The 72,089-nt window shown below is 36.4% G+C and overlaps 3 protein-coding genes and 3 long non-coding RNA genes across 6 annotated transcripts; 4 read left to right on the top strand and 2 right to left on the bottom strand.

The window, feature by feature from the left end:
• The first annotated feature begins 4,293 nt into the window (after positions 1-4,293).
• LOC110728442 lies at positions 4,294-5,020 on the top strand. The gene is made up of 2 exons (XR_002512683.1): positions 4,294-4,557; positions 4,880-5,020. It is a non-coding gene; the product is annotated as an uncharacterized LOC110728442 (long non-coding RNA).
• A 590-nt stretch (positions 5,021-5,610) lies between these two features.
• Positions 5,611-8,454, top strand: LOC110728566. Its single transcript, XR_002512723.1, has 3 exons — positions 5,611-6,827; positions 6,939-7,035; positions 7,749-8,454. It is a non-coding gene; the product is annotated as an uncharacterized LOC110728566 (long non-coding RNA).
• Positions 8,455-14,845: 6,391 nt separating this feature from the next.
• LOC110728644 lies at positions 14,846-15,778 on the bottom strand. The gene is made up of 2 exons (XM_021908288.1): positions 15,212-15,778; positions 14,846-15,163 (listed from the first exon to the last, which is right to left on the bottom strand). The coding sequence occupies exons 1-2, from the start codon at positions 15,776-15,778 to the stop codon at positions 14,846-14,848; spliced, it is 885 nt and encodes a 294-aa protein (XP_021763980.1).
• A 4,458-nt stretch (positions 15,779-20,236) lies between these two features.
• Positions 20,237-23,393, top strand: LOC110728565. The gene is made up of 3 exons (XR_002512722.1): positions 20,237-20,885; positions 22,250-22,407; positions 22,545-23,393. It is a non-coding gene; the product is annotated as an uncharacterized LOC110728565 (long non-coding RNA).
• A 4,789-nt stretch (positions 23,394-28,182) lies between these two features.
• On the top strand, positions 28,183-29,067 carry LOC110728564. The gene has a single exon (XM_021908203.1). It carries the CDS (start codon positions 28,540-28,542, stop codon positions 28,762-28,764), a length of 225 nt encoding a protein of 74 aa, XP_021763895.1. The 5' UTR covers positions 28,183-28,539; the 3' UTR covers positions 28,765-29,067.
• Positions 29,068-30,119: 1,052 nt separating this feature from the next.
• On the bottom strand, positions 30,120-54,028 carry LOC110728563 (cullin-4-like). The gene is made up of 17 exons (XM_021908202.1): positions 53,529-54,028; positions 48,479-48,594; positions 48,031-48,377; positions 46,429-46,609; positions 46,117-46,239; positions 45,740-46,027; positions 45,441-45,566; positions 45,197-45,298; positions 45,070-45,123; positions 37,432-37,538; positions 37,261-37,321; positions 37,051-37,182; positions 36,811-36,948; positions 36,638-36,718; positions 31,323-31,403; positions 31,131-31,211; positions 30,120-30,672 (listed from the first exon to the last, which is right to left on the bottom strand). Exons 1-17 carry the CDS (start codon positions 53,893-53,895, stop codon positions 30,559-30,561), a joined length of 2,499 nt encoding a protein of 832 aa, XP_021763894.1. The 5' UTR covers positions 53,896-54,028; the 3' UTR covers positions 30,120-30,558.
• Between the last annotated feature and the right edge of the window lie 18,061 nt (positions 54,029-72,089).

Below are 72,089 nucleotides of genomic sequence, written 5' to 3'. Positions count from 1 at the left end.
AGGGGGCAGATCTTCAATATTAGCAGCTGCCGCCTGGTCAGCACTCTTCTTGCTGGACTCGGCTTCAGCTGCATCCTTCTTTGATGCATTACCCCCAAGCGGCACAAGCGCCACTACCGGCTCCTCCTCCTCCTCCAACGCCTCTTCCTCAGCAGCCGCCAGGATCTCTTGATTATATCTATCAGAACACTGGCGGTACGTTTTTTCCCATGAGGAAAAGTCGGCATTGGGGAAGAGGCGGCCCCAAGTCATGCGCTGGATTTGAGCAGAGTCTTCCATCATCTCCCGGACCAGCTCTTTCTTTTCTTGCTCGGCCTTTTCCGAGAGCTCCTGAGTAAGACTCTTCTCCTGGGTCACCAGGCGTACCTTTACGCTCGCCAAGGATTTCTCCAAGGTTTCGTATGAGGACATCTTTTGGCGAAGAGGTCTCAGCTCGGCCTTGAGGTTGTTGATGGTCGCCTCTAGCTCGCTATTCCTCTTCTGGGCCGCCTCTAACTGAGCCCGGATAGCGGCGGTAGCCTGCGCCTGATAATAAAGAATATCAATGGTCAGAACTTCATTTTGGGCAATTTGAAACATTGCCTTATCACAGTCAGAGGCGGCCATAGCTTTTGCAGCCTTTACCTCTTTGTTCTTCCGGTCAAGCGGCTTGCGAAGGCCGTTCACTCGGAGCAGGGCCTAAGTAAAAAGGGGAACAGGCGTCAGTTTCCAAACAAAAAAGAAAACAGGCGTCCTGGAATTCAAATACTCAAAAATATGCTAAGTATACCTCAGCAAGGACCCCTGCAATCCCGTCTAGGTCAAGGGTGCCGACACCCCTGACCGCCTCCCTTTCAGCTGGAGGAACGACCTTGATCATAGACTTGGCCACCTCGACCAAGTCAGGCTCCTGAGGACCGGCTGCATCAAGCATAAACAAACGGATTAGACCTAGTAAAGAAGGGAGCAAGTCTAAAATTTACAAGGACAATTTCATACTTCTAGGTGGCCCAGCTGGAGTTTTAGAAGAAGTGGCCGGCTGTTTCTCAGCCGCCACATGTTTCCTGGCAGAACCAGGAGAGCTCGCAACAGTCGTCCTCCGGGCCTTGGGGTCCGGCTGTTGGGAAGAAGAAGCTCTTGGAGCGCTCGTCTAAAAAAGAAGAAAAGAGTCAGTATATGCATAAACACAACTCCAAAAAGAGGGTGAAAGGTTCGAAGCCCACCAAGGGTGCCCCCTTGTTGGGGGAGTCGGTTGAACACTGTTGCATGATGGAGGCCCGCAACATGGCCGCCGCAGTCTTGGAGGCGGTAATTTTGCTCATGGCGTCCGCTGCAAAAACAAATAGCAAAGTTAATAAAAGACATAACAATAAATGCACGGAAAAGCAGAGTATTCGACAGGCCGGCTACCTCTTGAGCACCGACTGCTGAGGCCACAGGCGGCCAAAAAGTACTCGTCGTAGAGCCATTTGAAGCTCGGGACGCAGTGCAGGGGTTTTTGCTCTCGTACCCCTGAAGTAGAGTTCACCTTCGACTCTACTTTGAAGAGTCCTTTATCTAGGATCTCTTTCTTAGCCTTGGGGGGAACAGGCGGCATGCTGCGGCCGCCTGCAAGAAGGGGCGGATTCCTGTTCCACCTGTTGAAGCGCTTGTTCAGCTCTGTGTCTGAACTCTCAATGATGAGGAAGGTGCTCCGCCAGTCCTTCCATTTTTTTGCTTTACCTCTCGTCATGAGGTAGCCCCTGTGGCTCGTCAATTGATACCAGCCGGTACCGCCTGCCTTAGGGGTCCGGCTGAGGTAGTTCATGTGGGCGAAAGCCTCGAAGCTCGGCTCCACCCCGTGCAGTTCGCACCCGGCCACATAGCCGAGTACGTTGACCCAGGAGTTCGGGGCTAACTGCCATAACCCCAACTCATACCCATCCAAGATCCGCTGAACAGCTGGATGTAGTGGGAAGCGCAGCCCAGCCTTGATGGCCGCCTCGTAGCAGCCAAAGCAGGCGCTATCATAACTGGTACCAGCCGGCCAGACGACTGTGTCTTCTGGATCCGGCACGAACACTAAAAAGCCGGGGCCCATTGTGTGGTTTGCAATAAAGCTCTCCACTTTCTCTTGCATGGCTGTGATCCGGCCCCGAGGTACCGTGCAGTAGTAGGGGGTATTTTGCTCTCTGTGCGAGGCGGATGGCTCCGCCCAATCGTCCCCCTTCTCAACTGCGTGAGAAAGCCTCGCCTCTTGTAGGCGACTGTTTTTCTCTTCTGTGTCCAGAGAAGCATGGCCAGAAGAGCTAGACTCGGAATCGTCCTCTGACGAGTCCGAAGAGGACGACTCCTCCCCTCTCCCGGAGGGGCCCGCCTCCTCTCCTTTAAAAGGAGCAGGAGAGAATGTAGAATTGTCAACTGTAAAATGGGAAGGGGTCACTTTGACTCCTCCCTCAAAACTGCCGGCTTTCAAGCCGCTTTGTTTCACTTCCACATCTGGCGCCTGGTCAGATGTTTCACTAATCGGCACCCTGTGGGAGGAGCCGTCTGAGTTTGAGATCCTGGCAGTCTTTTTTGTTCTGGCCATCATGCTCTGCATAGACACAGATACAGTCGGACTTTGTATAAAGGGCAAAGATGGGTCCAGAAAAGGGCAGGCGGCACTCCTAGTCCTAGATTCAGCCGTCCCCGGTGACCGGCTGATCACTAACCTAGGTCGTGTCGTGTGCTTCCGTGGTGCCATTTCAAAAAAGAATAAAGTAAAGAGAAAATTAAGAGTAAGAGAACCGACGGTTACCTGAACGAGTGACGATTGATGAAGTTCTGAAAATCCTTTGCAGTCGGCTTGTCAGAGCAGGCGGTAGGCATAAAGGGTCCAAAATGTCAGAGCAAGTTCAGGGGTCCGAATGTTCTCTCACAAAGTTTTCAAGTGTAAAAATGACCGAAGTCAACACTCCTTTATATAGGCGAAGTGAGAAGGCGAAGGGTCACTTCCAGAATTCAAAATTTTGGCGGGAGAATCTCTCGGCCTCTCGCCGAGTGACACCTGTAGCAGGTCGTCGCCTGTTATAGGGCGATACCTGTCACAGGTAACACGTGACCAGTCACGTGCCACCTGTGAGGGGCAAATGATTAGGGGATTTTTCCCCACCAATCACCATCTGACAAGTGGACCAATCAGGTTCCGCCATGTGTCCGTCACATGGGCCAATAGGAGCCTGCCACGTGTCAAGCAATGATCCGTCCACTATGGACCAATTACGACACGACACGTGTCCTTCTCATGACACCTGGGATAACCGGTCACCTAGGCCCAACTCCCGAGGGAAGCCCAATCAGCCCAAGGTTAACCTAAACCTAGATTGACACGTTTCCCGAGGTTATAAATACCTCCCTTAATCCTCATTAAGGGAGAAAAACACGCTAAAAACGCAGATTACACACATTAAACACTCTCACCTAGAGAGACCCAATCACTTTAATTTCCGCATTAATTACTCCTTAATCAAGTACTAACTTGACCGTCGGAGGCGGATCTCCAATCATCCGGAGCATCCGTTTGTTTTGCAGGTACAGGCGTCCGGTTCCAGTCTCGGAATTGTAACTCTCCCGCAGGACATCAGAAAACCCCGAAACACCTAGCATGTCACTAATAATAATGATCAAAGTTTTAACCTAAACATGATACTAGGAACATGATATTAGAAAGCATAACCAACATCCTAACATGATATTAGAAATCATAAAAGCATCCTAACATGTTATTAGGAATTAAAATAATATTCTAAGCATGATTTCTATATCAAAAGAATAATTAAACAATCGGATTACTCACTTTGATGCCTCATACCTCTTTCTATCAAAACAATACACACGTTAGTAAACTTCAAAAAAGATTAAATTAAACAAATAAATCAAATATGAATTGAAATATGGATTTAGGACCAAACCCTCAGAACTATCAACCTTTCACGTCGAGGCCGTAGGCAACTACGAGATTGGCTAGGAGTATTCAAGGCTCGTGAAGGAGGTATGGTGTTTGATTGGAAAAGTATCAAGGATGTGTGTTTGGGATGTGTTTAGGCTAGACTAGAAATCAAAAAGAGAGAGGGAGAGAGAGGAATAAGCTTTAGAGATAGGAGATTAGATGATGATTGTTGGTGACTGACACTAGTAGAAAAACAGAAATGAGCATCGCAAAATGCGCACCGGTTTTTAAAAACCGGAGGCGGGATTGAGGGAAAGGGGAATTCGCACCGGTTCTAACCAAACCGGTGCGAAATGATGTTATTAGCACCAGTTCAAACCGGTGCGAATTACAAAAAAAAAAAAAAAAAAAAAGGGGGGAAAGAGTAATCGCACCGGTTCAAACCAAACCGGTGCGAATTGTAATAAAAAAAAATGCCATTGAGCCTTCTTTCTCATTCATTCCCCTCTTCTTTCTTTCTGTTTCCTCAGCGCCCTTTTATCTCTCTCCTCAAACAAACCCTAATCAACGACCTCCTGCTCCTTCCTTATCTTCTTTCTCTTCTTCCTCTTTCATGTTGTCAGCGCGTCGGTCGGTCCTAACAACGGCGGCAGTGGCGCAAGGAGCTGGTACAAACCCACCTCTCGTCGTTTCCCCCTCCCGAAATGATTTTTCCTGAAGGATCATGCTTTTTTCTTCTTTTCTCTTTAAATAATTTCATTATTTTGTGGTTTTTGAGCATTTGTTTTGCTCAAATTTACAATTTCATGTTTTCGGAACCCAAGGGTTTTCTGATTTTCTATTTTAATTCAATATTACTCCATAGAAAATGTTCCTTTCTCAATTACATGCAGCACCGCAAATCACTGAATTTTGACAACATTTAATTGTCAGTATTTCTTGAAATTATGTAGATCTGTGTTTCTGAGCTTTCAAATTACTGATGTGCAGTGGAGCGAACCTGGGTATGGGATTTAACCTGGGTATTGTGGCGATGCGAAGGTTGGGTATGGTGATGAGTTTGATGATGATGAGGTAAAGGATGTCTCTTGATAATTTTTCTGCATTTTCATGATAATCTGACCCTAATTATATATACCGTACAAAGTATTATCTAAGCTCAAATTTATCAAGTGCTTTTTGTGGTACTGATTGATTTCCTTGCCATCTTTCTGCATTCATGAATTTGGTGAGCAGATTTTATGTTTGATAAGATATTTTGCTGAATAATTTGGAGCTTGGTTCTGTAAACTTCAACTTGCATGGTTTAGGGATTTTTGTAATATGTAGTACCAACATATCATGGAAAATGGTGTTACAGTATGTTTATTGATGCTGTAATTGTGCATTATTGTGCTGAAATTTAGTAAGAAGAGTTGTAGTCTATATATTTAAAAGGGCTGGATAGTGGATACCACAATTGCAATATAAGTTATTGATTTTGAGATTAAGAGGTTGGAAGTTTTTTAGGTGACATGCATGCTTGATTTCTATTAGTAGTTTTGCTAATACTGTGAGCATGTTTCCGGCCTGCCCTTGCTATTGGTTTGTTGTGAGATGACTGTGGTTCTTGAACTTAGAAGAACTTTTGAGAATCTACTTTTGAGATGCATTATTTACCTAGAAGGGTAGAACAAGAATTGATTTTTAAAGGCTTTGGTTTAAGAGGCTATGTCTTTGCAACTTGATTTCTCTTGATTGTATGATTAAATTTGGAATACCGTTTTACTGAACCCATATATATTTTTGGTACTCTGTCAAGACTAGAGGTGAGGGAAGGGAGGGAGTTCAAATTTTCACAATTATTGAACGGAATTGGCTTTTTAAAAGGGAAAGGGAATTTTCCCACTATTAAGTTTATAAAATCCCGAAAATGAGTTTTCTAACTTTGCTTCAAATATGACTATTTCATAATTTTAATACCCATAAAATGCTTATACCTAAGTTTTAAGTTTATAATGAAGATACCTAAGGTGGAAGGAGTACTTCCTTTTTCCTCATCTTCTTAGAAAACCTTGCATTCCCTCTTGAAGTGATCTGGTATAGTGCCTTGAAACTGATTGGCTTATACTACTTGATTGAAGTTGCTCTAACCCCTTGAATTTTCCACATTGGTCCATCTTCTGGTTTTTCCTTGATCATACAGTTCGCAGATCTTGAGTTTAGCAATTTAGATTAATCCAGGTTGGGGAGAAATAATGCCCTTATGCCCTTTTAAGCTGCAAACATGGAAGATCGGTTCTAAGCCGATGAAGGGGCTAAACCTCAAAACCTAATGTTTGGACTGCCATGGTGGATAGTACACCTATTTTCAAGTCATAATGTTACCATGTAAAGTAGCTAGCCTGAAATCTGAGTTAAATTACCACTTTGAAATTTATGTATGATTCAAATCTCCATTGTTTTTTTTTTCTGCCATGCTATGGGCACCTAGGGTCTGGCAGGTTGAAGACTTTTGAGGGCTCCTTTACTTCTATATGCTTCCGGTCATTGGGAGGGGATGTGGTGAATTTGGAGACGTATGAAATAAAATAAGCTATGTTCATTCTGCTGCAGGATTCTTCTGTGTAAAGAACAAAATGACTGGTTGATTTGTTTGTCAATAATCTTTTTTTGTGCCTTTTACATTATTTGGCTGCTGGTATTATCTACCTCAAGTTTTCTGTTGCTACCAGATTATTGAAATCCCAATGTATTTCTGTACAATAAAGAAACAGATGGAAGCTAAGGATGATAGTGGATATAAACATGTATGGGAGATCTGTGCAGATGTGAGGTTGATTTTCAAGAATGCGATGAAATATACTAATGAAAAGAATGATCTACATGTCATGGCAAGAACCTTGTTGGCAAAGTTCGAAGAAAAGTGGCTACAGTTTTTGCCTGAGTTGTGGAAAAGGTGAGATACCAGTGATCAATAAGACCATTCTTTTTGTGAGCACAGTTTGCTGTTTGTTATGTAAGTTTTGTCGTATTTTATCATTCTTTCTCGTTTTAAAAAAAAAGGCAGGTTGTTGTTGCAGGATAATAGACGATAAGAAGAGGAAGTTGATGTACAGTTAAGCATGCAGTTGCTCAAGAGTCTACTTATGCCAAAATGACTTGGGGTAAGCAATGAGGTTTGTTCCATTTTTTCGGAGTGATTGGACTGTTTCATTGAAAGCCTAGAATTTTTAGAATATCTTTAGCAATTATCCAATCAGCTTGCATGTCAAACATGCTGCATAAGATCACTAAGGTTAAGTTTTTTTTTTTATTTTTTATTTTTTTTTTTTTTTATTTTTTTTTTTTTTTTAACTATGACAGTGTAACAGAAATACTTCTGAAACCACCTGCAAACTACTTCTAATTTGATACCAAAAATACTTTCAAACTGAACAGACTAGAGATATTTCATGTAAGAAGCCTGAATTCTTTTTTGCTCCTAACCCATGTAAGCAACGCTTAAAGCAAATGACCTTATAATTATCCCTCAAAGAGGTGTCTGTGTTCCAGAGGATGTCCATGCTGTTTCTAATGTCAAAATGCAAAATGACTCATGATATTCAAGTTATGAATATGACATGTCTCCCAGATCTTTTATGGTTAGAAAATTTCTCATTCAGGATACAACCTGAACTCTCTCTTTGAACATCAATATAATTATCTCTTTTTGTGTCTAATGTTTTTCGTTGCTTTCTTATTGCTTACTAGCTGAAACTGACTGTAAATTAAGCTTTCACCAGAGCAAAGTGGTTTGCGTTACTGAAGTTTTTTGGTTGAACATTGTTCTATTTGCTCTCTGCATTTTTTAATCTGAATTTGAATCATCAAATTTCAGGAAAATGTCAGCAGAAGAGGAAAGGCAGGTTGGCATAGCGCTCACAAGTCACAAGGCTATCCACTGATGATCTCAGTGGGGCACTAGAGATTGTTGTCCTGAGCAATCCTGGTTTTGTATTAAATGCGCTGAGGAGGTGGACCTCGCTATAGATGCTCAAGTAGTCTTTTTCTGGATATATTGTCTGCCCCACAGGCTAGCTTCTTGTCATATCATTTTAGGAATGTTTTTCCATTGACATATAGAGTGAATCCACATTATGGAGGCTAGAATTCTATATAAAAGTCGCACCTCAAGCCCAAGGCAAGCCTGCAACAAGCATGGGTGGCAACTACAGCGATAACAATGAAACAATAAATAAAAGAGAGACTGAGAGAGGTCTGCGATGCCAACCAGGCTTGCCAAGAAGTGTAAGAAGGTACCATCTTGAATTTTTTTTAACTATGTAGAATAGATGAAACAAGCTCCATATGATCTGTAACTATATATGTATGTAACACTCCCTTGAATATCAAAACATTTTCAAAAGGTATTATTCTCATTCTGTTGCTATGAGCCTGTGACTGTTTTAAGGATGTAGTCTGAACTTTGATGTCAGTTTTAGAAGAGTTGGAAATGATTGGATTTCTTGGTAGCTGTGGGTGATTTTAGTAATGAGACAAACTATGATTTTATTTTATTAGACGAAAATTGTAATATTACAGCCTATTTTAATGAAAATATGTAACTTTATATATATGTTAGTGTTTATATATCAATTTAAGTGAAAAAAATGCAAAAAAATAAAATAAAATAAATTATTTTTTATTTTTTTGGGGCATTTTTAGCACCGGTTTTGAAACAGAACCAGTGCTAAAAGTTTTTTTTAAAATTTTTTTGGGCCACTTTAGGCACCGGTTCACAGCAAGGTGCTACAAGTTTTTTTTAAAATTTTTTTGGGCCACTTTAGGCACCGGTTCACAGGAAGAACCGGTGCTAAAAGTGTTTTTTTAATATTTTTGGGGACTTTTTCGCACCAGTTCACATCAAGAACCGGTGCGAAAAGTCTCGGGATTCAGCATCCCTCAAATCAGAACCGGTTCAAAACCGGTGCGAAATGGGGGTTTTGAACCGGTGCTGATTAGCAATTTTCGCCTAGTGTGAAAACGGAGGAAAACGACCTCTATTTATAGGAAAAAAGAGGAAAAGAGTCACAATCGGACTCGGAATAAAACAGTTCTCATCGCTGCGCGATATTTCTATCGCTTAGCGATACTTTTTGGAAGATAGAATCCATACAGAATCCGACTTCCAATTAACTTGGGTTAGTCGAATTTCCGTACGTATTCTAATTTTATTAGAATTAAAATCTTCGAAAAACAAGTGTTTTATCCGATATAAAATTCTAAGTCGTTATCTTTTCAAAAACAGGATAAATTAGAACTTTCTAAAAGATTCTAGAAGCTAATAATAAATCCTAATAGATTTAGGATTGAAAACAACCTTCTAGAGGATTCTAGAGGCTTGTAATAAATCCTAATTGGTTTAGGAATGAGGTTAAGGTTAATGGACCCTCCACGTGGTCATTGGGTCGTAAGTAAGGTTCGGTTTGGTATTTTGGCCATAACTTCTTCGTTATAACTCGGATTTGGGATTATAATATATCGTTGGAAAGCTCTTTTCAAACCCCATCCAAGTACACAATTATTGGACCCACATTTTGGACCAAAATATACTGATTTGGACGCTTTTATAAAGACAACACGGAATGAATAATTTTCAAAGACAAGAAATGCATGATTTTGGCTTAAAACATTCAAGTAAAGGTTAAAAATGGTCAAGGCTTAAGGGAATTCACGAGGCTCTTCAACTTTTCACCTAACTCGTTAATCAAAGACGTAAAAGGTACTTATCACTGAGTATGATTTTTGGGGAGACACAATCAGGTGTCTAAACTAACCTAGCTAGTTGATGTAATGTGCAAGTCACTCACTTCACTAAATACACAATTAAAGGGGCGACCTCCTTCTTTAGCATATTAACATGCGGGAGGTCTACATTCAAAATTGAGCCGACGAAAGTTGTTTGTGGCCCTATGCGGCTAAATCTTATTTAAGATTGAGGTATATACAAATGTTTTTCCTCATTCGTTTTGAGTGGTTCGTTTACCATATGCCTAAATATTGCGTCTGATGGAATGTTTGTCATTAGTCATGGTGGACCACAATATCTTTAAGTGGAGGGGAACGGATAAACTCGTAAAAGATTTAATATAATCAGCTCATATAACATAATCAATCAATTCAAATTTTTAATTATGATAACATTTCTAGGTTGCAGGAATTGTATCTACAAGTTTCTAGACTTTCGACTACATTTGGGACAAATTTGGCCTCTTATTCTTGTTATATGTACCCCATTTGATATCAATATTACGGAGCATATAATACACAATCACTTTTAATGTTATAATCTATGTATAAGAAAAGGTCATGGTTTCAAAAAAAAAAAAAAAATAAAATAAAATAAAATAAAATTAAACGTCATAAATTCAAACTTTCTTAATTTGTATTGTCTTTATATCTCATTACATCAAATATAAAAGATTACATATGTTTGGGTGTCCAATTGTCTTTCAATCGAGCCTAAGAATATAGCCAATGAAGCATAATTTGTATGGGTCAAACTGAGTTATGCCGTATTTCATTAAGCTAGAAGCACAATTAAGCCTTTTGTGCCACTCATGACACAATAAGTCTTAGCAAGGGTGCAGCTAGGATAACTACACCACACCCTATAAAATGAATATGTAGTAAGAAAAATATGAACAAGTAAAAATAAAAAATAAACATTCAGTGATAAAAAAATAAACATTTAGTACTACAAAATGAACATGTTAAAAAAAAAATACATTTAGTACGTGCCAGTTTATGCTATTGTCAATAAAATTGTTCTCTTGATCATATATTTACGAATGTATCACGTGCATAAAAAGGCTAGTGCTAAGCATATCCCAAGTTTTTAAATAAGAGATTATGCTTTTTTAACTTTTTTTTGAAATGAAGAGATTACATATATCACATACATAATTCTTATAGCAATGGTAAATCAACATTAAGAAATTATAAAGTATGGTATTAAAAAAAAAGGAAAAAAATTCTTTTAAATGTACCCTAATTAATGATAAATAATTCTATCATTTCATCATTAATGACTAATAGAAAATTTATGTTTTTTTTAAAACAAAAGTTTTAGTAATACGTGGACTTCAGCACATCACATACGCCTTTTTGGTTTATTAATGCAAAAATAAAGTCATTAATAAAAATAAAGAATTTGATCAGTGATAAAAAAAAATAAAAAAAATACTCCCTCCGTTCCTAAATTAGTAGCCTATTTCTAATTTTTATTTCTCACATAATAAAGAGAAATAGGCCACTAATTTAGAGACATAGAGATTATGAAATTGTTAGGATAAAGAGAATATATGTAGAATATATGGATTGAGTGACAATTTAAATGTAGAATATATGGATTGATTGACAATGCAATTTAAATGTCAAAGATTTTACTTTTCTCCCCTTGTATATTGTTCTTTTGTAATAATAATTTAATAAATAATTTTTTTTTAATTTTTTTTTATTTTGTAACAATAATTTAATAAATAATTAATTGTAAAAATGTCTCAAATCAATAATATTTATTGAAATTTGTGTAAAGATATTTAGGTAGTTGTTTATATCAAAGACGATTTTTGATATCAGGAGGATCTTTGATATTATCTTCCATAAGAGAACAAAGTTTTAGTATCAGTAGCTAATAAACTAATGTCTTTCTTTTACATCTTAAACTCTTAATTCTCTATTTATTTATTCTTAAACAAAAAGGCTTACAATTTTTAATATGGAAAAGACTACAATTTTTTCTTTGCTTCTAGTCCTATTGTTGTTTTGTATGTCTCCAGGTGAGTGCAACCAATCTTTTTTTATTTTTTTTTATTTTTATTTATTTTTTTATTTTTTTTATTTCGACTCGTATGTGAATTGTTTGGGTGTATAAGAATGTGGTTTATGTGCATTAATTTTGCTTTGTTAAATATAGTACAATTAATCATTTAGCTTTATGGCTTTATGAATTAAAAATTCATGAATAATCATTTAGCTTTATGGCTTTATGAATTAAAAATTCATGAAAAATAAAAGTACGAAACGTTTTTGCACATTAGACAAGATTATTCCCATATTTCTTTTTTTATTATATATTTTGTCAAAATGAAAGGGTAATATTGAGAATTTGTTTTTTTTATTAGGTACTCTATATAGGAGTAATGTGACAAATCTTACTAGAGTTCGAAAAAGTTTGACAAATTAATGGTTATTTATTATAATTAATTAACATTCTTTAAATCCTTGTAATTTGTTGTTTTATAGAAAGTGCTAGTAGCATTAGAATGGAGCTACTATGGTCGGAAAAAAAGGGGTCGGTAGTTCTAGAGTTTCTCCCCTGGGGCATTGTGAACCAGCAACCCCGTGTACTGATGATGCTTGCAATTATTGGCGGACCTGCCCTTGTGCATGGTGAGTCAAATGACTCACCAGGGCACAAAAAAAAATTTCTAAGTTTATTTTAAAAAAAAAAAAAAAAAATTATTTTCTTTGGTTGATTTTGTTGTTGTTTGTTTGGTAAACTTTGAACCTTTTGTTAATGTTGTTGGGTTTTTGATGAAATTTGAACCTTTTTGACCATGTGAATTGTAATCAGTGTTTATTTAGGGTGTTTATTGATGTTAATTATGTCTGTCAAATTGTCAATACACCATTGACTTTGGTAGATTTATATGGGGTTTTGCATATGTGCTGATTTGATTGGCGATTCGGACGATTGCTTATGATATAGTCGACCCACCCTAATGATATAGTCAATTATGTCTGTCAAATTGTGAATACACCCTAATGCTTGTACAAATTTTAATCTTGTCAATTATTAGAGAGCTAAGCTTGTCATGTTGTCAAATTTTTTTTTTACATATTTGGTTATCGATTGTGACTCATCAGTCGAAAATTCCTGGGTCCGCCACTGCTTGCAATGGGGGTTGCCAATGTTCCAATGATTATCGTGCCTGTTGTTGTTCTGTGAATAATAAATAACTTATCTTAACCCTACATAATAAGACAACATTTTTCTAATGGTGATGTTTTGAGGCCAGGCTGCTATTGTAGTACCATAACCTTCAACAATAAACTCGTACGTTTTTCTTATGTTCATTATATTCATATGATTCACTTTCTTTTTATATTTTATAATCGATTTATTTATTTAATTATTTTACGCATTCATATAATATACATAATGGTATGGTATACTTGGTACAATTAAACCTCTTGGATACATATTAAGAGTAATATCCAAATTTTATTTGTTAATTAACTAATTTTATTTTAAGAAAAATAAGATACAAAATCTGCATATTATTTGGCTATGGCGGGTAAAAAGTTCTTACAACATTCCACCGTCCTTTAGAAATAACTAGTTGGACTTGCCCCGAGTAGTGCTTATTGGTGCTGCTATTTTTCATAGAAAGCTAGATCATACCTAATAAAATTAAGATTTTATATATGTATCTTATGTACGAACAAATTAACTAAAATGAACATTTAGTATACAAAAATAAATACGTAAAAAAAATGAACACGTAAAAAAAACAAACGAAAATTTAGTATACTCCCTCCGTTAATTTTTATTTGCAACTTTTGCCATTTTAGTCCGCTAAAAATTATTTGCAACTTTCTAATTTATTTCCATTTTTGGTAAACAAAAACCCTAAAAATTACTATTTTACCCTTACTTAATTTTTTTGATTTTTTTAATTCTACCCCTTATTAACCCTGATCCCACATTATATACAAAACATCTAAATTAACCTAATCTAATTACTCCCTCCATTTATTTCCCCCAATCCAATCCCATCAGCCACATTCCCAACCACCAACATTTAATTGAAAAAATCATGGGATTATTTCTGGCTTCTCGATTCTTCTTAAGAACCCTAGATCTGGTTCTTCGACTTTCACTCTCCTTCGCCTCTGTAATTTTCTCCATTGTTCCTCCTGAAATCTGAGTTTTCGTCCTCTCAACTTCCAAAAAAAAGAGTCCCCCACCACCATGGTTAACCTATCTCCACTTCGCGATGCTTATATTGCCACCGATGACCGGGGCGAGGAAAACTTGATAAAATCCCTGATGACAGGTATCGCCGAAGGATCTCCTTTTCCTCGTGACTTTTACGCGTGTGAGGAAGTCCTGAATTACTGTTTTTGATCGCCTCTGGATGCATGTTGGCTTAGTTGGTTTTGTTTGCGTAGATCTGGATTGATGTTGGATGGTTGCCTGTTTTTGATTGCCTGCTCTTTTGTCATGTTTGCTGTTCCGGAATTTGTTGGCTAGATAGCCTGTTTGTTATTGGCTGGTCAGTTGGATGCTTGGCTATGTCTGCTGTTTTGGACTATGTTGCATGTATGCATGTGTTGGAGTATATTTTAGCAACTGTTGGATTGTTGGAATATGGCATATGGGTGTTTGATTGATGAATGATGAGGCTAATGTGTCTGTACATTTTTTAAAGGTGCCTTGGTCATACCTTGAAGTGTTCTCAATGATCAATTAAGTAGAGAACACACGACAGTCCTTTATGTGGTAGAATGACTTGTATTCAGTCCCCTAAGTGTCTGTGTTGTGTACTCTGTCCAAATCCAAATGAGGAAGGGACTCTATTGACCTTCCCAACCCACAAGTGTTTTGCTCCAATGATGTGCTTTATGCTGTTATTGTTGAGGTAACCTTGTGGTTGGTGTTTTATTGAAACATGGAAAAAAAAAACTTTTGATGGATTGAGTGCCCACTTAACATCAGACTCTTAACCATTTCTATTCCATTGAACATGTGGTTACAAAAGTACTTTACATTAGACTGCCTAACATGATTCATCACTGTAATCAACAAAATACACCTAACCACCTAATACCAGAATAAAAAACAGAATATAAAACAAAATTACCATACCAACTGTAAGTGGTTATGTGTGGCAGTCCATGTGTCTCTACTTTGATGTGATGAGTCCCTCAGTCTGCATCTACCTTAAATTCTTCTGTTCCTTGTTCAGTCCCCTCATCTACTGGCCTAAACATAGTGTCTAGGTACTCCACTGCTTCCAAAACAAGTTCCTTCTGCACTGGTACATGATTTGGCAACTCTCCAAGGTTTTCGAGTTTTTTCTTGTTCATGTGGGGTATTTTGTACTTATTCCCACCTTGTACCTTAAGGATCTCAATCATGCACTTTTGCAAAGACAACCAAATGTACTTGTTGACTTGAGGATTGAATGCCTCATAAGATTCTTGCACTTTTGTAACTAACTCATCTAGGTTGTTAGGAAAAGACTGATATTGCAATGATTAAATTGACCTAAACAACCCTAAGTCAAGCACATTCAAATCTGGTGATTGTGGTGGTTGGAAAACAAATTGAATGTTAAATCCATGAGCTGTTGTTGCTGCCATAAACTCTGCATCAGTAGGAACTTGGTGAGGCCTTGCATTGTCCCATTGGATTACAATATGTTTTGGCTGACTGTCAGGCCACTTTGAAATAATTGCTGGAATGACATTAGCCACCAACATGTCTTTGATGACCTCTCTGTTTACATTCTGTATTGCTTTTGTTTCCCATGTTCCTGCTACTCTGTTTTTACTTGACTTCTTGGCTAGTTGTTTGACTGTGAATGGGAACATTCCATATTTCCCATCATGAAGTAGTCCCCCATCTGTGTCATACAATGGCTTCCCAATTAAGCCCATAAACATTGCTTTAAGCTTGAAACTTGTGGAATGTATAGGCCTATAAGGATCTTCCTCACTAGGTAGGAGGTAAAACCTCCTCTTGTCAGGGTTCAGATAGAACCATTTCTCATCCATGTGTATCACATTGTTCATTTCAACAAATGTTGGGTCCCCATTACTTGTAACTGGATTTATGTGTGACAAAATCCATTTCATTCTTGCTACCGTGTGGTCTGATGTCAGTGATGGCTTGTTGGTACTTGTGTGTGTTCTTAACCTTCCCTTTTTCTTCAAATTGTGAAGTGTCACATGGAAGATCTTTAATGCTGCTGCATAGCTCCTTTCTGTCTACCTTAAATGTAAAGGCATTGATTGTAGGAATTCATCAGAAAATTCCTTTGGCTTTCTGCCTACTCTGCCAATTTTTTTGCTCCTGACATCAATCAAACTGCCCTGTGCCATTTGTTTCTTTATGTCTACAAAAATTCTTGTGATGCTTGATTTGTGCACATTGTAATTAACTGCCAAATGCTTTAAGTGACCTCTTGGTAAGTTCCCTTGCTGCATGTTGACCAACATTGAATCCACAATTTGTCTTCTTTGTTTCATGGTGAGCTGCTTTCTTTGTCTCTGTTGAGTCCCCTGGTGAATGGCTTGTTCCATTTCCTGGAAACCAGCCTCAGCTTGTGTGTGTTCAGTGTTTTGCTGGCCTTGGTCTTCTCCTTCTGTGTCTTGCATCATATCATCTTCAGAGTCGTAGTAATCCATGCCTAGATCTTGCATAGTTTCTGCGTATTCGTAGTACAATTCTGCCTCTTCTTCTTCTGTCAAAATTTGATCCACATCAAAGTACGTCGCTTCAAATGAGTCTACCATGGTTGTCTAACCTTGTTTGTTTCCTTAGCTTCAACTGATTGATGTAACGGTGGCTGCTGTGTTTTTGGGAACAAGATGAAGGAAGAAGGAGTTGCAGCTGCCTATGAAGGTGTTTGGGTATTAGTTGGGTAGTATTAACTTAATTGTAGGAAATTTTTTGGTATATAATGGGCTAACGTCGTGTAATTTGTAAGGTAGATTATCTTTTGGATGAACAATGTTTATGTTTTGGGTGAACAAGAAACCGTTAAATGCTGTTTGAATGGAGAGGCTGTATTTAATTGCCTCTGTAATATGAAATGCAGTGCTTATATAAGTCTGCACAATTTAAACAGTACACTGTTTTGTAGTTTAAAATTTTGGAAAATTTTGGTGGGAAATGAAATTTCTCCAAATTTCAGCCTAAACCAAAATTTCGCTGAAATTTTGGGGGGAAATACAATCCCTCCAAAAGTTGTACATGTTTTCCCACTACTTTTCTTAGTGGTGGGCCAAACCTTTCTCTCTCCAAACACTTTAATCACATTCAATTAACCCCACTAATAATTGCCCCTTAACTTTTGCCTCGTGAACCGCAATTTGCCCCAAAGTTGCAAATAAAAATTAACGGAGGGAGTATTAAAAATGAACATGATTTTCTTATGTTCATATAGGTTCAAATTCATTGTATATAATTATTAACGAAAAATAAAGAAAAAATAGATTGTTAAAGACGTTCATTTTTTATGTACTAAATGTTCATTTTTAGTGTACTAAGTATTTTAGCGTACTAAATGTTCATTTTGTACAAATGTTCAATTTTAAAGTACTACGTGCTCTTTTTTTTTTTTTTTTTTTTTGTTTTACAGAAATTATACACAAGTTCATGTAATTATTTTAACTCTAAAAAATACTCACCATAAATCTAATCTTGGTTCATCATAGAGACAATAATATTCGATCTATAACATGATAGCTTAGAAATCACAAATGAAAAATTAATAGAAATCAACAATTTTATAACATTCACATATTTAAAAAAATAAAAATAAAAATAAAAAATCACTAATTACCTCAAGATTAACGATCGCGACGAAGATGATGAAGAATTAGATAGTATCAAAAGTAAAAGGACAAAAAAAAGTTAATTAAGAGATTGAAGGAAAGTAAGGTAAAAAAGAAAATTAATTTATAAGGAAAAGAAAGAAAAAAAAAAAAGAAAGAGGAGAGGGCTAAAACTTGCGTAGACCCGGTTCACAATAATATTATTATAGACTTGAGATTCATAGGCGCGCAATTGATGTTAAATTGAACATAGTAAACCTAATGATTAACATAGTAACCTTATTTCTAACATAGTGCCCCTTATTAGACTTGTTGTGAACTTGAAGTACGATGTCATGTTGAACATATTACCCTTAATTTTAATATAGTGGCCTTTATTATTTATATTGATCGTAAAAAAATTTATTTAAAAAAAATACAACCTCTTATAGCCTTTATAATAACACAATGACTTTTATTTTAGCATAATAACCTTTATTTTAATATAATGATATTTTTTTAATTAATAAAACAAGTATAATGTCTTTAATATTAGTGGTCTATAAACAATTAATGTGGACCATGTCTATTTAAGTGTTTGTAGTTAAATATAAGGAAGGGATAAAAAAACGTATGTTCGTTTTTGAAAAACTATATGTTCATATATATATATATATATATATGTTGCAGCTAGTTTAGTTGCACAAGTGTGTAGATAAGAATTTGCACTCATCACACACGAGGCCCATTAGGTAAGCCCTACCACCAAAAGACATTTTATGGGAGAGATTGTTATATACATCCATATGCATCGTACACCTAGCCAAGAGTATTTTGTTTTCATTTTGATGATTGTTTTTCATTTAATCATCAAATAAAGAGCAAAAAACAACCTTGTGTTAGTTGGGTGTACGGTGCACCCGGGTGTATATAACAAATTTCACATTTATGGCCAACACTAGTAACTATTAGGCCTTGTTCACTTCACCTTAAAAAATAATATTCATTAAAAATATTTTTAGTTCAGTAAAAATACTTTTAAAGGCCTCAGTTGATTAAAAATAATTTTATTTCATTAAATATAATTTCATTTAATATTATTATTACACTTAAATTATTTTTACTAATTAAACTTTATGTTAAATGATTCTCTATTATTTTTTTTAATTAAATTTGAAATGTTAGATTTATAGGGAGTGTAAGATTTAGACTATGTTCACTTTACCTTACAAAAATAATATTCAATAAAATTAATTTTAGTTTCAGTAAAAATAAGTTTAGTACTGTAAAAATAATTTCAGTTCAGTAAAAGTCAATAATTTTAAGTAAGAAATATAATTGAGAAATAGTAAAAATTATTTCAGTTAAATAATTATAATTTCAATTCAGCAAAAATCAGATGATGTGAATATGGCCTTATAGGAAGTTTAAGAGGAAAAAAAACTCTAATTATAGAGTACTCCCTCTGTTTTTATTTAAGTGCTCCACTTTGACCGACACATTTGCCAATGCATAACTTTGATTAATGATATGTTTAATTGTCCATAATAAGTATAAATTATAAAAAATTGACATTTGAAAACTACTTCCTCCGTTCCTTTTTAGATGACACAGTTTGACTTTTGCACTATTCACAAACAACACTTTGACTAGCTTTTGTGATTTGTAGCTACGATAAAATATAATAATGTGGGATCTTGTTTGAATCGCTTAATGTATATTTTATTAATATTCACTTTTTACAATTTTACAATGTTGATAATGGGAGATATAAATCATTAAAATTGTGCATTGACAAATGTGATAAAAGAAACATGTCATCTAATTAGGAACGGAGGAAGTATGTTTTAAGACGATTCTAACAAATACACAATTTTTATATTTTATTCTGCACACACATTAATCAAAGTGGTACATGTGAAACGTATCAAAATCAAAATGAGACAAATAAAAACAGAGGGTAATAGATACACCAAGTCACCAAGTGTAGGCACGGCCCTCAAAAAGGCCATGTGCACAATCTCTAATATGGGCTTCATAACAGATGACATGGATATCTTGGGCCAACAAACACCAATATTTCAAACAAAACACAAATACAAAATAACTTAATATATGGTCCAAAATCCCAAAAGGATATTCAACTAAATGAAGCAGTCAAATAGGGGAGAAGCAGTGGAGTAATTTAAAGTAGAAATAGTGTAAGGAGGAAGAAAAGAGATAGAGGCGGAAACAGAGACGAGTCCCTGAACTCTTGCACCCCGTTCAGCTCCTGGTACTATAGAGTTGTCTTCCCAATGCCTTTCTTAATCTATAACAATAATAATAATAATAATAATAATAATAATAATAATAATAATAATAATCTGTAAAGGTGATCTTGTTTTTTTGCTGCACTCTTATTTGGCATAGTTTGTAGGAAAGATACACATTAATAATCTCAATTATTATCGATTTACTTCTAATAATCCCAATTAAGATTTATTATCAAATAATCTCAACTTTGCTATGAGTTTGCCTCTAACAGTCCCAACCGATCAACGACGGGTCAATGACTTAATCATAATTGGTCCAAAATTTTACAAAAATAATAACCATAAAAAAAAATTAAAAAAAAAACTAAAAAAAATAAAAAAAAACCAAAATTCCAACCACCCTTTGGCCACCCCCTATCCTCACTGGAAACCCTAACCCCACCTATTTTTTTCCTTACACAAGTGATATGTTGCTTTAGAAGCGTAGGGGACAAATCTACTATTACAAATTATGTATATAAGAAAATTTATCGCAAACTAATACTCTAAATATGATAACCTATGATAAGTGGTAAGAAACTATGATAAATTATTTAATTTAAAACTCACTAGTCAAAATAATTAAATAACTTATTAAACCATAAAGAGCTTCAAGTAATTAAAAATTTGCTAAAACTCGACAAATTGGGTGAGGTCAAGACAACCTGCTGTTATTCAAGCCCCTAACTTGCTGCCCCACCACCACCTCTCTAATCTCTATTAAAGAACACCACATCAAACAACCCCATCAACCCTTGCTTGCTATCATTCTATTCTCACACACCCTACTTGCCAGGCACCTACCACAAACCGACAATACTAGCAGTAGCACACTAACTCCCACTCATCCACCAAAGCGCAACCACGCACCAAACCAATATTCCCTTACAACAACAACATCCATGTAGCAGCGGCGCAAATAACAGCCACACATCTAGCAGCCTTGCATTCACAACCCATTGTTGCACCTGCTCCTTCCTCGCTCCCATTCCAGCGACCACCCATAACCATTGACCCATTGTCACGGCAACTAAACAACAGCACTATCTGATCTTCCCTTTTCATTCAGATTATATTCTGATCTTCATTTTAAGATATGTATTAATGTATTATGATGAAAATAATTAGTGGTGGGTCTTATGTATTTGATCATAATAGTATTAACGTAATTTTTATTTAATTATTATGCAATGATCTCATTTGTAGTTTCATAGGTATGGAATTTGACGTTTGGTACCTCGAAAATGGCCTCTGGTAACTTTTAGTACCCATCTAAAATTTTATTTAATTTTGGTACCTATCAAATTCTAATAGTATAGCTTTTAGTACCTCCGTCTAACTTCTGTTACGGTTTTTGTTAGTGGGGCCCAGCCATCATCCTGCCACCTTCCGGTCACCCCTTCCTCCTCCTCAGCCACTACGCTGCCAGCCCCCCTCCCCGTACCGGCTGTCGGCAACCCCGAAAACCACCCTAGTTTTACTTTTTTTTTTAAAACAAGAGGTTGGCCAGCCGTTGCGGCAACCAGGCCACTGCAGCTCAGCCACTGCGGCAACCAGGCCACTGCAGCCCAGCAGCTGCGGCCAGCCGTTGCAACAACCAGGACGAAGCCCAACACCACCTTAATTGCAGCAACACACAGCCGCATCAACAACCACCTCTCGCTGGCCCCTTAATTGCAGCAACACTGCAGCTCCACCTACTCCACCTCGCCACAAACTGCAGCCCACTCCAACACACAAAGCCACCGCAAAACTGGCCACCTTAGCCTCACGCCCAACCACCGAAACCACCCTCCATCTCCATCTGACCGCCGCCCAGCAACAACATCAATTCGCAGCAGCCCCATAATTCTCTTCGCCGCATCCGCAACCAGCATTGCCGCCCAACAATAGGCCAAGGGTTTCGGGGTGGGGGAAGGAGCGATTCGAAAATATGGGACTACGGGAGGAAAGAACGGAACGACGATGCGGGGAAAGGAAGGGGTTGAGTTCGTTGGCGCCATTTTTTTTAATAAATTAAATTATTAATTAATTAGATGATGGGCCCCACTTAACGGAATTCTAATGGATTTTGTTAAGTGGTACCAAAATCTATATTTTGTAACTTTGATAGGTACCAAAATAAAATAAAATTTTAGATGAGTACTAAAAGTCAGTAGAGACCATTTTGGAGGTACCAAAAGTCAAATTTTCCCAAAAATAATCCAAACTTTCACTCATTCGCTTTTTTAATCCCTACTATCAATTATTATTTAATAATCCCAACTTTTATATGTCTTCACTTTTTTGGTCCTAATAGGTAACAAACCTATTGTAGTTGGTTCTTAGTCTGACGCGTCACTGACCGTTGGAATAATATATTTTTGTTTTAATTTTTTTTTTTAAAATTTCTTCAATTAAACCCTTATATCCCTTGTCTTCGCTATTTCCCCTGTTCCTCTTCATCCCACTTATTCACTTTTCTCTCTCTTTAAACCTTAATCAACTATGGCAGGAGGAGATCGGTCTTTTGCCTCTGCTAGTTCATCTTCAACATCAAGGGGTTGTGGTGGACTGAGAACAAAGTGCACTTGCAGTTCTGATGCGGTGGTACGAAGTGTGAAAAATGGGCTGAATGTTGGTAGGAAGTTTTTCGGTTGTCCAAAATGGCCGGTAAGATTGTTTGATTGTTTTGTATTGTGTTTAAAGAATTATAGCAGATTAGGTTTTTGATTTTGTTATAATTGATTTGGTTTTACCACTGAACACAAATTGTAATTTTTTAAAATGGGTTGATTGCAACAATGAAGTTGATGAGCTTCGATTTCAAATCTTTGAAAGGGATACTACAATGGCTGAGATGGAGTTTGAGCGTAATGCGTTGGAGGAAAAGGTGAAGAAACTGGTAAGGAAGAAGGACAAGTTGGAAGATGATGTGAAGCAAATGAAGGCTGATCTTTATCAATTAAGGGTTGAGATTATGATGAGTTTTATAAATGAAAGGCACATGTCAATGGCACAACTATTTTCATGGGTTTTATTTGGCGTTGTGATCTTTTACTTAAAATAGGATTTTATAGTACTATGATCAGACAATTGTATAGTGTAATCTATTTCATAAAAGTCAGTTTGTGGCATTGATGAGTTAAATGAAGCAGCTATTTGTGTTAATTTAAGTACTTTTATGCAATGAAATCTTTAATGTGTGTTAATTTGTTACATGCAAGTGAGAAATTCAAAGTAAATCCATCAAAAGATTGCTGCTTGTCACAATTAGTTAAAATGTTATCTAAGTTACACACAACTTCAAAATATCAAACAAAATGAAAGTCAAAGTTCTGTTCCAATTCCTAAGTTGACAACACCAATCACTTGTACATAGTCACTGAGTTTGCTAAAGCACAGTAGGTGCTTGGCTTGACTGGATGAGAACAACAGGCTGCTGCAACTGGGTTGAGGCTTGGCCTGCCTCTACCCCTTTGTAGCTGTCACAACTGAACCATCTGCTTCAAACAAAACCCCACCTCCCTTTGGCAACTGAAATTCATAACCATATAAGCATTAGATAGTAGCAGAAAAAAACAAAAAGGAAAAAAACATTTACAAAACCAATGAAAACAACCAAGTGCTGAAAAATGCAAGATGAGACAGCAATACCTTCCCTCTGCCTTGTCTTGTAGTCCCTCCTCCACCAGTAGATGTTCTACCCCCCACCCCACCCCCCCGTTAATCCCCTACCTCCTCTAATACTTCTTCCACCTCTCCCTAATTGGGTTGGCTGAGCAGTTACTACATGATGTGCAGGAGGAGCAGTTGATGTGATTGCAGTAACATGTAAAGGCTCAGAAGAAGTTGGGGCTGCATTTCAGTGAGGTGGTTGGCCATTCTTTCCAGGCCTTCCCCTTGGCGTTTTAGCTGGAGGCTCTCTTGCAAGTATTGATCCTACATCATAAGAAAATACAGTAAATATACAAGTTCAAATGAATCATAAACAAGCTACACAATGAACAATCCCACAAAATAAGCATTTAAACCTGCATATGCTTTTAGATATGTATCTCTTCTATAGCAAGGGTCCACAAAATCTTCAGCTTCCCTAATTTGGAAGAACATACATGTAATAGAGTGAAAGCAAGGGATTCCCACCATTTCCCACTTCCTGTAAGTGCAGGACCTTGCTTGCAAGTCCACTACCAAATGATCTAAAAAGTAAGTCACATTGAAAAGATTGTCAGTTGATGGTATAACTTTACAATTTGATGCCTTTTCTTTCTCTTTGTCCGGCTTTGCTTGAATCTTGGGACAAAGCACAGGGGACTCCCTTTAGTTTAGTGAATAAGAAGTGCCACCTCTTTCGAGGAATGGCAATCTATCACTCGCCGCTCTGTCATTGTCTGATTTCCATCTCTTGTCTTTTCTTTACTAATCTCTACATAAGGGCAGTTCTGATCTCCTCTAACATGTATAGGAGATGTTTTGTCTTGGCATTTATTATGTTCCCGTTGAAGGTTTCTGCCATATTGGAGGTGATAGCATCAGTTTTGATTGATGTCTTCAAGATGCCCTGTAAAATAACTTAAGCTTATATGCTTGGAAGGCCTCAGCTGCTTTAATGTTCAGATCAGTTAGTTGTTTGAGATTATCTGTGTAGTCTACCATGTTGTAAGCCTTGGCAACCTTCTAGAAAATCAATTTCATCTCCTCTCCTCTGTAAGTTTTTTGCTAGTTAGTGAAGATATGTCTCACGCAGTGTCTATGCTCTGCATTTGCCAAGACACTGGAGACAACATGTAAGATTACCTGCAACATCAACCAAATACAGAGAAATATTCAACCAATCTAATATGGCTATGGCTATGTAATTGTAGCAATAATAAACATTAAAAATTCAATTAAGGGAGATATAATGATGCTCACCAAATGAACATAAAAAATGATGGTATGTCACAAGCTACAAACATGACTGAACTTCAGTGAAAAACCACTCCTAGGAGCTATTATTCTCACCCTCCATTATGGCCCAAGCCACTGGATACATCTAATCATTGAAATCTCTTCCAACAACAGATAAAAGTAGTCCACCAAGGAAGGTCTTCAGAAAGCAAGCATCAACACACAACACCTTCCTCCACCCCTCCTTCCACCCTCTTTGCAAACCCTCAAAGCATGTAAAGAGTCTCTAAAATACTGGTGGATTCTTTGAGGTGTCACTGACAAGTATGCACTCTGTTCCAAGACTACATGCTTTCACAACTGCTTAATACCCCCCCCCCCCAACTTTATTATAATGGTCATGCATTGACCCATGTAATAGCTTATGAGCAGCATACTTGACTTTGTAAGTAAAGTCCCTTTTCACCAAAATCTTGTAAGCCTTCCTGATGCAGTCCACTATTGCCAGTGAGGCCCTGTTTTAAACACATCTAGAAATTACTTTGCAACCTAACTTGCTTTAAGTTGCATGTTTCTTTTCATATTCCTATGGCAGCTATGATCACCACACACCCTTTTCACCATTAGTGTTGCTCTCCTAGTATCCCAGGATGCATACACATAAAAAAGGCATCCATGTATGCACCTAACTATAGCCTTTGTTGTCTCTTTTTGTTGCTGCTAACAAATCCCATATTCCTGCCCTAAAACACAGCATATTTTGCAACTGCTTTTTTAAAGTTTTCCCTGTTTGCAAACTTCTGTCCAATTTTCCACTTGAATTGTGAAAAATATGTTTGTGGACTTACTAACAAAGATTTCCTTTCCCTCCTACCAACTAACACACCCTCATCCCCACTACCAAGTGGGGTGTCATTCTCCTCTAACTATCTTCATAATCACTCTGATAAGGGGTTGGTTCAGATGTCCTAGCTACTGCTTGATCTGCTACAATTTGCTCTTGAGAGCCTAGCTGGCCCTAGGTTGCACTTAGTTGCAATTGTTGAGCCTGCTGTGAACCTGAACTCTTTCCCTAGCTATGTTATACTCATCATCCCTATTATCAGAGTCAAACACTAACTCCTGATTTAAATAGCTGCTCATATTCCTCTCCGTCTAATTGCAGATTTGTGACCTCAAACCCAGCATCCAACACTTCATCACCTAACACCTCAACACCCACATCTTCATCCCCTAATGCCTCATCAAATTCACTATCACTATATGCAGCTCTATCAACATCTTTATCTATTACTAACTTCCCTTTCCTATCTTCAGGTTCATAAAGTGGGTCTGAATCATCACTATCATCACTATAATCGGGAATTAGATCATTTATAGGGATGGGACTGTCAGGTCTATCATCTTCCCAAACAAATGTATCTGTGTCACCAGGGTCATTTTGTGATGAAGCTAGAATACCAGAGGGTTACGTAGAAGAAGATCTGGGTTTGGATAAGGGTTGTGTGTGGGTTTGAGAAGGGTTAGCAAAAGAAATAGGGTTCACATGCTCTTTGTCAGCTGCTGAGGTGGGGTTATCTTTTTTGTGGGATGAGCTGGAAGATGCTTCTTTTCCAACTAACAGAGGTCTCTTTTTGGGACTAAATCTCACTGGGGAAACATGTTTTTTTAGCTGGGGCCCTTTTAGTTGGTAACTTGTTCAGTTTTGTTTTGAGGGGTAATTTATTGGTAGATGTTTGTTGGGTAAGTAAGTCACTGCCAGGGGACTCATTTTCAATTACTAAAGTTTAAAAGTGTGTTTCCACACTTGGTTCAAGGTTTGGTGACTCAGCCCCATGAAAAACATACAACTCAACACACCTATATTTATCAGCTAATGCAATTAATTCTAGTGTATCTTTATCATTAAGCACCTTCCTAAGCCCATTCTCCATACTAAGTCCTAGAATCAGGTAATACACTCCCTCAACTGTTTTACCATTTGAAACTTCTCTTGCCAATAGAATAAGATCCCAATAACAGATTTCATCTGGGCTAATTTCTCTAGTACTACCTTTCCCACCCTCGTAAACTAAATGGCCATTTGCAACAATCCTGAATTGTCCACCATGCCAAAACTCCAAGGTCACAGCAACAAAAGGATTTTTCATCTTAACCAACCTAGGGTTTCAAACACAACAGAAACAACCATTCATATACCATAATCCAATTAAACCACAAATACAAATCTAGCGTTTCACACAAATTCAATAAAAAACAACCACAACAATCAACATACACTACACGCACAATTAACACTAATCAACCAAAAAAGACAACGTTTTTATGTCATTGTTAACCAATTAAAGTCACTAATTAAGTTCAATTATGTGTAATTCATTAGTTAAGCAAGGTTTAATACACAATTAAGCACCCCACGAATTATGATTGAAGAGTTTTAGGGTTACTTGTACTCTGGGTCTGATGGAAACTCCTCTACCCTTGAGAGATTCTTCCTAATTACCCTAAAAAGCTTGCCAATTTCCACAATTACAAATGATGGTGTCAGCTTCATTACAAAAATGGTTGAAAAAATTTGAAGTAGGGGGGAGTAATGGCAGGGAGAGAGAAAAGAAGAGGGTAGTTGAGTGGAGTTAAGTTAGCAAAGATTAGGAGGGAAATTAATTCCCTTGACTATTCCAACATGTCACCCGTCACCTTGATCCAAAAAAGCGAAGATATATAAAAGTTAAGATTATTAAATAATAGTTGATAGTTGGGAATAAAAAAAGCGAATGGGTGAAAGTTCGAATTATTTTTCTCAATTTTTTCAATAAAATAATAATTATATTGTTAGATTAATAATAAATTGAGTTTTAGTCATGCACAGGCCTTAGACTAGTAACATAACAATAAGGAAAATTTGCGAGAAATGACCTTTTATAGTGACTTGTTTGTGAGTAAGGACCTTATATAAAAAAGTGGCAAATTGGGACCATATTTCAAAAAAAAGTTGCGAGATGGGACTTTATTTCATAATTGTGACATGGGACCTTGTCATGGAATTCGACCATTGACCTACAATTTCCGGCGATGACTATCAAGTGTCACCCACGTTTAATTTTAAAAAACCACCTCCGCCTAACCACCCCTTCCTCAACCCCTGCACCGCCCCCCGGCATGAACGACCACCACTATCCCCTCCTTGCCTTCCTCGATTACCCCACCCTATCCCTGCCAACCTCCCCTTATTCCCCTGTTACTCCTCCACCTAGAAGCCCCACCCCACCCAACCAACCAACCACCGCGCTCCATCAAATACTAGAAAACCATCGCGAAAATGCTCCCTTAAAACCCAGAAAACCCCGTCCTCCCTCGAAACTCAAATACCACCTCCGATTTCTAGATTTTGGGACATTTGCAGTGGGTTTCGAGGTGTTTCGGGGGTCAGTTTTAGAGGGTGTTCAAGGCTGGGTTCGAGTTGGGGGATTTGGGGTGGTGGGGGGGGGGAGCTGGGTTCGAGGGTTGGGGTGGAATTTCAGCAAGGTGGAGGGGGTTTTTTGGGTCGGGGAGGGATTTCAGCGTGGTGGAGGTGGTTTTCAGGGGCCGGTGTGGGATTTCGGCGTGGTGGAGGTGGTTTTCGAGGGTCGGGGTGAGATTTCGGCGAGTTGGAGGTGGTTTTCGAGGGTCAATAGCCGGATTCCGTCAAAAGGTCCCATCTTATAAATTTTTTTTGAAATAAGGTCCCAATTTGCCACTTATTTTATATAAGGTTCTTTCTCGCAAACAAGTTACTATAAACAGTCCTTTCTCGCAAATTTTATTAATAATAACGACACAAAAATCAATTCCAAAATATCAACAACATCCATAAACTCGTCGACACATTTCCACAAACGTGGGCGAGCAACAATCTCCGCCCTCAGAACAAAAATGGGGGCAATCACAACGGCGATCATTGCAGTGGTAGGGCTAGCATTAGGTTGGATTGCAGTCGAGATGGCCTGCAAGCCTTGCCTCGAGAAAGGCCGCGAAGCCATTGACCGTAACCTCAACCCCGATTACGACCCCGATGACGACGACGTCAACAACAACATCCGCGCTCCTCTCAACCCCGACGCTGATTCTTCCGCCTCAACACCTTCTAAGCCCGTCTGATTTCGATCTGCTATCTTCCTCAATTTATTTTGTCAGATCTTAATGAAATCGAATCTTCTGTTTCTTATTAATTTTCCTTTTTTTGGTTTGGATCATGGAATTGGGCTGTTTTTGCGTGATTTTGTTCGTTGTGCAAGGTTTTTTGTAATGTAAAAATTCTTAATTTATAGTGTCAACGATTTTTCTATGTCAAAATATGAATTACAGTATGTTATTATTGTGCTCTGTGTTTTTATTTTTTTGTACTGTATTTGTTTATGGTTACTCCATTGATTGTACTACGTATAATTTCTTTCTGTTGTCTCTTTGAATGTTCCATAATAATAGAGAAAATTTAATTAAGAGTAATCTTTGAAAGATAAAAAAAAAAAAAAAGAAGCTGAGTAGGATTCTCCACATACTATCGGTAGGATTCTTAAACCTCAATTATGTAAGGTAAGATTCTTACCAAGTGGACCACGTATTGCTTGGTTGAATGATCAAATGGTTACAAACTTATACTCAAACCCTTGCATAAATAGTATTCTCATTTAAGCTGCCTTTATTAACCTTAAATTCATCATCCGCTGATTTGGCTAGGCTTTATTAACTGTAAAGTCATCACCCGCTAACTTGGTTATTCTTTATTTACCCTTTATTCTACAACTTAAAATTAGATTAAACTTAGTATTTATGTCCCTAAACTTATCAAACTTGTTAACTTAAAAATTAGTGAATATTAGGCAAAGACATCAGAACCTTAGTAACAAAATGAAGATAGAATAATTTCATTCCCATTTACAATACATATGTTCACTTCTATACATATCCTTATCATTTTTATTTTTAGCTTATCATATGCATCCCTTTTTATTATTATTATTATTATTATTATTATTATTATTTATTTTTTTTTATTTTTTATTTTTTTTTTTTTAACTTCTTACATAAGGGTTCATTTATCACTTTCCGTTTGATATTATTAAGTTGTTTTTACAAAAAAAAAAAAAAAAAAAAAAAAAAAAAAAAAAAAGATTACTTTAGTACGATCAAAGATATTGATAATGGCAAGCATAAAAGTCCTATTGAATGATTTTGATCACAAAATTCTCAAGCATACTATGAGAAACGTTAATTTCACATTTAAAAAAGCCTTGGCTTTTGTTCAAAATTATTCTCTTCAAATAAAAGAATCATTTCTCATTTCGACCACCAACTTTTTTTTATTCACTCTTCATCAACTTCTCTTTAAGCCCATTATTAATATTTTCTATTCAATTTGTATCAATAATACACTACATTAATCATTCTATGATTTTTTCCAAATAGAAATGGTGATTTTATTTAGTGACGAAGGAAGTAAATGACATACTTTATAGATGTAAATACTTGTATATATCCGTACCAATTGAAATAAGGTTGTTTGATCATTGAACAAATTAACCAGTCAGCCATCTAGTCTCACTAACACCAACACTTACACCTTACAGGATTACATAAGAGAGGGGGATGGATGGGGGTCGGAGTCACTCTATAAATGGTTGAGGTAATACACGGCAAGTGTGGAGATTTGAGCGACCAAAGGCTATTCAGTACTGATTACTAAATCTCTGATATTTTACAACATATTGCTATTGGTTTCGAGAATTTTTTTAAATGCAAAATTATCAAGATATGGGGAAAAAAAAATATTACATCTACATTGTTGAAGAAAAAAAAAAGGGTGCAAATTACTGTACATTATCAAATAAACCTTCAGCTGACAGTAGCAGGTTTTCCCTGTGTCATGTAGAAGGTTCGACTCAAAATGATCTGTTACGCCAAGTAATTATATATTTGAGGATTATTCTTGTCTCTCTCCAAGTATTCTCTGTCTATAAGGCTCTCAATCCTTTTCTTCAGATCAGCTGGTTTAATGGGAAACTTGAGCTGTTTCACCAAATAAAACACAGTAAATTCAAACAGCATAGAAAGAAATGCAAGAATTAAGTAACATGTCCAATGCGTTTAGAACGTTTAGCTACATATGAAGCATTTCATGCATCAAAGACACATTGTGGTTAATGCAACTAAACAATAAGCAGCATTTCAAGCATCAAAGACACATTGTGCTTAATGCAACTAAACGATAAGCAACACAGAAGGTACACCTTCCATCCTGAATTACTCGCATCATTTTCCTTGATAAAACCATCACAAATTATTTGCATCACTTTGAGATGGATGTAATATTCAACATCACACTGGAAGCCACTAACAGAAATTCAGTTCCCAATCCAGTAAAAAAATTCATACTTGAGACTGAATATGACAGAACTACAAACGTATACGAACTCCCGTACCCAGCTACTCCCTAGCCCACCCTAATATCAAGTAAAAAAATTTACCTGTTGGAATAGTTCAGTTATCAGAAGAGTATGACTAAGCACCTTCCTCGTCTTCATGATACGAACTATAGCAGCATCAACCTTAGATTTACAAAAATGTAAAACACTGATTAGCTATCTAATATAAGAAAATCACAACCTGGAGCCAACTTGCAAGCATTACAAAAAGAGGGGAGTTGAATACTAGGCAACCTGATATTGACGATCTTGAAATACTCTCTCAGTGGTGCTCGTGTTCTCCTCCACCGTTTCCTTCATCTGGATTGCATTGACCTGCATCATTCAAACATTCATGATTAATTATTGTCAAAGAAGCAATCCATGGCACATGACAAGAAGATGAAGTCTCAGGTTTCGGCATAAAAGAGGAAAAGGGGAAAGAGGGTACTTAGATTTCAGGCAATTGCTCCCTGCACCGTTTAATAAAATCTTATCAGATTAAGCAGCATATTTTGAAGGAAGATTTGAAATAAACAGTCTCAAATACGGCTGGTCTACCATAAACAGCGCAACTGCAACTGAGTATTTATTACTGGTTGGGCCAAACTTTAACTGCATTTGACATTATTGGACCAGGTAGGTATTTGTGCTCGCGTGCCATGCACGTGATTTTTGAAGATGGTCATTTTTTTGGTTGAGTTTCTTCATTTTTTTCTTTTTCTCACTCGTGGTTATCACCACCCCCACCCACCATTGTTGTTACCTTCAACAATCTAGCCCCATGTCCACTGCCATCTCCACCTCTTTGGCATGGTGGCGATCTAAATACTTCCTATTTCAATATCACACATTTACACATTCTCTCTAAGGAAGATCTACATTTAAACACTTGATAATTATCCATGATACCACCGTCTTTGCACAAATTGCCAAAAAGGTTAAAAGCTTCAGAATTCCCGGTGCCGCATTAGGTTAGGGAGCTGGGCGTTCAACACGAAGAAACTTTTATGCTTGGGTTATTCAATTGCCATGTAGTCAAATTTGAAGTGGATACCCAGTGATCGAAAGCACATGCTTTGATCTGTTTGCACTAAAAAAAAAAAGTAATCAATGTACAAAGTGGCACTCTCAAGATCAGACAGATAGGGTATTTCTACACGCATCAAGGGATAACTGATTACATTATATAAACCACTAATAGCTAAAAAATAAATAAAACCAACCCCTAAGTAAAAGCCAGATAACTGCATTAAAATATGTTTAAATTTTTTTTTTTTAACAAATACCACCTTAAAGCGGGAGCACTTATACATATAGCCACTTCTTTAGCAGAATCTTCATTTAGAAATCCACCCTCAAATTTGGTTCCATGTATGATTTTGAGAGTATTTGAGAGTAGCAAACTTCATAAAGGGATGATTTTGTGTTAATTTCCCAAGATTCAATTAACATACTTATGAAAAGAATCTCCCAAATCTTATTCGTGGGAAGCTGTGTTGTAGATGATGCTATGGAATTTCTTTTTACAACACTCTGCAGCATATTAGCCCAAATTCTTTAAATAATCGCCAAACCATCAAAGGTGCTCCTCAAAACACTGTCAAAGTCTTAGAAAGGAACAAAGTGGCGACAACTCCAAGAGAATGATGTCCAACAGCAACTAACTGACTAAGTACAACAAATCAACATTTAAAATGACTTGGTTCCATTCATACTCACCCATCCTCACAGTAGTTCCTTAAAGATGCCATTGTAACCATCTCCTACACCTAATTATCTCAATAACACAGCAAATAACTATGCAAAAATGCACTTCTAGCACTACTTCACCAAAAACTCTAGGAAACAGTGGATAGGTAAGAGCACCCCATGGAGTTGTAAACTGTAGGAACAACTGAATGACCCAGATTTAATTCAGCTAAGACAGAATTTAGGGAGGCCCACCTTACTGCAACTACTAGTTTAATAGAGTTAACAAAAATGTTATTACTACAAATATACATAAAATGGATATAAAAGTAACAAAGCCATTCTACCATATCATGTAGAAGAAAAGCATTAGAGATGAAAACTTCCCAAAGAATACATGATAGAACAACCATACCCCTGTTCTTCTATAAGTAGCCCCTTTACTCAAAACTATCTTTGTCCATGACAGACAACTCTGATGCCAAGTCTGCCAACCGATTTGGACAAACCCCTTATATTCAAATATGTGATTGAGTCTTTGAGTCCTTGACAACGATTTCAATCAACAAGATTTCACAACTTACCCATTTGGAAGATGAACAAAGACATAAAATTGATCACATGACAAAGGATCTTCAACACTATGGCCTATATCCCCTGCCTGAAACAGTGTACAATTCTAATATATAGGCATAACATACAGTCTAAAACTGCACAGTAAACACCCAGTAAAACAGCCAAATTGAAAATCTTGAAATCCTTCCTATCTTACCATGTCATATTTTTCAAACCAAATTTGCATTAAATTGAGTCTTAATATATTTGTACCTTCAAGGAATAATAGAGGATAATTTTAGGTAGTCTATTAACCATGTATATTTTGTTCAAAGAGAGATTATTCAAAATTAAGCAAGTAGTGTTTTGGTAATTTGGTAACATGGACACTTTAAAACAATTTCAATGATAAAAATTAAAAAGGTAATCTTAAGAATAGTAATAATCAGGAAAATAAGCTGCTCTTAAAAAGAGAGAGCAAACAAAAAGCACATGGGCTTGAGTCCAATAAATCAATCCAGTTTTGGGGCATGGCCATCATCTTAAACCTAACATTAGATTCTCATTCCAATTTTCTTCCAAGAATAGATCTGTGTGTAAGGCCTCTATTGCTTTCACCTAAGACGCTCAGACTCGGGTACGGGTGTCGGACTCGGGTATGGGTCTAAGTGTTGGACTCGGAAAGTTATAAAATTAAGGATACGGGGACATGTTTTTTAAGAGACCAAATTTTGGATATGGACTCGTGGACTCGGTAGTGAGTAAAAGCAAACTTAAAAATTAGTAGTTAAATTGTTTAATTGTGTATAAAAGAGAATTTAAGTTGTCAAGTAGTAAAGACAGATAGTAAATAAAGTAGAAAAAATAAAAGGAAAGTCTTTCCCAATTCTCATTTGATGTTGACAACAGATTTAAATAAATGTGAAGAGAATCACATGAGGTCCTCCACCTACCCCCTCCCCACATAAAAAATATTGTTTCTTCCTCCACCTACCCTACCTAGTTAAAATGGACACAGTTGAAAATAGAGAAATATTGAAGAACCCAGCCTCCCATTGCTAGATTAAAAAACTAACTTCTTGGTGGTCGTAATTCCTTTCCAATAAAAACCCCTAAGGTTTCGGCTCTTGTGTTGGTGAGTCCGACATTTTATTTCAAAGCTAGGGTTCAAAACTGTCGAGTTCACTTTCTCTTCTAAGGGTCCGACCCGGATTTCGTGTCCGCACCCGCGTCGTGTAAACACTGGGAAGGGTGGGCGGCTGAGTCCGAGCATCACAGGCTTTCACATTAAGGCAACTAGATCGATTCCCAAGTCCCAAATCCATAGGATATATCACTACTCCATTAACAATTTTGCCTCCAAGTAAAAAGGTACCAACATAGAATTAAGGAATATGCCCATGACGCATGATACACCAAACAAAGAAAAGCTCCTCATGAAAGCAATACCAAGCCTTCGCTCTAGTCACCTGAAAAGCCTAATCTAAATCTATTAACCCCAGATGATCTAATCTATTCCAGGCTGAATTTCAGAAGCTTTTATCAACAATAATTTTTAGTTTTAAATTTATCTTGTAGTCTTTATCTGAACTAATTGGCCCTTATCTTAACTTATGGGCCTTGTTTGAGCTTAAATCTCCTGAAAATTATTTTCTAAGCTAAAGAGAAAAAAGCCTTCCTTTAAAATCAAGATTACCAAGCCTATCTTCATAAACTTTGTATTACCTTATCTAAAAAATAAATACAGTATTATGGTAACAAGTATTAAAGCATCATAAACTTTGTAGACTTGTAGTACTACCTCCATTTTGTAATAATTGCAACAGTTTTTGTACCACTCATATACTTACTTTGACTAAGTTTAATTTTAACCATTATATAAAAAACATATGTTGCCATGTAAAATAATTTTGGATTAGTCTTTATGTATGTTTTTCTTTATATCAAACTTTTATACTTCATACTAATATATAATTACAAATATTTATAGTAAAAGTAGTGCATTGGCATGTGTGCTAGTCAAACTGTTAATATGAAACGGAGGGAGTACTCATTCGGTGTTATTGCAAGGAAACTTTTGGGTTAACTCAAAAAAATAAGGTAAAGTTTGTGAAATTGGATTTCGCATTTCCTACCAATACAAAGAGGGAATTTTTAAAAAGGGAAACTTATTATACCAAACTGTACATGTAATGCATCTCAAAGTCTCCATGATAATTATCTTTCATCTTAGAGCTTTGCTATTATGGCATGGAGAGAGAGAGAGAGATAGAGAGAGAGAGAATAAGGTGAGATGCAGTATGAGTTAAAAACACCAAAAAGAAATTTAAGCCAACAGCCAAAATATTGACTTTTTGGCCAGGATTCCAGCCATAAGGTGTCATTTTAAAAGAAAAATAATCAAAAAAAAAAAAAAGTTTGTATGAGTGTCTAATTGTTCGATTAGGTTAATTTTGTGATGAACAGTCATGATTTAGCCAAAATTAAGGGTAGAAGTGTACTAATCATGTATGAGGGATCTTAATCGAGCACTTGAGGTAAAATGAAGAGTGTGAATGATAATATTGTTTCCTTACCTTTTGAAAAGTTTGAGATAACTCTTATGAATAGTGTTTGAACAATTAAAGCCTCTAAAATGTTTATTTACTTATTTGCCCTCATTAATGTTGATTGCATCTTTTTTTTAATTCTTAAGAATAGTGTGTGGACATTTATACCCCTAGAAAATTTGTTTATATATTTTCCCACATCAATGCTACCTTATTTTCCCACAAACTAAAATAATAATGTACGTAGGATTTTAGTTTCCTAGTCAATAGTTTGTTTATGTTTGTTCTTGAGTTTTTTAGTGCTCCCCCCTCCCTCCCCCTGCTTACACACACAATCTGTCTTCCCTTCCCATTCTTCTTCTAAGAACCACTATAATGCAAAAAACTCTCAAACTCTCCAAAGCAATAACAAAAAATCAAAGTCCAAACTACAAGGTGCAAACTTCGGAATATAATTGCAACTTCGCAGCACAAGCAACCTCTCTCCCCACAATTGCTCATCTTCCCCACCCAATTTTTCCATGTACCACTACAATGCAAAAATCTGTCAACCTCTACGAACTCAAATAAGACTGAGAAAATGCAAAGCCCAAACTAATATAAGCTACACATTAGCAAGCATGATGCTATGTTGCAAGACATTTAATTATTATTTAGGGATGGAAGAAAATGATCTGATGTAATAATTGACAGAATCAGTTCGATGGTCATCTTCTTCACTGTGTAATATATGGTAGTCCATGTATAAACTCATAATTATAAGACCTCGGGTACCTTTATACGATAGAGCGGGGCAGCAAATGTGTCATTGAACACAAAAGAGTCGTCATCCTCCACTTCTCTGCCTTTAGGAACCTGCATTTTCAAATTTATAACAAGTGTTTAATACAATATCTCAAATATAATATCCAAAGAAAGTTTTGAATAAATTAATTGCTGGTCAGTACCTTCTGAAGGACACGAACTTTGCCACATGCAAGGGACTGGAGAGTTCTCCGCAGCTCTTTATCCTCAATTCCAGTGGCATCCTTCATATCTTGGAAGCTCAGACTCTCAGCATCATTAAATAGCATCAAAACTACGGCCTAGATATCACAATACACAAGTTAAAGAGTCAAAACAAATTAAATGGGCTTCTATAACAAAAAATAAAGTCAATAAAACATCAAAAGTAATAGGAGACGAACCTGAAACAAAGAAACTGCAAGCTCCTTTTTACCTTTTGGGAAGTCTGCTTTCAGGACACAGTGACCCAGAGAATTTTGCCACATTAGCCGTCTACCACTGTGTTTACTGAGGTAAAACTCTTTAAATATGTCCTGCACATCAAACCAGAATCAAAACCCCTGTATGGCAGTGCGTTTACATATCCTCTGGCTTCACAACTTGTAACTTACCTGGTATACATTTAACTCATGTGGGAGCCGGACATCCATCGGGGGGTACGTTGGCCAATAACTGCAGCAAAACAACAAGAAGATTTACCAGTGGACCAAGCAAGGAAGCCTATATAACAAAATCTCTTAAATCCTTTTGGATTCAAAAACCAGACTAGAATAACAACCTACCCTGTGGTTAAGACATGTACGCTCATCTCAATTCCTGATGGAAGTTTTGTCCTTGCTTGGGATGATTGTTTAAAAGACTCATTAATTTCCTTCGATAATTCAATGTCCTGCAAAAACACAAGAGAGGATAAACCAACTATACATTCACATATATATATTAAGAAGCACACAGCCATTTTACACTAGAACTCAAAATTAGGATATTAGAGTATTTTCACAAACGTTTATTATAGGATTAAACCGCCATATCTAACTTTACTTGGCATGAAGACTACGAATCAGGAAGCTTAATGTGCATCAATCAACGAATCTGTCGATGTGCGTAATCATGTTGAAAACCAAATCTCTACACTTTAACATTTTAGAATTTGATGCCGTATAGCAATTAGATACTCCACTGAATGAGGAACGGATGAAGATACAGTCTTTCACTAGATACACAGTCCCGTGCTACACAAAGAGGTACTTGTAACCTAATCTATATAGCAGATTGAGAGCCATGAGACAGATCAAGAATTATTAGGCCTTTTTTCCAGTCAATATAATATAATGTAAAATGGGGTAGTTGGGTCATCCCAAATCAGTACTATTCCATAACAAACAGAAGCTAAGTTTTGAGCTTCCCAAAATGCCCCCAATACGAGGGTAATGAACACTTGTAGAAGGGGGCTGAAGTAATCTTAAAATTACCTAGAACCATGATCCTTCCTTTGTAAAGTAAGCGGCCCTCTAAAACCAAAAAGCCCTACTGTTTGATGATATCCCGACTTTAGACCAAGCATAGAGAAATTCAAGACCCGTAGAGTTAATCTAGAAGCTTACCAATCACTACGAACATTGTCTATCTGTTTAGGGCCTCTGTAATGCACACATAGCCTCCATAACACATACTTTTTTATTAAAGAGAATCAGGCTCGAAAATGGCCTACAATAAGGCCCTATTATTCCAGCTGAAATCATTAAATCTCATCAGGATTGGAGGTTTAGATAAAGCGCATGCTTGCAAGATCATTTCCCCTTTATTTTTAAATTTTTTTCAACTTTATAGGGTGATTGAATGTTCCTTTCCCTAATTGATGGGCATACAAAAGATCACTAATAATTATTGCAAGGTGGTATGCAAATATGGTGGCACCATTCACTCGTGTACCCTTACTAATGTTGTGCCACCTTTAATTGATTCTAACTCAATCTTAATCTCTCCTTTCTCTTTGAATAGTCGTCAACATGGCTTATAATGGAACTTTCATTTTTTCCTAAGTTAGGTCTCCAAGAAAGTTTACGAAAATCCCTCCAACCTGGAATTAGTTTCAAAGCCGGAAGCTTCCAACTGCTGAGTATTGGACAGCCAATTCTACTCTCAATATTAAGTTACCTAGCATAAGGGGTAGAAATTTGAAACAAACTGAACTCCTAAAGTTGGAGTGGCACCCCCTTAATTCGCCTTCCTTTGAACCAAGACACACCGACATAATTTTTTAGGTGAAACACCGTATCAAGACATATGAAATAGTGGGTTGCACCAAGATCCACCATGAATACTACTTCTTCCTCCCTAATTTTAATCACAATTACGGAGATGTAAAAATTATTCCCACCACCAATTTAAAAGAGATTTAAGAGAGCCTTAAATAGGACGATGGAATGTTACTCATCGTCTATGGGCAGATTACCGCTTCACTCTCCTCTTCATCATCTTTGCGGAGTAGCACACAGCTATATGACCCACCAACCACCACTCATCAGAGCAAATTCAAAGATTTTTCTCCCATTTATGCTATAGATTGTAATTGTCAGTCTCTTTACTTCAATGGTAGGCTTGAAGAAGGCTCATTGTGTGTTTTTGTTTTGGGCTAAGCTATCGAGCCAAGATAATTGATTAAGTGGTTTCGGGTTATAAACGTAGTTTGTTAAGATTGCATACGTAATAAGGGGTAGAGTATGTTCTTAATGAGACCCCAAAACTGCCTGGTAGATCCGGCCCCATTTCCTCTTTGACAGCAAAAGCCATGGCTCAATGGCTGAATTCGGTCTCCTATATCTCCTCCATTAGACCTTTGAGGAAGGTTCAAGGCAATTAATTTGGATTCAGATAGCTCAAAGTGTAAATCCAGTTGAAACCTATCAGATAAAGGCATGTCAATGCCATCATCTTTACGCCCACTTCCAATATTTGACACATTTATGCCATCATCTTGTAAATTAAATTTGCGCTGCAAAACTTGTGCTACACCTTCACTATGGCCGCGACAACAACAGTGGCGAGGCACCTATCCAGCCTCATTGTCAAGCTGGCCACAATCTACCAGCACTTAAGGTTGGAGAGTCTAATGTACTCTTGCTAATTCTTGCTCCACCAACTCCACTCTTTGAGTAACATAGCTTGGTGCCATTTTTCTAAAATCACATGAATCTATCAGGTATCCCAAAATAATGTTGCTTTAAGATATTGATGGAGAGACGTAAATTTGAGATTGAGAAGAAATTAAGATGAAATCAAGAAAATAGAGAAGGCAAGAAAAACAGGGAAACAGAGGCTACATAGCAGGAGAGATTATATCATCAATACAACAAAAATGAAAGAGAAACAATTACTTTTTGGATTCCCTTCCCAATCTTTCTATTTAAACTAGTTGAATTCCTTTAACAAATTCCGACAACTTTCCAAAATTCCTCGCCTAGCATTCCACGCCTAACTGAATTCTTATATCCTCAAGGTAGCTTCCCAATTTTTCCTTATCCACTTGCCTAGCATATACTTAGGCCTACATAAATTGAAATCAAAACTATGCAAATAGCAAAAAAAAAACATTTTATTGATTATGTACTGCAGACGAGTTAATAAAAATAGTTAAAGAAAAGGACTAATTGTTGCTTAACTAACAGCAAAATTGGACAAGATCAGAGGCCCATATTCATTATTATTACCACCATCTAAACAATATTCTCACATAGACAGACGGGAGGAAAGGTAGAGCATAGTATTCGCGGCGACTCTACAGCTGCAACAGGGCACTTACAGTCTAGCATGATAAAAGGTAGCCAGCAGGTAATAATATTAGGGTGGCCGCACTACAATTTAAAGGATACTTACTATACTAAGAAAAGTTATATTTTAGATTCATCCTAGATTTCCTTGTTGCAAATCTTGTTTATTGTCTAGAAAATTATATGTTCAAGACTGCTTGAATACATCAAATACATGAATGAGGGGATTTTATAGCCAAGGTACCGACATGTTAGGTTACAAAGAGGTAACTGAGAGGAAAGGAAAGGGGAGTACATATGATGAAAAAAAATCAAAAAAAAGGAAAAGATACGAAAAGGGAAGAATTACCTAATTCCTCATAACCTCAGAAGTTCAGATATCATTTATTTAGGTGAAATATTGCAAGCCACAATAAAAACAGACCACAAACATGTTAAAATTGTCTGTAAATGTTTTTTCACCATAACTGAGATGGAGTTACTCTTGAACCCCTATATAACCTTTATTTTCACAAACAAAGCAAAAATTTTTGAAAATCTGAGCAGATTAGCAGAACGATAATTCATTATCCAAAACAATTTTCTGTTGATGCAATCTATGTTACTCGGACTCTTCATTTCACACAAAGTACCCCGGGCACTCCAACATATCTTTGGGCTAAAAAATAACCAAAATATTTCACAAAATAGACAAGTTGACACTTGGACACGTTCCCAAGGCCAAGACACAGTATGTAATGCATTGAGCATGAAGTTTATTGACTATCTTTTACATTCCTTCAAGTCTCCACCTGTGTTCTACCAGAAGTAGGTTATTGGCATGTCAAAAACAGAGAATCCAGTTGAGCTTCAGTCAAAGCTAGACCTTTACTCTCTTCCCAAACACTTTCCAGCAAACATAATTAGATTTCGGAAACAATGGCAAAATATTGCTTCAACTACATCTCTTGCAATAGCCTCAACAATTAATACTTACAGACCTACGATAAACAGCCTTTATTCCCTGTAATAAAAACTTAGCCTACCCCTACAGTTACACAAAACTCTTTTTTTTTTTTTTTTTTTTTTTTTTTTTTTTGAAAGAACAGTTACACAAAATCTACTGAATAAGAGTATTTTGCTTCAAGATTTGAAGATTTTCCCCTTTCATTATTTTCCACAGAATGCTCAAGGCCTACAGTTGCTGGGACTTCAAGAACATAGCCATTGATCAAAGGCTCATCTCTTAGAAAACCTCACCTTAATGCAGGCTGGCTTTTTGCATCAAGAGGTTGAGGATATAAGGGATTTCATAACAAAGGTTTCCACCATAGAGAAAGATGTCAAAACATACAAAGGCCATTCATCTCCACATTAGCCTGGATGTACATTCTAAGACTGTACTGTCTCATACCGTTTTCACTAGCTCAAAATTGAGTCACAACAACACCCACCCCCCCCCCCCCACCCAACACTCGAGTTCCAGTCATTGGGAAGATTGGGAATGTGCAATTTCCCAACAAACTCAAAAGAGGGGGAAAAACAAAATCCACTTCAAAGACCAAGATATTCAAGACTCCAAGATTTCTTCAAAATGAGGTTATGCTCTTCTTCAAATAGATACACGTTCTATTCAAAAATAGGGAAACTAGGAAAACCTAATGTATTAAACAGTTAGAAATAAGTCAGCATTAGGAGAAGCCTCATATTATGATATTATGCTTATCCATCACATTGACATTTGTAGAGTAACAAGGGTATATAGTAATATAAAATTAATAAAGCATTCTATGTGTGATTGCCTGATTGGTGTCCAAGTTAAATTCAGGGTGCACATTGAAATTACATGCATGCATTTTTGATGTATTGACGTATAAATTGTTCTCTTGCCATTCGCATGACCAAATCTTCTGCATTTCTTTTCCTTATCTTAAGCATACCTTCTCTTGCCTTCCTAATCCCCCCACCCTCCTCCCCCTAAGATTTTTCCTTCGTCCCTCTTTTCCATCTTTCTCAACAGCATTCAGCCCTTCATCTCCTCTTAAAAGAGAAAATGATCATTCTAAGAGGTAAAAACCTGTCAATCCAACGGAAAGAGTACCATTGCCCAATTAATTAACAAACAGTTGTTTCCTCATTCTTCAAACAACCAGCAATTTTAGAAAACAACCAGTTAATGTACAGCGTGCTGGTTGGAGATCATCAGAAGAAAGGGGAAAGAAAGAGAAGGGAAGGAGGTGAGGGGAGAGCAGGGGAAAGGAGGACTGGACTAGAATCTTCTTCCTAAATCATTTCAATGATGGAAGGATTTAGTTTATAAAAAAGGGAAAGAAAACAAACACCTCTCCAATCCCTTTCCTCTCCCCATTCCATATCCAATAAGTCAGAGTAAATTCCTTTACCTCTAATTTCTCCCTTTTGCTCCAAATTGCATTATCCAATCACACTATTAGAGCCAAATATCTTTAAGCTGAATGATATCTCAATTTTGCTTTAACTGTTAATTCTTAAACTTTTGATAAATTTGAAAATTTCCATTTTACATTATCCTTTCCCTCTCTCCTCTCCCATTTCTTAGACAGCCATATGTACACTCAAATCATTAAACGGACAGAACACGATGTGATGACCATTTACCCCACATATATTAATTGCACTCACTACAAATGGCTCCCAAATGAAACCCAACCTAAGTTGAATTAATATGGAAAAAATATTTGATGTTTATTTAGCCCATCAATCTAAAATCTTTACAAATGTTTAATAATGTAAGGAATTGGTATATAAAAAATTTAAAAAAAAAAATAAATTAAATTAAAAAAAAAAAAAAAAAAAAGAAGATACAGATACCTCAATTTTCCATTCCTTATCAAATAAGTTAAAATAAATCCTTTTACCTCTCAACTCTTGTTTTTCCTCAAAATTCCATCATTCGAACACACTACTAGAGCTATATTCTTAAAGTTGATTTGCATATTTATTTAAGCAGGAGGCTAATTCTTATAACTTTTAATGGATCCAACAATTTCTATCTTACATCACTTCCCCACTCTTATATTTCTTAAACTAGAGCATACCCGTGCTAATGCACGAGATACGTTATTCGTGAAAGACAACAATACAAAGTGAAATGTTTGTAGTTATTGGAGTCCCTTGAAACAAAATTTTAGGAAAACAGTGGGATAGGTAGTTATTGGTAGTTTCTTTTTTATAAAAAAAATTTAAATAAACTTCAAATGCATAAGATTTGAGTATTGGAGTTTTCGAGTGTTAGTGGTGAAAAGTTAGGAAAAAAAAACTCTTAAATTATAAGATAGATAGGCCATATGTACCTCAAACCATAATATAGACAACATGCATATGAAAATCATTTAGTCCATGTTTATAATCTGTGTCCCCTAGAAATAGCTCCCACAAGATATCCAACCTAAGTTGAACTAACACGGTAAATCATTTATAATTGATGTTCATTTACACACCATATTAAAATCTCATATACCTATTCTTATAAATCACATTCACCAAAATTCAGAGTCTAATTGTATTATAAACCTCTACTCTTGGTTCATGTAATAAATAACAACTGAAATGACCAAACCCATCCATTTCCACCAGTGAAGATGATTTAATACATCTTTCAAATAGAAGGCCCTAGAACACTAAGCTAACATGGGTTAGGGCATCATCTTCATTACACTATACCAAGCACAATGCTAAAAGTTAAATCTAAATTAAAAGCATGATTACCTAAAATGAATACCTAAGCTTCATAAGCACATGAATTGCATCTTTAGGCCTCTCAGCAAATTACAGTCTCAAAACAATTGCCTGATGTTAACTATTCAAAATCAGCTGGCAGTTTTATAGTTTTTATTTTTGGATTACAAATTGTTTTCACACAGCAGACCACCGAAGAAATTAAACAACCTCTTTCCCTTGGTCAATACATCAACACCCCCCCCCCCTCTTTCGCCTCAGTGATCCAGTCAAGTACTTGGACCCTATGTCCACCAAAAGACCAGCTTCTAAACATACCATGTAGCTAAAAGATCAGCTTCTCAACATGCCATCAACCTCAATGATTCAAGAGCTATCCTTATAGTTAACCTCTGATTTATGGGAAAAGTATGTAACAAACCATATGAACCTTTATTTCACATGATGTAAACAGCCAAAAGACACCAAAATTAATATACTTCATTTTTGATAAAAAAATATAAGCTAAAGAGGAAAATAACAAGATAAGCTAGACAGAAGGCCAAGCAGCTTTCGTAAATTATGGCTTTGTACTGGTTTAAAATTGGGAAACATTAAACCTAAAGTCCCTTAACGCAAACTCAGACTCTCGAGTTAATTTCTTATTCAGCTTTGGTAAATAATCCCACTTGATAAGATAAGATAAGATAAGATGCAAGTAATTCATCATAGTTTAAATTACTTTTAATATTTTATTTTGGACAAGAAAAGGCTTTTTTTTCCTTTGGAAAACCATGGGTATCAGATACAAATAAATCAGAAGAGGACAAACAGTACTCTCAACAGTAAAAAAAAAAAAAAAAAAAAAAAAAAAGGTTGCATCCAAACAATGCTGTATGTCACGTAATCACATTGTAAACAATTGAATTAGTAGTTGCTTGTTTAAAATAACAATTTCCAAGATAAGAACCATACCTTGAACATTCCTTCAAGTTTATTAGTAAATTGACTACCGCACTCAGTTTTGAGCTGCAATGCCAAAAAAAATGATCAGAGAGAATAATTGAACTTCAAACAATCAGAATTATATCAATAAAGTCACCTTTGAGATCATAGACTTTTCAGCATCAATTGAAGCACTCTTTCCTAGCAAAAGCCTCTTCGCAAGATCCTTTTTGTAGAATGCTTCAAAAACATCCTTACCCTAGAATAAACAGAAGGAATGAGATATTGGCCCAAATATAGCATAGATTGAATAAATAGAACAAAGAAAAAAATTCTTGGATGCAGGTCAATTGCAACAAAAAGAGAACCTTCAAAATTCCACTTTACATAAACAAACTTACCTGTATAAAACGGAATAAAACCAAAACTTTATCAAGGGTTCCTTCCAATTCCTCTTCAGATGTTCCCTTATTGCCCGCTCGAAGTTTCTCATCCAGAAACTTCGCAATCAGCTCCGCAGGACGGTTCTATTAAATTGAGTATAAAGTTAGATTTGATATGCATGAATATAGCCAAGCAAAGCACGTAGAGAACAAAAGAAATAAAATATAGTACACATGCATGTCCCACATTCATTTTTGTATTAGCTAACTTGACTTCAAGTTCGTAACTAGAAAATGTATGCTTTTAAAATGCCTACCTGACGTAGATTAATTAGGAACTCAAACGAATCTTTGATAGTATTTCCAAATGATTCAGTCTTTGAGAAACTTTCTTCCCATATTTTATCAAGTGCTGCCTTGAACTCCAAGAGGCAAGAAACCATGTCTTTATCTTTCTCTTCATCCATTACTGTAGCCTGACCAGCTTTGCGGATGTATGAACTTAGTGCCTGTCTCAGAGACTCAAGGGCATCGACCCTGGAAAATAAACTGTACATTCTATGGAGATCATCAACACGACTTCCATCCATCAGCATCATGAAGCCCTGGTCAATATGTTAACACTTCAGTAATAATACAGCAAAACGCAAGAGATGAAAGTGCAGAGATGCCACAAGTATTGCAAAAGTCATACCTTATCAAGTATTGCAGATATATGACGCTCAAGAAGCTGCTTTTCAGCCGTTGAGATGAGTGGTTTTCTAGTACTTGCATCCAAGTAAAGTAGACATCTTTCTTGTTCTTCATGTAATCTTATCTGCAAAGAAGTCAGTATCAGATTTTGACCGCAGAAAGGTTGCTGTATAGGAATAGCCATATCATATGCCACCCATTAAATAACAATAACAGCAATACAAACACACAGTTCCAGTATCATAATAATGAATAATGCAAGGAAAAAAAAAACTGCTTTAAACTAGAGGGAATACTAAAAGCAAACACATACTTCGACATGCTTCAAATAATCTGGAACATCCGACTGCTGCATGTATTTTGCACCTTCAGCAGCATAAAATTCCTCTGTGCAAGCCAGGAATGGTTTTTCAAAGCTCTCTTGGTAAATTCCAAGGGCAGTAAACATTTTCAAAAGATGGTTCAGAAGAGTCCTATCAACAGCTTCACCTAATCTGGGAAACAGTAACAAAAATGAAAAAATAAACACCTTACAACGGCAGAAACTCTGTACACAATTTTGTTATCAGATAGCACCTATTGTTAAAGAAAACGTATATAAGGTCCAATGATTTACAAATAACTCGAACAAATTTCTTTGATCACAGAAAGACGAAAAAAAAATAAAAGCAGCATAAATATAAACCATAACAGATGTAAAAATAGCATTTCAGTCCCTCTTCTTTCCTTTGAAATGGCAAAATAAGAAAAAAAAAAAAAAAAAAAAAAAAAAATTGGTTAACAGAAAAGAAAAGAAAGAAAAAACCTTCAGGTAAAATCAAAAGAAAGAAGCACAAATATAATACTACATATTAAGTGTACTACAAGCACTTAGTCCCTCTTCTTTTCCTCTGAAACAGCAAGTGTCATGGACCCAAGTAGCCCAGTACGTAATTCGGGTCAGCCACTTCATTTGGGTCAGCCACCACTAAGGGTCTATGCTCGAAGGCAGAACAAAATCAAGGGGTCAGGAGTACAAGGAACAGAACAGCCAAATCAGCAAAAGGACGAACAGAACAAAAGTCATCAACGAAGCACTAAGGGGAGGGGGAAATGACTGATTCTCTGAACATTTGATACTTTTGGCAGTAGAGAACAATGTAATTAAAGAGTAAGTTTAACCCTTGTAATAGAGCTTGAGTATAAAAAGGCAGGAGTAGTAGAATAGCAATCATCCAGAAATTGAGAGAAAACACGTGCTGAGAGTTGTAAGCCTAAAGCTACTAATTGAGAGTGATAACCTAAAGCTATTAATCCTTGTAAGCAATTTCGCATTATTGATCAATTAACTAAGCTTCCTACTCTAAACTCTTGCATAATTACAAATTTATTATTAATCAATACTTGCCGGAGGTAGTCTATAACAGCAAGATAAGATTAATATGAAATGAACATGCCAAAAAACAGAAAGCAATATGAAGATAACTCTATTCCACACACACACACGCATGCACACACGTGCACACACCACACACACACCAAAAAAAAAAAGGTTCCAAAAAGGTTAAAATAAAAGCCTAGCTCTCAACTGTAAAAACTAGTGCAGAATATAATTCACGAACAAATATCAAATTTTAGCTTCAACCACCATTCAAAACAACATGCTAGAACAAACAAAAGGCATCGGCAAAATATATCAACAGCAGGTGTAAAGATAAGTTGTCCTCTTAGAGATATATCACACAATACTACATAACAATAGCATAGGGAAAAAGCAGAGGAACCAAAATATCAGTCAAATTAATCTGTATGATGGAAATATTGTGCAAGGGATCAAAGTTGTGATACAGATGACATTGCATATTTCAGCCATATGTCCATAGAGCATAGTTTAGAAATAATAAAAAATACTAAGCAAAGAAACATGCAAATTTACCTTTCCCTCTCGATCATTCTCAAAAGACCAGTAACGGTTTTGTGCTCAACTTCAGGACATGAAGAAAGATGTTTACGAAATAGCTGTAATCCCATGTCCCACAATGACTTCACATTTGGGGTCTGTTTCACATATGTCCTATCAAGATACAAAGCTATGCCACGAATCATCAGCATTTGGTCACAAAGGTCCTGCCAGCATTTCTCAACAAGTGATAGAAAAACTACTAGGTCTGGACTTTGTCCAACCAATGAATGCAGTACCGCAGAAACATGGGCTTCACACTCCTTCTCAATTCTTTGATAAAGACTTCCCCCCATCTTGTGCAGGCAAAGATCATTAACAGCCTAAAAATTTGAGATTCACAAGTGTGAATAATATTCCACAAAGGACAAGGCAGTTTGTGTTTTCTACTCTGGAAAGACTTGGAAGTTGTGAGTTTATTTACCTGGTAAAGTTTCTCTAGGTCACACGAATCAGGCTGCTTCAAGAATATAGCATTGATGGCTGACTTCAAGGTTGCCCAAGTATCTTCCTCGAAGTTTGGGGGTAGGGTGGGCTTAGCTGTTTCACAATGAGCAAAATTAGAATAAAGTCAAATCAGCATCTGGAATAGATACACTCTCAGTAAATATTACTTTCCAATTCCATTTGATAAACTCTAATCAGATTGAAAACAGTCAAATGGCAGCATGATGAACCCAGCTGTTTTGCTTCCACATACCATGAACAATATAATCAATACAATTACCCAAGGATTCTAAAGGAACACCGTTATCATTTACATCAGCTACCACAGGATAATCAAAGAGTGAATTTCCAAGATATTGCAACATGCTGTACTAGAAAATAAATCTGATGCGTCGGCATTAAGTCTTACCGAAGTAATGTAAAAATGAAGGAAGAAAGACAAAATGGTCGTGACACAAAAGCCCACAACATAAATGGATTCACTCTACCTCTAGCAACGACCTTAATTGAAACAACAAACACTGATAACCAAACACAACCTATAAAGCCCATTCCTCTTCAGAAAAAAAAAAAAACATGAAGCACTCACAATTCCTTGTAAACATTTTTAATCCCTAAACTTCATTCATGATGATGAAAATATCAATATATAACTAATGGAGAACATTTTTTTCAGGTCTCCTCTTTAGTTTTTTGGTTCCTCTTCACTAGTTATAAATAAATGTCAGAAATTTGTGTAAATTTCATCTCAACATTCTGATACTTAAACTCCTAGTACTGCTGCATTTATCCCAATTCCCAAAGTTCTGATAATATCCTTAATTTTCTGATATAGAATAAATTTGAAAAAATATGAAAGTAGAATCCCTGGATTCCATCACTCTTTTTCTCTAACATGACATAGGCAAATTCCCTGATTACAATGTCAGCATCTGCCTCACACAAGGGCCATAAATAGTGTTATGGAAGAGCTACTGTTTTCAAGTTTGTTTTTAGGAACAGGAAGATATTTGTTCTATTGATTGTTGCCAAATTACTAAGATTAGAACAAGAAAATTAAATAGTTGTGATATTTTTTGGTTATAAGTGAATATCCTTCCAGTAAAAAGCCATCGTCACCCATAGATAGATGTTATAGCTAATTATAGCCGATAATTAAATGGCTTTAATACCATTCAAAGTACCATGTAATATCAGTATCACCTGAAAGTTTAGTAACAAAAATTTAGCATTAGAAAAGTCCACAAGCTGTGTCTTAGGAGAGCAGATATGAAAACAGATATTTCCTAATTGTTCCAATAGTATCAGAATTAAGAAAGCCTCCTATGTAATTTTAGGATAACATTTGGTGGTTAAAAAAGGGAAGTAAAGTTCCAGGTAAGTGGAAGAATGTACTTAATTGGTGGCCAGAGATAGAGAAACTTGCATTCAAATTCGGAATTTTTTTCAAAAACCACCTTTTAAATCCTTGTTTTTGTGACAAAACCACCTTTTAAAAAAATGCTGTAAAAAACCACCTAATTTAAAATCTTTGTTGTAATTCACCACCTGCTGTACGAAAATGAGCTTCAACTATAAATGTTTTAGTCGTGATTTGTTATGCTGGCGGTGGCAAATTACAACAATAATTTTAAATTAGGTGGTTTTTTACAATTTTTTTTTTAAAAGGTGATTTTTCACAAAAACAAGGATTTAAAAGGTGGTTTTTCACAAAAATTCCTTCAAATTATAAAAAGGCTCTCTACTCCACAACTACCTTTCTTGTTTCAATGAAGGCACAATTAAGGATGATCCTTCAACGCAATAGGCATGCCTTAGTGCAAACAAATATACTAAATATTACAAGTAACAATGATTGTTACCTTGTATCAAAGGCACTTCCCCATAATTCTTTATTTTTCATGTGTGTTTTGCAATTGATTTGTCATTTTCTTTGAATTGTAGGACTTTTCCCATATCCTTAACACCTATATTTTTTATTTTCATTAAGGGCAGCAATTAAATCTGAATCCAATCCATGACCGACTCACTGCAAAGGAATTTTCCAACCCATATTTGAGTCCAAACTGTTTGAAAACAAAACTGAATAGGAATCAGGTTGAGTTCGAAGGCTACAAGTATATGAACCAGGTTAAACTCATTAAAAGGCCAGTGAATTTTTTTTTACTTTGCTGATTCTTTAGAGTATTAAGCCAAAGTAAACCTTAAGCCCATCACTTGTTCTAACTTTGCAGCCAAGAGTCAAAACCCCTCTCTCCCCCCGTTTATTGCATTTGCTCATTAAAGCCAATCAACTAACTTCAGTTTCCAAAAAGCAATCTAAGCTTCTCTCCCTGTCATTCTTCAAGGACGTATGTACTTGACTTCATTTCTAGTTTTATCAATTGGGACTAGGTTTAATTTGCTAGTAGAAAAAGATAAATAAAAAGGAACAAATCATTAAGTTATTGGATTCAAATTAATTTTTTGCCATCGTTGGCTCCTGTAAGTGTTAATTACCTTTCAGTTTTCCAAATCACAAGGTGTATATGGCAATTTGTATTGTAAACTAAATTAAACCCCGTGCAATACACGGTTGTTTAATATTTTTAATGACAATAAATTTATATAAACAAAAAAGTAATGAATCAACTCACCAAGCATTTAAAAGTATGAAATATATTAAAACATTTAAATATATGACAGAATATAATTAAACATATAATAGTTATAATGGGCAATTTTATATTATAGGAAGTTTACTTTAGAAACAAAACTTCTTTCTATGTAATAATGATTTTTTTTTTTAACAAATAATTTTGGAGGGAAAATATTTATAACACGTTGCCAAGTGTCCCTCTTAGTTTCGCCTTTACTAGTATGTAATAGATTAAAAAAAAATTATTTTAAACGCTTACTTATGAATAGATTTGTTATACTCATTAATATATTTCAATTTTACCTATAAGTCATTCTACAACTCCTTGGTTGGTTTATTGACCTTTTGAATTGTTGTTTACAATAATTTTCTTTTGAGAACCACAAATAGTATCAAACAAAAATTTTTGTGGATTTGTAATAGAAAGTGAGAATATCTGAATAGATTGGACTTGAAAGTGAGCAATACAGTAATACAGACTTGGACTCGGATTTGGAGGCAAACTAAGATTTCTTTTGCTGGTTGGGTTGATTTCAGATGCACCTGTAAAGTCCAATTTGTTGTTACCCACCCATCTTTAATCTTCATCCTTGTTGCAAGGACAGAGAGCTTCTCACCTAAGACAAAGAGCTCGTCTAATACAAAATTCTTCACACCATTCGTTGAGAACTTCAAATATAGCCAGGTCAATCTCTAAAAACTGTACCTAAAATCTAGCATTTAACAATTACTAAAAATTATTTCTCAACTCAGCAAACATCTTTAAAGATAATCCCATCCTAACCTATATCCTACCCATAACATGCACCACCAACATTACTTAAATCTAGGATCCTCACCTTTTCCATTCATGAGAGATACTTTTTTTTTTTTTTTTTTTTTGAAATACTATTCAAGAGAGATACTCATCTCCAACAAACATGAAGTTGTTCAATGAATAACGGCCTCAATACATATCCCAAAATTAACTGGGGACGTTATGTACAGTGGGAAATGATAGTATCAAGAAAATTAACTTTATGGCTAATGGAAGTTACACAGGCAAAAAAAAAAAAAAATTAATACCGCCAAAAACTATGGACACTAGCACCCAAAATGTTGATTTACCACTTTAATCAACATAAATTCACCCTTGATGAATAGCTTCTACCACTACAACACTAATAGATAACCAACAACAAATTTGGGATAAGAACTCTTGACTAGCAATATCCCGAGCAGTCTAGTGCACTATGGTATTCACCAATGCAAGCTACCTTAGGACAACCTAGAGGTTGGGAAATTGTAAGGTAACCTGAAAGATGAGCACATAGATGATGAAAACAATATTAGACAAGCTGACTGCAATACAATAATAGATAGTAATTACTTAAATACCATTTCCTATGACTTTGAATGCACCAATGCAATGGTTTGGCAGCCTGAAGGTCCTTATACTAAATTCAGTTTCTCCTGTTCTTAGTGCAGCAAGGACAAGTGCGGAAAGTGACTACAGGTTTTACTAATACAAGGAAAAAGTATTATACTTTGTAAACCCCCTCCCCTTGGTTGCATTTAAGTAACAATCAAAACCTAAAGGTACACTGAAACAAATTTATACAACATGAATGCCACTAATGGCATGTATACGAAGCTAACCCTGTACCTCCACCGTAAACCTGAAATTAACAATAAAGCAGCAACACTTGATGAAGATCCCACCATTGACATGTCTGCTAAAATTAAGACAAAAATGGCGTAAAGAATCCACTCAGTCTATTCCAAGTTCGTACCAACAAAATTTACATATCTAATCCCATTCGCCTCTTAATTTTACCTTTCAAATTTACATAGTACCTCAAGTCACAAATTACCTCTTAATTATATACCTTTCAAATTTACATAGTACCTCAAGTCACAAATTAGGAAACTTTGTCTATATGACCATAATTCCAACTATTCATTATCCCAAATAAAATAGATATAAATCACACACTGCTAATGATGGAAACAACAGCAACCACAGCAGGACGTATTTACCATATCCTCAAACATCTTCGGACAACGAATGTTCTTAAAAACCTCCATCCAAAAACCGAATCCAAGCGCTATCATCCTCGCCAAAAAGCACTCATCTTCACTAAAAACCTTAAACATTTAAATAGCTAAGCTAATGTAAACCTACCGCCATTTCTACCTCAATTCAACAACTAATCGCCCTCAATCATTCGCAACACCCCGAAAACAAAAACCTAACATAATCCCTCAATTCAATTCCTCACTCTACCGCTAAAAATCTAACAAAAATCACAAACAATCCAATCAAACAGCAAATTCCAAAAACCCTAACAATTCAAAATCCCAAATTACCAAAATCAGGGATGAGAAAAAGAAAGAGAAAGAGTAAAACCTTTAACAAGCTTGATAACAAGCTTCTTGGTAGAGGGATTAGGAGGGGTGGCCTTCTTCCGAGACAAATTCGCGGTAACACCGGCAGTGATCGGAGCACGAGAATTCGAAGAAAGAGAAACAGCAGCAGCATCAGACTTGAGATCGTCGTCAACAATCATGGAAGCAGCGTTATCCGTATCGTCATCGGCAGCGGAGTTGAAGGAATGGTGGAGGCCATTCTTGGAGTCGAGGGACTGAGAGTGGGACTTGGGCTTCTTCATCGGAGAAGAGAAGGCGGCGGAGTTGGCGGAGGAGAGGCTGGTGTTGGTGTTGGAAGCGGCAGTGGTGGAGGCGGAAGAAGGGCGCTTGTTGTTGGGGGGAGACATGAAATGAGGGAGAATGAAGATGGGGGGTGTCTTAGCTGAGGGTCATGGTATTTGGTGTTGGTAAGAAAGAGAGAGATATGGAAGGAAGAGAAGTGACTATGATGTGGAGAGTCGAGAGGGAGAAGGAGAGAGTGCTCTAGATTTTGCCACTTCTTTATTTAGTATACTACTACAAATTACCCTTTTAGAGGAATTTACCTGGGACACTCGTTTTACATGCTATCTTGATCTCGAAGGGGCGACAGTGGATTGTTCAGTAACGATTTTAATGTAGATTTTTTGGTTTGGATTCGGTTGTTGATTGTGCAGGGTTGTGGGAGTGGTTACAATTGGATTGTTCAATATCGGGTTTGGTGAGTAGTTCTTGGTTCAGATCTGATTAGTGATTACATTGTTGTGATGGTTGCAATCGGGTTGTTCAATATTGGGTTCGATGCGGAGTAATCTGTTTGGATCTAGATTGTTGTAGCTTAGGAGGATCGAAATATATCGATTTATATAAATGAATTATAGTCTTCTAGGTTTAGATACAAATTAAAGATGAGTTTGATTGTTTGGATTGGGTTAGTTTTGTCAAATTTTGACATCATTGCAACCTTGGTATGGAGGGATAATAATCTAATCAAATAAGTGCTCGCTAAGTATATGGAACCAAGGCTTGAGCTTTCTATGGTTAGATATTCACTCGCTCAAAACGAGAAGGAATTAGAAATGGTCAAAAATTTAAACGCCTAAAAGAAGCAACCTTGGTCTGTGCCTATAGGATAACCACCAAAATATGAGTAGAAGAAGATAGCTAAGAAATCTAAATCCACTGATTTTTTTCATACAACCAAACACCGGATGTTGCTCCTAGTCATCCAAGCCAACCTACTTAGGGCTTTATATATGCAAGGGGTTATGTTAAGGAAAAAAGAATGTCATCTATCAAGGTTATAGCTCTTAAAAATTGCCTCCACTATAGTATTTAAAGGCCCGGTCTTTTTTTTCATCATAGTTCACATAATTATCCTAACAAGCTAAGAGGCGCACACGTGTGCAATTATAAGAAAAATTTATATTATACTTCCTCTGTTTTTTTTAGTTGACACATTTCTATTATCACGCTTGCCAACGCATGTTTTTAATGATTAATATTTCTAATTATCAACATTGTAAAAGAGTGCTTTCCCTAAATATTGTTGGGAAGAATGACAATTCCATATATACTGCTACTGTTTTTAAAATTCCCAAATTACTGTCCGCGTTAGCCATTTAATGAATTTTTTTTTTTGTCTATTTATTTTTTTTGGTAAAATCGCTATCTCAGATGGCGGTTAAAGTAGGAACACCGCTACTTGAAGTAGCGATTTCCACTCACTAGTCACTATCAAAATTTCATCTTCATCTCTGCTATCTCATAATCAGTTTTTTCAATTAAAAACAAAGTCCCCAATTCTCCATTGCCCATCATCCATTCTACCTCACTCAAATTTTAGATCTTATCTCTCTACTTCTCTCATTAATTCTTCAAATTTTCATTATCAATTGCCTAGCATCCTCAAATTAATTTGGTTAGGGGATTTTTCGATTAAGTTTGGGAATTTGATGTTTATTTTTAATTCAATTGGTTCTGGGTAGTTTCATGGAATTATCTTGAAATTCTCATCTCTCCGCTCTCTCATTCTTCTCCTTCTCCTTCTAAAATCAGATTACTCTGATTATTTTTTTCACTAACAAATTAAGATTTGGTTTTGTTTTTTATTTGATTTGGAGGTGTATTGACGGGCGTTAGAACGGTCGCACATTCCACACTCAATCAAATAAATTTATAAATCCTAAAACTAACCCCTAAACAAGTCTAGTGGTAAGTTCGGAGTCGAACCACAAGGAACGGTAATGTTGGATTGTTCTCGATCTAATGCTTAAGCTACGCCGAAATCGGTTTATGGATAGTGGACACTACAACTACACTAAAACACATATAAAGAACAAGGTATGATAAAGTCTACTAGGGGAAAAGATCCACTTAGAACAATTAATAAGCTAATGAGAATCCATTTGATAATCAATCATGCAAAGAAAGAATTATAATGAGAATTAACTACACTCAAAAGTAATCTCTCAAATTCCTAGCCTAGATCCCTCATTGACTAGGTGCATAGAAGAAAATTACCCAAAATGCAATCAAATATATCAATTCTAATTCACAATCCCTTGTCAAACTAAAACCAATATGCAATTAAGTGTGCTATCATGGGAGATCAATCCAATCTAAAACAAACAACATGCCAACATCAATTCAATCAATTTAATCACACAATTATCATCAAATTTATCTCAAATAACTCAAACAATCATTACAAAGTCTCACTCAACACCTAGTAGAAGGGAAACTACTCAAGCATAATGAAAGAAACTAAATAAAGCAATAAGAGAAGAGAAAGTAAGAAATGCTCATTGATATAAGGTGGAGATCTTCAAATTCCTCATTTGATTATCCAAAATCCATGAAAACCATTGTGCTCCTCACTTTCTCTCTCTAAAATTTTGAGAGTTTCTCTCTCTAAAACCTAAAACTAACCTAAAAACTATTCTAAACTAAAAAATCCTTTTTTCTTTAATGAGCAAAAAAAACTATTTATACCCCTTACAAAATTGCTTAGGAAGCTCCGAAAAAAGTCAGCTGAAACGGGAAAAGGTCCGACCGAACTCTGGATAGGTTCGGTCGGACTCAGGGTAGGTTCGGCCGAACTCAGGGTAGGTTCGGTCGAACCTCCCTGATCCTTGTTTGGTCGAACTTTCCTGGTTCGACCCCTCCTGTAAACATGCTGAAAACTTGGTTGAAACTGCCTTGGAGGTTCGGTCGAACTTTTCAAAAGTTTGACCACACCTTGGTTCGACCGAACCTCTTAGAGGTTCGGCCACACCTCCTCTTGAACTTCCTCTTCTTGCTTCCTCTTCTTCCCTTTTGCTCCTCTTGTCTTTGTCCATGCCTCCATACTTGGCCAAGGGGCCTCCTACCGTGCTTAGGACCGTCATGGAACCTGCAAAAGATAGCAAAGATCACGAGAGCATGGGGATGATAAAATTATGCATAAAGATTATCAAAACAAGTGCAAATAAGCATACTTTTCATCCATAAAAGAAAAGGAATCCATAAGAGGAGAAAAGAGGTAGAAAACCTAAGAAAAACAGGAGAAAAGAGACCAATACACTACCCCTAAGGGTAACATAAATGTCACTCATCAAACACCCCCAAGCTTAACTTTTGCTCATCCTCGAGCAAAACAAAACAAACACAACGGAAAACGATGTATATTTTTTTTTTTTTTAAAAAAACAATAAAATAAAATAAAACTAGAAGAGAAAGAATATACACTAACTCACTTCCGTAGGAATCACGAATGCATTTAGCGCATGCATCAAGCACTTTAAACCCCATAGATCGCTCTAGAGGACGAGTAAGCTCTCGTAAGGGTGTCCTAAGAGTTTAACCCATAACTCTTGACAAAAATCAAGGCAAGGCAATAAATAAATAAAATAAAATAAATCGAAGTAAGAGAAAAGTTACAAGCGTTCTAGAGTGGACTTTTATGATGGAACAAACACTAATGAATGTCAATCTTTCTAAAATAATAAAGGTATGCACGTTCTAAGATGTGCAAGGTTGATTGAAACATAACATATGCTAAGCATAGAGAACTAAAGGAAACACATTCCACCTTTTGTTTCAACCAATCAAACCACGTTCTCTCTACTAGTTTCAAATCCACTTTCAAGTTAGCTTCTCATGATTCCACGAAGAAACCGGAAAATAAATAAGAAATTAAAAACATTGAGAAGGTTACCCGACATCTTGGCTATGCAAACTCGCTCTATAGGCTTGATTCCTATTTCCCGCCATCATTGAATGACTTAACCCTCTAGGATCAAAAGGACTTTCAAGGTATTAAAATCTAAGCTAGGAGAGTAAAGGTGTGGAGAACTCTTGAAATTGGTGGTAAACCTATGTGAAGCACGGGTGGAACTTCTTCCACAAGATCCAAACGATTCCAAAACAAAAGTGCCAAGTATGCTTATTAAATAACTTTCCCCCAAGCTTATTTAACACAAAATAACAAAAACAGGGAGAACAACAATAACAAAACCCCCTTTTTTTTTGTGCTTTACATTCTTCTTTACCCCTTTTTTTTTTCAATAATTCCTTTTTTTTTTTTTTTTTTTTTTTAAATGTCCTTGCCTCTTTTAACTTTGGACGGCTTTTTTCTCAAAATGTATTTGGTTTTATGCAAAAAATTATATACAACACATACTTGCTTTGCAAATGAACTTATAATTCTAAACTTGCACCATAAACAATAAAACAAGCTCCAAAACAAAATTGCTTCACAAACTAAAGGTAGGATTTAAAGTGAAACTAAGGTTGGAAGGCTTGTATTAAGGTTAGAGAAAAGAATGTATATGGCTCAAATGGGCTAGTAATAGGGGCAATTGCAGACCAAATCCAAAATTGAAAATTAATCCTATAAAAAGAGAAATGTCTTTGTCATCCCCTAAAGTGGCTCAGTCGCGATCTTGGGAGCTAAAAGTCAAGTTCTAGATATGAGAATGCAATAGCCAAGGATCCAAATATGCCGCTCAACAAAGTATGATGAAGGCTAGAACAATTATACATCACTAGGGATAGCAATAACTAACTCTTGATTTCATATCCACTATAGAGAGCAACTCCATCTTACCACAAGCAAGTGAACTAGAGCTTCATGGTCCCAAAGTTCTTAGCCAACTACCTTAGCATACCATATCCTAGAGTCAACCTAACACATTCTCAAACCGTGCACACCTCTAAAATTTAGGAAGAAAGACATTCAAGAATACAAGTCCAAAAGTATTATGTCCAAAGCAAGAACAAAAGAAAATACATTGCAAATTTGCCTTGATAGAAACAAAAATCTTTTTGTGATTTTCAAGACATAGAAAATGGAAAAGCATATACAAATGTGCATGGCATATATGAATCAAAATTCCACCAAACATGATAGAATACCCTCCCCCAAGCTTGAATGAGGCAACATGCTCAAACTTTAAACCAAAGAATCCATGGGAGGAGAAAAGAAAGAAAGTCATCCAACCAACCAACATATGTCCAACAAGTCACAAATCATTAGAGGAAGAGCAAGGAAGGATATTACCGGATATTAGGTGGGTATAGTACTCGCAAATGACCCAATTAAACCTTCTTGAAGCCGACTACCTCTAAAATTGAATCTTGTTTTCCATGTGCTAGCAAAAGTGGAGTCAAACTTCCTTGATTCTTGATCCAAACCAATGCATAAGAGTATATTAAGTTATGTACCTAGCACCAAGCACACAAACATTTCCATGAGGCCAAAAACTATTCTAAAAAGAAAAGAAAATGAAAGCAATAAAACACGGGTTACTTCCCGAGAAAGGCTTGCTTAAGGTCCAAGCTTGACCGCTCTAGTAAATAATATTGCAACGATCGCAAGAGCTTGTCAAATGCACTACTACACATCTCATAAGATAACAAGTAAGCAAATGATATAAGAAGGGCATGCACCAAGATTAGTGCACGCAAAAGAAGGTGAAGAGGGAGTTTCCAAGAAGAAGAAGAATCAAAAGAAAATTCAAGAAAATCAGAAAAAGAATAGAAAGGCAAACTCTCTTCACAAAAATCTTTTTGGGTGGCAAAATCACCCTTTTCCTCAATTGAAGACGAATGAGGGACATAAAAATCTTCATAGGCAAGGGGGTCCCCAATAGGCTCATTAACAAAGGAAGGAAAGGATATAAGAGTGTAGGGGATATGGTTGAAATTCCTTGAAAAAGGGACATGAGAGAAGGGGATAGGAGCAATGGTCTTACAAATGGTCTCTTCTTCACCACCATTCCTCAAATCACCAATTTGAGCATGAAAATCAATCATAGAATCCTCAAAAGAAGAACACTCATGATCATGATCTCCCTCAAACATCCAACTTCCAAGAGGAACTACATAATCCCCTTCACTACAATCATGAACAACAACTCCCTTAACTTCCTTAAAGCCTAAAATCTCAAAGCCATGCATGAATGGATGCAAATTCATTTCAAAATGGTCTCTCTCCCATGAAGCATTCTTAATGAACTCACTCAAAAGGCTATGGGTTTTCATTTGACACTCAATAAACACATTAGACATAACCTTAAATGAATCCAAATACTCATGGATAAAAGGATCACAATCATGCACTTGAGACTCATCAAGATGGGAAAAAGGGTTAGGATTTTCAAAATCAACACTCTCTTCATTCTCAACTCCTTCACCATCACTCATATGCTCACCAATGGGATCCTCACACTCTCTTGGTTGCTCAAAATCATCATCATCATCCTCAACACACACATTAAATTGGGATTTTTCACAAACAAGCATCAAGGGTGACAATTGGCTTTCTAACTCTTCTTTTCTTCTCCTTCCCTCCTCAAGACGCTCCTCATTCTTTTTCATTATCTCTAATTGACCTCTCATAGAATTAAGAATCATTTCCTTACTAGGCCCAAGCTCATTATCAAGCTCAATGCACCTAATTTGAGATTCAAAAGTAGCAATAAGGGATTCAAAAGGTGTTGAAGGTTGAGCCTCAACAAGAGAAGAAGAAGTACAACCAAGATTGGAAAAATCAACATTAAGATCATGAGCATATACATCACATTGGGGAGTGGGGGCACAATCAAACACATGAGATTCATCATTAAGGGAACGAAGCACATCACAAGAAGGCATGGTAAATAATGAAGAATATTGAAACACACCATTAGCATCAACTTGAGCATGCACCTCATCATCGTGAACAAAAGAGGAAATAGAGTTGAAATCATGTGTTTTAGGCTCACTTAAGGGATCATGTAACAAATCATGGGAATTCATGCTAATATTAGAAGTATCAACACATTGCATATCAATAATAGAATCATGATTACCCTTATTATAGACATCCCAAGCAAACCAAACATAAAAATCCCAAGCATCATCAATTGATAATGCTCTAAATTCACCATTATGCATGCATTCAACTTCATCCCTAGTTTGCTCATTCAAACCAAAATAACAAATCTCACAAGCCTCCCAAAGACTACAACAATAAAAATCCAAATATCCCTCAAGTCTATTGAAATATTCACAAAAAGGCTCATTGTCATATTGAGGAAACGAGTTACTTGCCATTTTTTTTTACAAAAACAAGCAAAAATTAAAAAAAAATAAAATAAAAAGAAAAGTATACACAAAGACCTAGACTCAAGCAATCAAAAACAATCAAGCATTGACACCGTTCCCCGGCAACGGCGCCATTTTGACGGGCGTTAGAACGGTCGCACATTCCACACTCAATCAAATAAATTTATAAATCCTAAAACTAACCCCTAAACAAGTCTAGTGGTAAGTTCGGAGTCGAACCACAAGGAACGGTAATGTTGGATTGTTCTCGATCTAATGCTTAAGCTACGCCGAAATCGGTTTATGGATAGTGGACACTACAACTACACTAAAACACATATAAAGAACAAGGTATGATAAAGTCTACTAGGGGAAAAGATCCACTTAGAACAATTAATAAGCTAATGAGAATCCATTTGATAATCAATCATGCAAAGAAAGAATTATAATGAGAATTAACTACACTCAAAAGTAATCTCTCAAATTCCTAGCCTAGATCCCTCATTGACTAGGTGCATAGAAGAAAATTACCCAAAATGCAATCAAATATATCAATTCTAATTCACAATCCCTTGTCAAACTAAAACCAATATGCAATTAAGTGTGCTATCATGGGAGATCAATCCAATCTAAAACAAACAACATGCCAACATCAATTCAATCAATTTAATCACACAATTATCATCAAATTTATCTCAAATAACTCAAACAATCATTACAAAGTCTCACTCAACACCTAGTAGAAGGGAAACTACTCAAGCATAATGAAAGAAACTAAATAAAGCAATAAGAGAAGAGAAAGTAAGAAATGCTCATTGATATAAGGTGGAGATCTTCAAATTCCTCATTTGATTATCCAAAATCCATGAAAACCATTGTGCTCCTCACTTTCTCTCTCTAAAATTTTGAGAGTTTCTCTCTCTAAAACCTAAAACTAACCTAAAAACTATTCTAAACTAAAAAATCCTTTTTTCTTTAATGAGCAAAAAAAACTATTTATACCCCTTACAAAATTGCTTAGGAAGCTCCGAAAAAAGTCAGCTGAAACGGGAAAAGGTCCGACCGAACTCTGGATAGGTTCGGTCGGACTCAGGGTAGGTTCGGCCGAACTCAGGGTAGGTTCGGTCAAACCTCCCTGATCCTTGTTTGGTCGAACTTTCCTGGTTCGACCCCTCCTGTAAACATGCTGAAAACTTGGTTGAAACTGCCTTGGAGGTTCGGTCGAACTTTTCAAAAGTTTGACCACACCTTGGTTCGACCGAACCTCTTAGAGGTTCGGCCACACCTCCTCTTGAACTTCCTCTTCTTGCTTCCTCTTCTTCCCTTTTGCTCCTCTTGTCTTTGTCCATGCCTCCATACTTGGCCAAGGGGCCTCCTACCGTGCTTAGGACCGTCATGGAACCTGCAAAAGATAGCAAAGATCACGAGAGCATGGGGATGATAAAATTATGCATAAAGATTATCAAAACAAGCGCAAATAAGCATACTTTTCATCCATAAAAGAAAAGGAATCCATAAGAGGAGAAAAGAGGTAGAAAACCTAAGAAAAACAGGAGAAAAGAGACCAATACACTACCCCTAAGGGTAACATAAATGTCACTCATCAAACACCCCCAAGCTTAACTTTTGCTCATCCTCGAGCAAAACAAAACAAACACAACGGAAAACGATGTATATTTTTTTTTTTAAAAAAAACAATAAAATAAAATAAAACTAGAAGAGAAAGAATATACACTAACTCACTTCCGTAGGAATCACGAATGCATTTAGCGCATGCATCAAGCACTTTAAACCCCATAGATCGCTCTAGAGGACGAGTAAGCTCTCGTAAGGGTGTCCTAAGAGTTTAACCCATAACTCTTGACAAAAATCAAGGCAAGGCAATAAATAAATAAAATAAAATAAATCGAAGTAAGAGAAAAGTTACAAGCGTTCTAGAGTGGACTTTTATGATGGAACAAACACTAATGAATGTCAATCTTTCTAAAATAATAAAGGTATGCACGTTCTAAGATGTGCAAGGTTGATTGAAACATAACATATGCTAAGCATAGAGAACTAAAGGAAACACATTCCACCTTTTGTTTCAACCAATCAAACCACGTTCTCTCTACTAGTTTCAAATCCACTTTCAAGTTAGCTTCTCATGATTCCACGAAGAAACCGGAAAATAAATAAGAAATTAAAAACATTGAGAAGGTTACCCGACATCTTGGCTATGCAAACTCGCTCTATAGGCTTGATTCCTATTTCCCGCCATCATTGAATGACTTAACCCTCTAGGATCAAAAGGACTTTCAAGGTATTAACATCTAAGCTAGGAGAGTAAAGGTGTGGAGAACTCTTGAAATTGGTGGTAAACCTATGTGAAGCACGGGTGGAACTTCTTCCACAAGATCCAAACGATTCCAAAACAAAAGTGCCAAGTATGCTTATTAAATAACTTTCCCCCAAGCTTATTTAACACAAAATAACAAAAACAGGGAGAACAACAATAACAAAACCCCCTTTTTTTTTGTGCTTTACATTCTTCTTTACCCCTTTTTTTTCAATAATTCCTTTTTTTTTTTTTTTTTTTTTTTTTTTTTTTTTTTTTTTTTAAATGTCCTTGCCTCTTTTAACTTTGGACGGCTTTTTTCTCAAAATGTATTTGGTTTTATGCAAAAAATTATATACAACACATACTTGCTTTGCAAATGAACTTATAATTCTAAACTTGCACCATAAACAATAAAACAAGCTCCAAAACAAAATTGCTTCACAAACTAAAGGTAGGATTTAAAGTGAAACTAAGGTTGGAAGGCTTACTCAAGTGGCGGTTTTGTGTTAAATATTAAAAAAAATAAGTTTAATATTTAAATGGTGATGTGGACAGTAGAATGGGAAATTGTAAAAGTTTAGCTATATTTATGGAATTGGAAGTAATTGAAGCATTATTGAAGGAAAACACTTATTGTAAAATTATAAAAAATGGATATTAATAATATATATATCGATACAAGTTAAACAAAATCTCATATGACTATGTTCATCGTATATAGAAATCACAAAAGTGAGTCAAAGTGTAGTGTGTGAATATTGTAAAAGTCAAACGGTGTCAAGTAAATAAAAACGGAGGAAGTAATAAACTATTTTTATAGGAAAAATTGATTGCATATTTTTTATCAAAATTAAAACAAAAAAAAACTTTATTATATTCACATGACAAAATATAGATAGAGTTAAATATTCTTGTGACAGAAGAACAATAAGTTTGGGATTTAGAGTAGTTTGTTAAACGTGGTATTCTCTGTATGTATAACTTTTAAAAAAAATAGGAAAATATTACTTCGTATTTATAATTGCAAGAGATATAGAAAATTGTATGATAAAAGTGGAAATTATTTATTTATTTATATCTTTTTATTATTTATTTATTTTTGAGATGACAATTATTAATGAGTTTTGTTTTTGTTACAATTTAAAGATGAACATGGTAGTTATAGCATTATAGTAATTTGGGAAAGTGAAATTTATCACCCAAAACCCCTCATCGCTTTATATATTAGTATAGATATAGGCAATCAGTCTAGTCAGTATCAAACTCCTACACCCATGTCTATTTAGAACAAGTTCCTTACACTATGTTTCGATAACAATCATGAAGGGATGAAAAGGAGAGGATGGAAGTATAAAGAAGGGGAAGGAAGAGAGTGGGATGAAGAGAGTGGGTTTCTAATATTGGAAGAATGTGGTTTATTAAAGGAGAAAGAAATGAATTTTTCCAATTTCACCGATATGCTAATCAAGTAAAGGATGACAAATCCTCCCTTTCTTTTCTCTTCATTTCCTTCCACTTCTCTCTATCCAAATATGGTGTTAGTTTTTAATTGAAATAAAGTCCACGATTTGCCCAAACTCCCCAAGTAACTCAAGCATTTCATCAACATTGGAACTGTGGTTTGACAACCATTTTAGGCCAACCCTCGTAACCAATCCCTTTGTAATACCCAAATATTTTATGGTTTTATATAATATTCTTTATAGTTAAATAAGTTATTTTTAATTATTAAGTAATCCTCCTTATCTACATAGTTTTATTTTATAATTTGGAAAGTTTTAAAATCTATTTTAATTTAATTAGGACTCTACATTTTTAGTTGTAAATAAAGTATATACCATAAATACTCATAAACTCTAATTATATTTTCATACATATGTTTATGTGTAACCGTGCCTTTGGATTGGAGTTCTCATAATTATATTTTGTTTTTATTCTCCATGATCCTATCTATGACTAGATTTGGTCGCGACTTTCAAGCAACAGCATTAACAATCTCTATAATTCTATAACCATTGAAAATGAATATAATACCATGCAATGAGATTCATGCACCATTTTTTTTCTTAAGTACTTTCTCCAATCTTTATTAGACTCATCACTTGTTAAAATTGAAAGTTCCAATCTAGATGCATCACTTTCCTTTTAGTTAATAAACTAGTTATTGGCCCGGATGATACCCCATATCACTATAAATTTGCAAGTTGGATAAAAACTAAATTTAGAAGGTTAATGTTCAACAATGTTTAGAAGTGAAAAAAAATATTATAATAAATTATTTATGATTAATGGATGCTATGTTTTATTCATTTTACTTTACATAATCAAATAATACTAACTTTTTGTCAAAAAATTGAAGTTATAACGTACGTAAATATTACAAAGTGCTTTGTATGTTTGCTTGACTGGTATTGAATCTAGAAAATTAGCATCCAAGGAATCAACAACCATTATTGTGTGATTGATGTCTTACCAATTAAATTGTAGATTATTGTGCAATTATTTAGGAGTTATATTCTATGTGAAAATTAAGTACAAAGGTCACACATATGAAGAATTTTAGGGTAATGAATGATTGAAAGGAATGGTGTCCTTCCAACAAGTGTATAATTCCGATAGAGGGTTCAGAATTATTGGAAAGCTAATTCTTCAGTAAGGTTAGTGATCGAAATGCCTAGGAGGAGGCCGCTTCCGATCAGTAATATTAATGTACAATTAATATTACAGCTTAATCTTGAATGAACCCTTCGGGTCGAACCCAATCGAACAACCGATCCGAGACGACGAATCAATCCGAAGGATTTGATGAGTCGCCAGAGTTTTACGAACAAAGACGTCGGATATCGAGCTTAGAGCGTCGAGACTGAGCGTTGCAAGTCAAGTCGAATTTAGAATTCAACGAGACATGAAATCAATCAAGTTACAAGTTCGAGTTAGGCCGTAGCCTCGCATTGGCCTAGCCATGCGAGGGCTAGCCTATCTCGAGCTAGCATGTGCATCGTAATGCTAGTCGCAAGCCTAGCATGCTAAGCGCGTTAGACCCATGCATGCTAGCTAGCCACCGCAAGCATCGCAGCCTTGCGTGTGTGCTAGCACGCCATGCGCCCAAGCATCGCAAGGCTAGGCCTTGCTGGCATGCTAGGCGCCGGCGCATAGCTAGCCCAGCAAGCATCGCAAGGCTAGGCCTTGCTGGCATGCTAGGCTCTGGCGCATAGCTAGCCCAGCATGCATAGCAAGGCTAGGCCTTACTAGCATGCTAGGCACTGGCGCAAGGCATGGCATAGCACTGCTCGCATGCATTCGCAGCCATTGCGTGCTTGCTAGGGTGCTGACGCCTAGCCATCGCAGCCACGCACCATGCGTGCTGGCCCTCGCATAGCAGCAGCCTAGTGCTTCGCAGCATCGCAAGCAACACGTACCAGCCAGCAGCGTGCTAGGCATGCTGGGCTGTGCGTGTGTGCTAGCAAGCAGCAGCACGCTGTGCCTCGCATGGCAGTAGCGCCCAGCATGCGTGGCTCGCTAGCAGCACACATGCACTGGCTGGCTGGCTAGGCTGCCCAGCCTTGGTGCTAGGCGCTAGGTGGTAGCCTTGGCAGCCAAGGCAGGCTACCAGCCAGCCACTTGGCAAGGAGGACCGGTTTTGCTAGTGGGGACCAAAGGTTGGTTTATGCCTTGGGGAGCAAGGTGGGTTGGTCCCCTCCCTTGGTGGTCCTCACCTTCTCCCTCCCCTCCTCTTACCACTTGTAACTTGGTGAATTGCAATTTTATTTTTGTTTTAATTAAAATAAAATGGGAAAATTGCAAATCTCCCACATTAATTAAGAGTGGGAATTCAAGGTTCAATTCCCTATAAATACCAAGGTTTTGGGATTTGGGAAGAACACTTGAGTTGAACTAAAAAGGCATCTCCTTAGAAAAGTGAGAAAACCTTAAGTTTGTAAAACTCTAGTTTTTATTGGTCAGGTCCCGACTAACCTTCGGGACTTGGATCGTTCGGGTCGGGTTCGTGGGTACGAGCCGTCGGAGACCTTCGCATTTGCGGGGTTCGAGTTTTGAAGTAAGAGTTCGGGATTCGAGCGAAGCACGCGCCAAGGGTAAGAATGTATTTTCCTTCTCTCTCTTAATTGTTGTTTAATTAGTGATTGCATGCTTAGTCGCTTTAATTAGTGTGCGGGTCTTGGGCGGGTTTCTCTTCCGCGTAGAGTCGGACTCTACGAAACCCAACAACGCTATCGGAGCCACGCTCACTTTAATTATTGTGACAAATAATTAATTTAGGTGATTTAAGAATGGATTCAAATTTCTGGTTGTGCTTTCTAATTGGATTAGAAGCTCGTTTTAATTAATTTTAATCTCGTATTTTTTTACTAATTTGGCTGACGAACCCAGATTTCGACTCAAAAATAGTGATTTTTGGATGGAATTGATGTTTGAAATCGTTTTTGACTCTTGTAAGGTTGTCCAGAAGCCAAAATCCATCCAGAAATATGTTTTTCGAGGGTTTTTTTCGTTTTTGACGAAAAGTTTTAAATCTTTTAACCTTGATTAATTATTGCATGTTGAAGGTAGATTAAATGTATGGTTGCATCCCTAATCTACTACAATTATAAACCTCATTAAGCATGTTTATGAAGTCATAATTGGTGCTTAATTTGGTGTGTTCATTTTTCACATAAACTTGAATTTTTCACATTATTGCAAATAAATTGCTTCAAGTGTGAATGTTTATGGTGAACTTGCAATTTTGAAGCCCCTAATATTTGAAAGATCCAATCTTTAATTGTTTATTTGGTTGGAACTTTGATTGCTAAATTCCATGTTGAACTAATATTTGGATTTAATCATTTTTATGTTGATTAAAGTCCTTAAAGTTCAAAACTTGAGATTGAATTTTGATTAATCTTCATATTGGAAGATGTAATTTTTTCAATTTTACACAAGTTATTGTTGGGAAATTTTTCATTGGATGAAAGGGTTTAATTTTCCAACCCCTTTAATTTTGTCAAATCTCATTATTAATTTACATTTGATTGAATTAATTATGAGTGTGGCCCTTCAATTTTTGTAGCATAAAGAAAGACCTAAATTGTTTTAAGAATGGTTCTTGAATAATTTAGGCTTGTGCACCATTAAAAATTGAATTTAATTAAGTTGGACTTGTTTTAATTTCATTTTTGGCCTAAATTGATTCTAAAATAAATTTAGAATTAATTTTATGTCACACGAATAACGGGATTAAAATCCTGAGAAAGAGCACGCAAATCGAGGCAAAATGCCCAAGCGCCACCATGGCTAGCCGGGCTGCGTGTGTGGCTGCCTTAGGTGCGCACAAGGGTGCTTCACCTCAAAATGATGTTGCTGTTGTGTGGCTAGGCTCGTGTGTGTATGCTGCTATGTGCATGGTGTGTGGATGATGGCTGCTGGCCATGCTTGTGCGTGCTGCTGGGCAGCGAGGCAGCAAGCCCCAGCAAGCCAGCCACTCGCCTGCCAACGCCAGCAAGCAGCCAGCATGCGCATCAAGCTGCTGGTGCCAGCAAGCGTGGCATGCGTTGCTGGGCATGTATGCCAGCACCTAGCACATGCAGCCACATCTCCCAAGTGCTGCTAGGGAGCCATGGTCCGCATCCCATGATTTTTGGGTGGGTCGATTTCTTGCTTGAATTGGGCTATCGGTTTTTGCAAAATTTTGCCGTTTTAATTTTATTTAATTATTTTAACGAGGCTAGGCCTCGGTTTTTCCGGCTCTTGCAAAATTTTAATTTTGACAAAATTTAGGTTAACCGGCTTAATTAATTAGATTAATTAAGTTGGATGCGGAATTTAGTGGGAGCTTCATTAATTGCATGAATTAATTGCGTCTTAATCACATAAAATATTAAACAACTTTGACTAGTTTTAATTAGGCACGTTAATTGGATTAACCACCTAAGTTAGTTACTAGTTCGCGCGCGTTATGCATTGTTACTTATTTTTGTTGTAAAATGCATGGGACATTCACATGTAGTGAATGGATGAATGGAAGATATATTGTTTCACAAGTTTCGTGAAAATGGCAACTAGTGGGGCCAGATTAGGATAGTAAATACAGACTGCGATCCGTTATGTATTTTTGTAAATCTAAATACAATCTGCGTACCGTTGCGTATTTTTGTACCTTAATATTTAGATTAATCCCAGTCGTAGTAGCTAGTAATTTTATTTTGGCGAAGATGTCTCAAGACGGTGTTTCTATGAAGACGAGCCAAGATGAAGACTCTTGAAGATTTGATGATTTCAAGGGGTCATGCTAGTTGCCAAATGCATCTTATTTCATGTTTTCTATATATAATTGTTCTTATATATGCGAATGATATGTTAGATGCATGTTTAGGTTTTCAAATGTCGTGATGATTAATTGAGTTCACTTAAATCAACCAACATAGAAACCCTAGGTCCCTAAAATATTGAGCTAAAATATGCCATTCCAAGAACAACACTTACCGAACTAATGCGCGTATGTGATGGGCTACGCCAAAGCGAGGAATCACTACTTCCCTAGGAATGTAAGGTATACTAGGTATACAAGTTGTCTTGGTTAAGCTCAACGATATCTGTAAGGAGTCCTTAGATATCGTGGCAATGGAGATAAATTGTCAAGGAAGCATTAGATGCGACATTTTATCAAACCAAGAGTAGCTTGGAGCTATTAGCAATTGGACTGCTTACCCTAAAATATCAAGTGTTAAGACAAGCCAAAGCATGCTTAATCACCTTTTGATTTTTGGGATCTTGGAATCATTTTATTCTCGCCTAAAAGGGACTAATGTAATGCATGGATAAAATGCTCAATAAGATTTAAAATTTGCATGAACGCTTTAAATTTCATACTTATTGGTTTATGAATGGTTTTTCATTTCAAATTCTTTCAATTGTAGAAACATGTCTGCAAGTAACTTATACAACCAGTTTTCATTACGCTCAATTCTCGACAAGGAGAAGTTGAGTGGGCCAAATTTTCTTGATTGGCAAAGGAATTTGTGTATTGTTCTCATGCAAGAGCAAAAGGAATACGTCCTTGATGAGGAAATGACGGACACTCCCAATGAGGAGGTCACCCAGGCCGCCCTTAACCGATGGCAAAGTGCCAATCGGGATGTCAAGTGCATCATGTTGGCCACTATGTCTCCGGACCTTCAAAAGACTTTCTTTGAGAAGGAGACGACTTTTGAGATCATTTCTGAACTTCAGAATATGTTTCAAGAGCAGGCCCGAACTGAAAGGTTCGAAACCCACAGGCAGATCCTTAGAGCAAGCTCAAGAAAGGAGAGCCAGTCAGCCCGCATGTGCTTAAAATGAATGGATTATTTAAGAACATGGAAAGGCTCGATGCTGGGTATTTGACCGAGATGGCAATTGACATCATTCTCCACTCACTGCATAAAGGCTATGATCAGTTCAAGATGAACTATAATATGCACAACATGGAGAAAACTCTCACCGAGCTTCATGGTGTGTTGAAGCAGGCTGAGCAAACCCTCAAAGATGAGGGAAAGCATGATATGCTCATGGTGAGAAAGGGCAAGCCATTCAAGCGCTCGGGCAAGAAGAAAAGCTTTAAAGGGAAAAAGAAGAAGAACTTTCCGCCTAAGTTAAGTGCTGCTAAGAGTAGCAAGGACAAGAAGGTAGCCTCTTCTAAATCCGATTCCGAATGTTTCTATTGTAAGAAGAAAGGACATTGGAAGCGGGATTGCCTCAAATTCAAGGAAGATAAGAAGAACGGCACCGTTGCTTCTTCATCAGGTATTTTTGTTATAGACTTAAACTTCGCCAGCAAAATATCATGGGTATTAGATATCGGATGTGGCTCACACCTTTGTTCCAATGCTCAGGGACTAAGGATAAATAGGAGGCTAGAGAAGGGAGAGGTCGAGCTTCGGGTCGGCAATGGAGCAAGGATGTCTGCCGTATCCGTTGGAACTCTCAGTTTGTCTTTGCCCTCTTGACTTGTTTTAGAACTTGACAATTGCTATCATGTTCCTAGAGTTACCAAAAACATTATTTCAATTTCGGCGTTGGACGCCAAAGGTTTTGAATTTCGAATTAAGAACAATAGTTGTTCATTTTATTTCGATAATGTTTTATATGGTAAGGCATATTCAGAAAATGGTCTTTATGTGCTTTCTCTGGACAAACAAGTTTATAACATTAATGATACCGCCAAAAGGGCTAAGACCATCGAGACGAATCAAACCTACTTGTGGCATTGTCGTCTTGGTCACATTAACGTCAAACGCATCAAGAAACTTCTTCAAGAAGGTGTTCTTGACTCATTCGACTTAGAGTCGTTTGAAAATTGCGAAGGATATCTATTAGGCAAGATGATAAAGCAGCCATTCTCCAAGTTGGGAGAAAGGGCAAGTGACTTATTGGGTCTAATACATACGGATGTATGTGGACCAATGAGTACAACCACAAGGCAAGGTTATCGATATTTCATTACCTTCACCGACGACTATAGTAGATATGGTTATGTCTACCTTATGTCGAATAAATTTGAATCTTTTGAGAAATTCAAAGAATTTCAGAGTGAAGTTGAAAATCAACTTGGCAAGAAAATAAAAGCACTTCGATCGGATCAAGGTGGCAAGTATTTAAGCCATGAATTCGACGATCACTTGAAAGAAAATGGTATTC

The sequence above is a fragment of the Chenopodium quinoa genome, unplaced genomic scaffold (genome assembly GCF_001683475.1).
Source record: "Chenopodium quinoa cultivar QQ74 unplaced genomic scaffold, ASM168347v1, whole genome shotgun sequence".
Taxonomy (NCBI): domain Eukaryota; kingdom Viridiplantae; phylum Streptophyta; class Magnoliopsida; order Caryophyllales; family Amaranthaceae; genus Chenopodium; species Chenopodium quinoa.
Note: the sequence above shows the minus strand (reverse complement) of the source record. Positions and strands in the feature narration are given on the sequence as shown.

Excerpts from the sequence above, each read along its gene's own strand:
- LOC110728644 (XM_021908288.1), bottom strand. The coding sequence starts at position 15,778 with ATGAAATGGATTTTGTCACACATAAATCCAGTTACAAGTAATGGGGAC. Across the intron at positions 15,164-15,211 it reads CACAATCACCAGATTTGAAT|TCTTTTCCTAACAACCTAGA; the intron begins GTGCTTGACTTA and ends TTGCAATATCAG.
- LOC110728564 (XM_021908203.1), top strand. The coding sequence starts at position 28,540 with ATGGGGGCAATCACAACGGCGATCATTGCAGTGGTAGGGCTAGCATTA.
- LOC110728563 (XM_021908202.1), bottom strand. The coding sequence starts at position 53,895 with ATGTCTCCCCCCAACAACAAGCGCCCTTCTTCCGCCTCCACCACTGCC. Across the intron at positions 46,028-46,116 it reads TATCTGCAATACTTGATAAG|GGCTTCATGATGCTGATGGA; the intron begins GTATGACTTTTG and ends CATATTGACCAG. Across the intron at positions 31,212-31,322 it reads TTCAAGATCGTCAATATCAG|GTTGATGCTGCTATAGTTCG; the intron begins GTTGCCTAGTAT and ends TGTAAATCTAAG.